At 38.1% G+C, this 72,089-nt stretch overlaps 1 protein-coding gene across 1 annotated transcript; it reads right to left on the bottom strand.

The window, feature by feature from the left end:
• Positions 1–19,167: 19,167 nt before the first annotated feature.
• Positions 19,168–21,378, bottom strand: LOC122024540 (ACT domain-containing protein ACR4-like). The gene is made up of 5 exons (XM_042583192.1): positions 20,982–21,378; positions 20,855–20,900; positions 20,650–20,764; positions 20,508–20,575; positions 19,168–20,420 (listed from the first exon to the last, which is right to left on the bottom strand). Exons 1-5 carry the CDS (start codon positions 21,056–21,058, stop codon positions 19,368–19,370), a joined length of 1,359 nt encoding a protein of 452 aa, XP_042439126.1. The 5' UTR covers positions 21,059–21,378; the 3' UTR covers positions 19,168–19,367.
• Between the last annotated feature and the right edge of the window lie 50,711 nt (positions 21,379–72,089).

A 72,089-nucleotide genomic window follows, 5' to 3' on the forward strand; every position in this document is an offset into this window, starting at 1 on the left:
CTCCAGACAACTCAAGGATTATGAGAGGAACTATCCTACTCACGACCTTGAGCTTGCAGCAGTGGTGTTCGCTCTCAAGATTTGGAGACATTATTTGTACGGAGCTCAGTGCAGAGTGTATACAGATCATCAAAGTCTGAAGTATTTCTTTACTCAGAAGGATCTGAATATGCGACAGCGCAGATGGTTAGAGCTGGTCAAGGATTATGACATAGATATCCTCTACCATCCAGGGAAAGCTAATAAGGTAGCAGACGCACTCAGCAGGAAGTCCAGTGCTACCTTATTATCTTTAGCAGCTATGTCACCACCCCTAAGGAAGGAGATTACAGCTTTTAGACTCGAGCTTATAGTCGGGCAGCTTTCCACTATGTCCTTAGCATCTACCTTGCTTGATGATATCCAGACAGCTCAGGAGCAGGATCCTGAAATCCAGAAAATCAAGCAAGGGTTAGCAGAATCAGAAAGTGGAGAGTTCAGAGTGTCCGCCAGTGGGGTAGTGTACTGTGGTGACAGACTTTGTGTTCCAAATCAGGAGGAACTACGAAAACAGATTCTAGACGAGGCTCACAGGACTCCCTATGCGATGCATCCTGGTTCCACCAAAATGTATCAGGATCTAAAGAAACGATTTTGGTGGCCTGGGATGAAGCGAGATATCGCCAGATACGTCAGCATCTGCCTAACCTGTCAGAGGGTTAAGGCAGAACATCAGCGACCAGGAGGGGTTCTGCAGCCGATTCAGATCCCAGAATGGAAGTGGGAGGATATCTCTATGGACTTCATAGTGGGATTACCCAGAACCACGAATGGTTTTGATGCCATCTGGGTAATAGTCGACAGGTTGACTAAATCAGCCCACTTCTTAGCTATCAGAATATCCTATTCCATGGAGCAGCTAGCTCAATTGTATCTCAAGGAGATTGTCAGGCTGCATGGAGTCCCACGAACCATTATATCAGACAGAGCAGATTTACATCACACTTCCGGAAGTGTGTACAGACACCGTTGGGCATTAAAAGACAACCTTCCATCCTCAGACGGATGGTCGACGGAGCGGGTAAATCGGTACTCGAAGATATGCTCCGGGCTTGTGCCCTAGATTTCAAGGAAGTTGGTGCAAATATCCGAGTCTAGCAGAATTTGCATACAACAGCTATCGTGCCACTATCGGCATGGCACCTTATGAGGCACTCTATGGGCGGAGGTGGATCACCAATCTGCTGGTATGAGAGTGGTGAGAAGAAGAAAGAGCTTCAGACGGATCTAGTAGTAGATACCACAACAGACAACAGATTCGCCAGAGGATAGAGACAGACCTGAGTCGGAAGAGCTATCGATACAGCCAGACCCTAGAGTTTTCGATTGGGATACAGTTTTCCTCGAGTAGCTCCCATGAAGGAGTCATGCGTTTTGGGAAGAAGGGCAAGCTAGCTCCCAGATATGTGGGACCATACCTTATCACGAAGAGAGTGGGCAAGGTAGCATATGAGCTAGAGCTACCTCAGGAGATGTCAGCTGTCCACAACGTATTTCATGTCTCCATGCTGAAGAAGCATATTCCAGACGTCACCCAGGTGATTGAGCCCCAGTTGGTACAGGTCCGTGATGATCTCAGCTATGACAGTCGGCCTATTCAGATAATAGACTGAGCAGTAAAGAAATTACGGAACAAGGAAGTACCATTAGTCAAAGTCAGCTGGCAAAATCACACAGCAGCAGAGGCGACTTGGGAGACAGAGGCCAGCATGAGACAGAAGTACCCAGAATTATTTTAAGGTCGGGGACGAACTTTTTATAAGGTATGGAGGATTGTAACGCCCGAAAATTCTCAAACTTGCATTAGAATTATTCTATGATTTTTCTGGGATTTTTAGATATTTTCCCGGAATTTTCCGAGTAGCGGAAGTAGCAAAAATAATTAGAACCGCAAAATAGCTTAGGCGGGAATCGAACCCGAGACCTATGACTTACGGGTAAGTCTAGTAACCGGTGAACCCAGCAGGGCCGTGCTGAAAGAAAGAGGAACAAATTATATTTATGTTAGAGATGAGTTTAATAATCCACTTAATATAAATTAATTACTTAAGTTGGGTTTGGTTTAATTTGGTTCGGCAGCCCTCTCCTCACAAAACCTCACGCCACCTTCTCCTCTCAAACCCTCACGCCGGCGCCCCTCTTCCTCCTCCTTCTCACGGCACACCAAGCCCCAAGGGCCAAGGGAACTTCTTCCGGCGAGATCTTCGATACGAGGACGTTCCCCTTCGCGAGAAGAACACGTAGACGCGAGCGGATCGTCGAGAAGATCATCTCCACCGGAGTTCTAGCGAATAGAATTGTAAGAAATTACGAATAGGAGGTAAGAAACCCCTCACCTGCAGTATAATTGCTCTCGCTTGTTAGTTTTGGCGTTAGTTCAGTAGTTCTACAGTTTTCAGTTTTAGGGTGTGCTTTTAGAGGCCACCAAGCATTCGGTAAAATGCCCAGTTCAGGAGGATGCACCAGTAGGTGTCCTAACAGCATGTAAAATGTATTAGGAACATTTTATTTAGCTTATTATCAGTTATTACAGCTATATGGATCAGATATCCATTGGGTGGGCTCCCACAGTAGCCTCTAGGTTCAGATAACCTAGCTCTAGGTTTAGATAACCTAGAACAGCAAAGTAAAATAAAACAGTATTCAGTATTTTACTTTTATTCAGTTGGCACTGTACTTGGATCAGATATCCATGGGCTGGACTCCCACAGTCGTCCCTAGGTTCAGATAACCTAGTAACCCTGCTGGATTCGGAACTTGCAATCCCGAGTCTCGTAGGGATGCGCGCACAGTAAGTACAGTTGCCAGGGCCCCAGCAGTATGTTTAGTATTTTCATCTATTATTATTATATATAGTTTTTTTTTCCAAATATGTAATCAGTGATGGAAACACTAACTTAGTTCAGTTCCAGTTAATTATCTCAGTTAAGTTTCACGATTTAAGTTCATGACCAGCTAGATGTATATGCATGATCAGTTCAGTATTCATGCTTAGTTTCAGATATAGTATGCTATGCTCAGCTTGTTTGTATGCCATGAACAGTTCAGTACATGTTTGTATGCCATGCCATGTTGCCATGCTCAGTTCAGTTTTCAAACAGCATGTTTTAAAAACATAATCGTATCGTTGCATGTTTTTGTGAGGTAGATGGTTTTTTACTAAGCTCTTTAGCTTACAGGTACTACTTTTCTTATACTGCAGATACAGGTAAAAGAAAAGTGGACTAGCGGAGGCTGGAGGACAATGCTATGGAGGTGTGTGTGTGCAAGGGGTTTGGAATAAAGATCCTAGGGGTCTAAACAGCTTAATTCCAGCATTTACGTTGTTAGTTTACTTATGGTTTAGTCCTTAACTTGTTAAATGTTTTAACCCAGTAAAACTATGCACTATTCAGTTTGTCCAGATTAGGACGCATGCAGGTTAATGTTAGAATGTTTTTTTTATGTATCTAGAACCTATGTCTGTGAGTTGTGGCACGTTCCAGTGCCTGAAAGTTCTGAAATCAGGAACTCTGATTTCATATCAGAGTTGGATCGGTCTACCGACCGATCCGTTGCAGTATCAGGGTCCTGGATCGGTCAGCCGACCGATCCAGAGGCATACAGTATGCTATCTGATCGGTTGTCCGACCGATCCAGCATCGAACAGAGGGCATCCCAGCGTCTCCAGGTGCCTGGATCGGTCTGCAGACCGATCCAGAAACACCTGGATCGGTCATGCCGACCGATCCAGCCTCTGCTGGATCGGTCCGCAGACCGATCCAGCAGGGCACAGAATCGTAGTAAGTTTGATCGATCCGTGGATCGATCAATAGCTAGCTGGGAAGTTAGATTGAGTTCCTAGCTCAGATGGGAGGTCAAGTATCCTCCTTAGCACATGTACACCAACCGGAAAGGACCTTGAATCCTTCCTTATAACAGCATGGGCGTACCAGTTGTCAGTTTAATAGAGTCAACTAGCGAAATTTTATTTTACCCAGTTTTCCGCACAGTACGACATAGTAGCTTCAGTAGTTAATGTAGCGATCCGGCTCACAGCCTAGAACCCAGGAGTTGGGTCGTTACAGGGCGCCCAGACCGTCCAGGCACCCGGACCTCTATTTTCCAGCAACCTGCAAGAAAATGTTAGTCCGAGGTAAAATACAAAACTACCCTGCAAAACAAAGTGTTAACACAGTTTCAAAAAGAATAGTAATTAGATTTCGTCTCGCCGAGACCAGAATCTATTCAAGATCTCAACTTAGAGTTCCAAAATGGTTCTAAGTTAGATCGATGCCTAAGTTACCTTTCCGGGAATGCGTCCTCATAGTCACTCCCCTCCAGTGACTTACGTTAACTTACTTGCCAGACGTCCGATCAATCCTTCGACCCGTCTGGACTTTGTGCTAAACATTCAGTCAGCCTATCGATCTGTCTGGACTTCATGTCAGCTATCCGATCGTCCCGTCGACCTAGCTGGGCTTCATGCCAGATATCCGATCAACCCGTCGACCTGTCTAGACTTCGTGTCAGTTATCTGGTTGGCCCGTCGACCTAGCTGGGCTTCTTCTGCACACTTGGTCAAAGTGTTAGATCACAATGAAACTAACTTAGCCTACTTTGTCATTCATCAAAACTTGAGTTAGACTGTTAGTGCTAACCATACCAACAATCTCCCCCTTTTTGATGGAATGCCAACCTGGATTAAGTTAGTGAAAAAATATGCAAGTAAAACAAGCAATTATAAGGTTTTTTAAGTTAGTCTTGTTTTATTTGTGGTATTTTGTTGTTTAACTAATTTAAACCATCTAACCCTTTCCCTTTGTCATTCATCAAAAACAACACAGAACATACAAAAATAAGCGATTAAGGAAGTAAAAGACAGTGCAATAGAAAAGTTGAATTAAGGTCAGATTGACTTGGGGGAGTCTAACATAGAAAAATTTTGCTTTAAAAATTCTTTTTCAAAATAGCTAAGTTTAGAAAGATAATTTAGAAAGATAACTTTGTAAACTTTAGAGTAATTTTTAAATATAAACTTTGTAAAATTAGCCTAATTTTCATGCTTATAAATTTAAACCACTTTTCGAATATAAAGGCTAACTTTCAAGTATACTGACTTTTCAAAAGTAAGATTGTCAAAGCCAAGTTTATAAAATCCAAATTTCAACACTAAGTGGATAAACTCAATTTTCAAACTTAAGTTTGTAAAATCCAATTTTCAAAACTAACTTTAGAAAATCCAATTTTTAAAAGTTTGTAAAATCCAATTTTCAAATCCTAATTTTCAAAACCAAGTTAAACTTCGATTTTCAAAGCTAATAAGATTCGATTTTAAAAAGAAACTTAGTTAGTTTTTTAAAAAAAAGATTTAAAATATTTTCAAGGAAATATTTTTCAAAAACTAATTTCAAAATAAGTATTAAAATAGTTAATCCTCCCCCTGAACCTGACATAACAAAAGTTGTCTAACCAATTTGTTACTTATTGTCTATCAAAGGATAACAACTTTCACTTGATTAGTCAGGTTAAGTCAACTGTAATCAGTTAGTATTTAACTAAACTGAATAACTTAACCTGATTAATATTTATTTTGTATTTAACGCCCAGACTTATATCGATGCACTGAAATAGCATCTTAAGTCCAGACAATCTGCCTATGCATCTCACCCCTTTCTATGTTCAACAATCACAAACAAGGTAGTCCTAGTGTGTTGGTGAGATGCTAAAGTACTAGTCCTATAGGAACATGTTTTCTAAGGAATTGATCTAGTTTAAGACTAAAATTGATTTTTTGAAAATCTAAAAATGAAAGTTTTATCCTAGAATTTAAAAACACTAGTTTTGAAAACAATTTTTGTAAATTAAGAATCCTAGTCTATTAATCAGAACAGGATAAGTCAATATTTAAGAAAATATAACTAAGTCAAAATACAATAGTCACGATAAAGTACATATAGTAACGATCTAGTCTATCGGGATGATGAGGAGGGTAGTACTAAATATGTTTATATCTGCATCAGCATGTCACTATTTGTTTCTGAGCATGTTTTGTTTGTTACTTGTTTAGTGTTCATGCCCTGTTTGTTATTTATGTTATGGAGGTAGTGATATGTCATGCTTTATTATATATATCAGACTGGTTAGATGTCATACCTGACCTATGTACCTAGATCATATTATTTGATCCACGTATTTGGTACATGTTTGTTTTTATGGAGGTAGCTATGATAAGGATATTTCTATGTTTAGTGTCATGCACCATCTCGCATGATTGCATGCTGTGTGATAGTCGGCTCCATTATTATTGAGTGCATTGCCAGTTACATGGGTCTGCACACACATCCACTCATAGGTTAGTGGTTTTTATTCAAGCAGGGTGTGTGCAGCAAGTTGCTCTGTTTGGCTCCGTTGGTTCGCTCATGAGTAGTGTGACGCGGACTCGTAGTCGGTAGGGATCCCTCCTCTGGACTGGCTCAGGGAAATGAGAGCATTGCACTCCCCCACTTATGATTTGGAGTAAGAGGATAGGTGTACTCCAACAGCATCCCGTCCACTTGGTCGCTCAGGAGCAGTGATGACAGAGTGCACGGTTGTCACATCCCTACCCACTCGGTCTCACCATCGTGTGTGAGATGGTTGACTGACGTCAGGGGTGACCAGGACATGTTATTGACATCATATGCATTATTTGCATTTATTGCTTGTGTTTATTGCACTTTATATGTTGCATATTGGATGGATGCATTGTTTGGCATGCATACAGGATTTACGATATTATAGGTCTGACAGCCTTGATATTCCTATACCCATGTCCTGGTTAGTACAGATACTCCTTTGTTTTATAGTTTTGCATTTTCTATATGATATCCAGGAGACTGTGCGCATATTTATTACTATCGGTTATTATTTACTATGCATGTCAACTAGGTATCCGCTGAGTGTTGGACTCACCCCCGTTATTATCATTCCAGGTTGAGGCTATTTGGAGGAGTTCCAGTCGCTAGTCCCCTCTCCAGGTTGCGAGGATTTCCACTTTGGATGCTTACTTTGGTTTTTCTTATTATGTTAGACTATGTTTCAGACTTGTGTCTTCTGGTATTTGGATTTTGTACAATCCTTTGTTATCGATGGGTTTTTGTTTGGATGTATGCCCGATTTGTGTTTTATGGGTGTAGTTGAGTAGGATATCGGATTTGTATTTTATGGGTGTAGTTGAGTAGGATATCGGATTTGAGCTTTATGAGTGTAGTTGAGTAGGATTTTAGAGATGGTTTTTATTATCGTTGCATTAGTTTAGTTTCACTATTAAACTGCGTGGGTGTTTGTTTATATTTGTACTGTTATATACTATTATTGTTACAGTTGTGTTGGCCGAGGTATATCTGGCCCTGAGGGCATTCTAGAAAGTTTTATATTATCACCCGTACAGGGGAGATGCTGCCGAAATTTCTTCTGGCAGGGATTACCTAGGGCGTGACAATATTTTTGGTATTAGAGCCACGTTACGATACCTGCTTTTCGTATTCTGGATTTTAGGGTTAGCCCAAGTTTGCTATTAAACTTGGGTATTTATTTTCTGATTTGTATAGATTTCCGTTATGATCATGTTTCGGAATTCCGTTTTGGATTTGTATGGATTTCCGTCGATTTTCTCGTTCGGAGTTCCGAGGTTATAAAGGGGGACTGGACAGCAACGGAACATTTCCAGACGACATATAGGTATGATGTTTAATTTTATAGTGTGATACTTGTATTCATATTTGCGTGTTATAATTCAACAGATATGAGGCGAGGTGCACGTGCTCCCGTGCCGAGACGTGGCGCAGGACGACCACGTAAGAGGACGTTGGAGTCCCTGGCGGCAGAGTCGCCAGAGACGCCTACTAGGGTTGAGCCCGTCGGTCAGGGACAGACTCAAGATATTGCGGGCACGTCGGGCTCCCAGACCCCGATGGCTCCTTTAGAGGTACTTACCTCGATTGCACCCGTTGTACCCAACCCTACCGTATTTACGGTACTACTAGGGGTACCACCGGCATATCCGGTACCACCACATGCCGTACCTCCAGTCATGGCCACTTATGCTGACCCTGCAGTGCCACCAGCGACACCTGCTCCAGCTTATGCAGTAGCACCGAGAGTACCTCCCCCGGTCTATCCAACGGTACTACCTGTAGCACCAGCTCCAATAGTTCCGTCAATTCCTACAACCGCCCCAACTCACTGTTGGTTGCTACTCGGAAAGCCTAGAGGTTCCACTGTACAAAATTTTATACAAAGGTCTGAACCTTTTCCTAGCTACCATGTGTTCTTTTAAATTAAATTTTGGATCGCCTGCGGAACTTAACACGTTTGATCCAAAACTTAATCTATTTGTTCTTTTAGGTTTTGACTTGGATCTCCTGCGGAACTTAACACGTTCGACCCAAATCACCTTAAGTTATTAATTCCATTAAATATTAATTTCCATAATTGGTTCCCAGTACTGACGTGGCGAGGCACATGGCCTTCTTGGATATGGGAGCAACCACCACCGACTAGACAAAACCTTTTATAGAAATCTAATATTTAATTTCCTAAAATAACTTTAGGTTAACCGAAAAGAACAATCAAATCACAAGGAAAAATAAAACAAAAGAACACAACTTCGAAAAACATATTCGAAATACTAGAATCGTAAGCCTCTTGTATTTGGTATTATTTCCAAAAATAACTAGTATGATGCGGAAAGAAAAAATACTAGTTATACCTTTTAGAAAGACCTCTTGATCTTCTACCGTATTCCTCTTCTAACCTCGGACGTTGTGTGGGCAACGATCTTCCGAGATGAGAATCCACCAAAGCACCTTCTTCTCCTTTCTTCAAGTTTCGGCCAAGCACAAAGCTTCCAAAAGATGAAGATCTTTTTCCGCCAACCAAGCTCCAAGGGATACAAGCTTTCTCTCCTTCTTCTTCTTCTTCTCCAAGTAGTATCCGGCCACCACAAGAGCTCCAAGAAAATAGAGAAGGTTCGGCCACCACCAAGAGGAAGAGAGGAAGAGAGGTTGGCCGGCCACAACACCAAGGAAAAGAGGGAGAGAAATAATAGAGGTTGTTCACCATGAAGCCTTCTCTACCCCCTTCTTTTATAATCCTTGGTCTTGGCAAATAAGGAAATTTAATTAAAAACTTCCTTAATTCTTTTGCCATGAAAAGGGAAAATTTATTTAATTAAAAACAATTTTCCTTTTCTCAATTTACATGGCCGGCCACACCAAAGCTACAAACAAGGAGAGTTTTAATTAATTAAAACTTCCTAATTTGTCTCCAGAAATTTATAAAATTTCTCCAATAATTTAATCCCTTCATGATTGGTTTATAAAAAGGAAATTTAATAAATTAAAATCTTTCTTTTAAACATGTGGATAAAAATAAAGTTATCTCTAAAAATTAAAATCTCTTTTAATCTACAAATAAGGAAAGATATCAAATCTTTTCTCAATCTTTTGTAGAAACTAATAAAAGAGAATTATTAATTTTTAAACTTTCTTTTAAATCATAAACATGGTTAAAAGGAAAGTTTTCTTAAAATTTAAAATCCTCCTTTAATCAACAAATAAGGAAAGATTTCAAATTTTAAACTCTCTTTTAAACATGTAGATGATTTACAAATAAGGAAAGTTTTACCAAAAATTAAAACAATCCTTTTAATCTACAAATAAGGAAAGAGATTAATCTCTTCTCTTAATCTTTTGTAGAAAGTTATAAAGGAAATTTTTAATTTTTAAACTCTCTTTTAAAATCATGATATCCACATAAGAAATAATTTTAATAAAATCCTTTTAATATTCTAGTGGCGGCCACCTAAGCTTGGGACCCAAGCTTTGGCCACCAACTATGACTCATCCACTTGATCTTGGCGGCCCTAGCTTGGGTTCCAAGCTAGCTTGGCCGGCCCCATTGGATGGGTAAGAAGGTGGGTATCCGGTGGGTATAAATTTCTATATACTAGAGGCTACGATAGGGACCGAGAGGAGGAATTGGTTTTGGTCTCCGATGAAATTAAGCATCCGTGTTCGCCCGAACACACATAATTTCATCAATAATAATTCATTCCACTAAAGAACTATTATTGAATTACCACCAATCCCAAATTACATTTTGGGCTCCTTCTTATTATGAGCGTGTTAGTCTCCTGTGTTTAAGATATCGAATGTCCACTAATTAAGTGAGTTATTGACAACTCATTTAATTAATATCTAAATCCAAGAGTAGTACCACTCAACCTTATTATCATGTCGGATCGAGTCCACTGGAGGGTTTAACATGACAATCCTTATGAGCTCCTCTTGAGGACATTATCAACCTAGTATCTCTAGGACACGTTTCCTTCTATAATCAACAACACACACTATAAGTGATACCATTTCCCAACTTATCGGGTTTATTGATTTATCGAACTAAATCTCACCCATTGATAAATTAAAGAAATAAATATCAAATATATGTGCTTGTTATTATATTAGGATTAAGAGCACACACTTCCATAATAACTGAGGTCTTTATTCTTTTATAAAGTCAGTATAAAAGGAACGACCTCAAATGGTCCTACTCAATACACTCTAAGTGTACTAGTGTAATTATATAGTTAAGATAAACTAATACCTAATTACACTACGACCTTCCAATGGTTTGTTCCTTTCCATCTTGGTCGTGAGCTACTGTTTATAATTTATAAGGAACCGATAACATGATCTTCTGTATGTGACACCACACACCATGTTATCTACAATATAAATTAATTGAGCAACTACATTTATCATAAATGTAGACATTTGACCAATGCGATTCTTATTTCTAGATTAATGTTTATACCAAAAGCTAGGCTTTTAGTATACACTCTAACACTCACCTCACTGATATTATCGCGGCACGAGCCCGGATCCCAGCATTGGCAGAGTTGATGAAGAGTCAATTCATACACTTTCGAGGAGAGACTGATCCGAGTGGACATCTACAAGTAAACTTGCTGGTTTCGGGAGTTCATCCTATTTAGAGACATTGGATAAAGCCCTCATGATTGAGTCAGCTCAGTAGAGAGTGTTTCCTGACAGGAAAAGGAAGCAAACGGGTCAGACATCAGGACAGACCCAGTCACCACAGGCGACTGGACAGCAGCAGTGTGGTCGCAGTCGGCCAGGACAGGGTACTTCTAGGGTTTCTGGTCAGCCTTAAAAGTCAGGACGATCTTCATCAGGACGCTCCCGGTTTTCTTAGCAGAACCGAAAACAGCCCGCCAGCGACACTCACTGCACCAGATGTGGGTCCAGAGACCACCTCACCATAGCTTGCTCCCTAGGACAGTCGGTTTGCTATTATTTCAAATTGCCCGGGCACCTGAGCCGAGATTGTTCGTTGAAAGCTCAGCATATGGCTTCCGGAGTGTCTGGTCATGGAGGACAGCCTAGTCAGACAGGGACTTATCGAGGAGGGCGGAGAGCCCACTCTTCACATAGCCAGTAGAGGACAGCTCCCCCGGCAGCAGCTACATATGACATGCATGGACAGGAGCACTCCGGTGCCCTCATAGTACCACAGAGCTTTGTTCCGAGACCACAGTATCTGACTCAGGGGCAGTACCAGTCACAGGCCCAGCCGCTGGTCCAGTATCAGTCGTACCCTACCTATCTGTCTCTGGCTTAGTACCCGGCACCGTCACAGTGGCAGGCTCAGACTTAGGTGCAGTAGCCTTTGGCAGCACTATCACCTCCACCACCGCCAGAGATTGGACATATTCATGCGGTTACTAGAGAGGATGCACAGCGGGCCGACAGATCCGTTTTCCGCGGTATGATTCTACTTTATACATTATTCGTTGATATGCTGATAGATACTGCTAGCTCGCATTCTTTTATTTCCCATGCCTTTATTGTTAGGATCCTTCGTACGGCTAGAGAGGGGGATGTGAATAGCCGACCCCAATCTTTCTCGTTTCTTCCTACGATTAGGTTAGTGCAGCGGAAATACAACGTAGAAAGAAAACAGGAGAAGAAAGACAAACCATATAACGAGGTTCGGAGATGAACTCCTACTCCTCGGCGTGTCCGTAAGGTGGACGAAGCCTACCAATCCGTCGGTGGATGAGTCCCCGGAAACCCGGCTAATAGATACTCCTTGTGGGTGGAGAAACCTCACCACAATCTTTGCAACAGCAATAGGAGTACAAATAGGAACAAGAAAACAAGAACAGAAATGTAAACAACACTTGCTTGCCTTCTTGAAGTCAGCAGGAACCCTGGTGAAGCAGCAGCTTCTCGGATCCAAGCCTAGCTAGAAAACCAGCAACAGGAAGCTCACGCGAAGCTTTAGCACCCAACAAGGAAGAAGAAGCAGAAGCTTCAGGCAGGAGAGAACTTCCGAAGGAAGAAGAAGTAGCTTCAGAGAGAGTCTCACCGAAGTCCTGTAGCCCTCTTTTATACCTGCGAAGAAGAAGAGCAGAGAACTAGCCGTTGCTACGCAATGGCCCTGATCGGTCCAGCAAGACCCCTGATCGGTCTTGGGGACCGATCGGGACCTTCTGATCGGTCCCGGACCGATCGGCACTCTTCTGCAGAACTCGCCCAAGTTCTCGATCGTCTCTGATCGATGCGTGGACCGATCTGGATCGGTCCGCACCGATCCCCTCCTTTCTCTTTGCCTTACGTTGCGCTTTCGATCGGTGCCGATCAAGAACCTCGATAAGCCAGCGATCGTTATCGATCGGTCACCGACCGATCGATACCAACAGATCTGGATCGATCCATCGATCCGAGCTTGGGTTTTGCCCAAACCAAGTTCCAAGTCTTCCAAACCAATATCCGGTCAACCTTGACCTATTGGTATCTCATGCTTAGCATCTGGTCACTCTCTTGACCTGCTAAGACTCCCTACCAAGTGTCCGGTCAATCCCTTTGACCCACTTGGACTTTTCTCTTCGTGTCAAGTATCCGGTCACTCCCTTGACCTACTTGACCTTCCCAACACCAGATGTCCGATCACCCTTGATCCATCTGGATTTTTCCTTGCCCGGCTTCACTCACCAGGACTTTCACCTAGCTTCACTCACTAGGGTTTTTACGTGGCTTCACTCACCAGGATTTCCAATCTGCCCGGCTTCACTCACCAGAACTTTCCAACTGCCTGGCTTCACTCATCAGGACTTTCCCACTGCCTGGCTTCACTCACCAGGACTTCCACTTTCACCTAGCTTCACTCACTAGGATTTTCACCTGGCTTCACTCACTAGGACTTTCCACACTGCCTAACATCCCAGTTAGGACTTTCCCACTGCCTGGCTTCACTCACCAGGACTTTCCACACTGCCTAACATCCCAGTTAGGACTTTCCCTGTGCCAAGTCTCCATACTTGGACTTTTCAGGTCAACCAGGTCAATCCTTGACCTAGGGTTGGACCAATAAACTCCCAACCATCTATTCTTGTCTCACATCAAGAATAGAACTCTCTCACGAGTGTCAAACATCAACATGCAACTCAACTATGTCAACCCTGACCTAAGGTTGCACCGACAATCTTCCCAAGTCAAACATCAAAATACAACTCGAGTCAAGTCACCTCGAGTCGGGTCAACCAGGTCAACCTTGACCTAAGGTTGCACCAACATTTATGAGGGACATAGGTAGACTACCTACTCTTAGACCGCAGCGACTAACCGTCTCCCTACCGTCCGGTGATACATTGGACGTCACTCAAGAGGTCAGAGGTTGTCCGTTAGATTTTGGCAACCTGATACTTATGGTTGATTTATTGGTGTTGGAAATGGTCGAGTTTGACATTATCCTTGGCATGGATTGGTTGTCTGCATATAATGCCACGGTTGATTGTCAGACGAGGGTGGTCACTTTCCGACCTTCGAACCAACCCTTGTGGGATTTCACTGGCATCAAGGACGATGGCATATCGATCATTTCGACGATTCAGGCTCAGAAGCTGCTGTCACATGACTGTCAGGGTTTTCTGTTATCTTTGATTCATATTGAAGACGGCAGTAGTTCTCAACTCTCCAACGTTCCAGTAGTCCGAGAGTATCCGGATATATTTCCAGATGAGCTACCAGGTTTGCCTCCTCGAAGGCAAGTGGAGTTTTCTATTGAGTTGATTCCGGGGACCGCACCAGCATCAAAAGCTCCATATCGTATGACATTGAAAGAGTTGGACGACCTAAAGGTCCAACTCCAGGAGTTATTGGATAGGGGATTCATTCACCCTAGTGTTTCTCCGTGGAGTTCTCCGGTATTATTTGTCAAGACAAAGTATAGTACTCTGAGTTGTGCATAGATTATAGACAGCTGAATGCAGTGATCTTCAGAAATAAGTACCCCCTACCGCAGATCGAGGATTTGTTTGATCAGCTCAGAGGTACCTCAGTGTATTCTAAGATTGATCTGCGATCTTAATATTATCAGCTGAGAGTCAAAGAATTTGATATTCAGAAGACAGCTTTCCGTACCAGATACGACCATTTTGAGTCTTTGGTAATGTCATTTGGGCTTACCAATGCTCCAGCGGTATTTATGGATTTGATGAACCGTATCTTTCTGGAGTATCTAGATGAGTTCGTTGTCGTTTTCATCGATGACATTTTGATCTACTCGAGTTCCGAGGAGGAGCATGCGCAACATCTTCACAAAGTCCTGGAGACTCTTCGACGACATCAGTTGTATGCGAAGTTCAGCAAGTGTGCCTTCTGACTATCTTCAGTCGCTTTTTTGGGTCATATGGTTTCTAGCCGAGGTATTTAAGTAGACCCTTAGAAGACCGAGGTTGTCACCAGTTGGGAGTAGCCGAAATCAGTATAGGAGATTCGCAATTTTCTGGGACTAGCTGGATATTACAGACGGTTTGTCGAGGGTTTTTCCAAGATTGCTATGCCGCTGACACGCCTGACCAGGAAAGACGTGAAGTTCACTTGGACAGAAGATTGCGAGACCAGCTTTCAGGAGCTGAAGCGGAGATTAGTGTCAACACCAGTTTTGATTTTTCCCACTGGAGAGGACAGATTCGTGCTCTACACCGATGCATCTCTACAGGGTATGGGCGCTGTTCTGATGCAGCACGATAGGGTAGTCTCCAATACTTCTCGACAGTTGAAGAAGCATGAGAAGAACTACCCGGTACATGATCTGGAGTTGACCTCCATTATATTTGCTCTGAAGATTTGGCGGCATTACTTGTACGGTATTACCTTTGAGATTCTCACTGACCATAAGAGTTTCAAATATCTGTTCACCCAGAAGGAGCTTAATCTCCGATAGAGGAGATGGATGGAGTTCTTGAAAGATTATGATTGTACCATTAACTACCACCAGGGGAAAGATAATGTGGTTGCCGATGCACTCAGCAGAAAGTCCAAAGGGACTTTGGTTTGCTTCCGAGCTTCAGTCACGAACTTGATTCAGCGATTCTCTGAGTTGGGCCTTTAGGAGCAGGGACGGACAGAGCAGGGTATGTTGGTTACCATGGTTGCTCAGTCGTCGATCAGGACGAGGATCCGAGAGGCCCATGCCGGTGATCAGCACTTATAGTTCATTGGCAGTCAGATAGCTTCCGAGCAGCAGATCGACTTCACACGAGATGAGGAGGGTATTATATACTTTCGAGGTAGATTATGCGTACCTTAGTCTCACCCGATCTTACAGGAGCGACTTCAGGAGGCTCATCGCTCTCGATTTGCGATCCACCCAGGAGGGACCCGCATGTATCGAGATTTGAGACGTTCCTACTGGTGAAACGGTATGAAGAAAAACATCGCGGAATTCGTAGTTAGATGTCTTGTCTGTCAGCAGGTGAAGGATGAGCACCAGAGACCTGCCGGATTACTTCAGCGGATTCCTATTCCTGAGTGGGAATGGTAACACATTACCATGGATTTTGTGGTGGGTTTGCCTAGGACACGACGAGACCATGATGTGATTTGGGTAATCATTGATCAAGTAACCAAATCCGTGCACTTCTTAGCGATCTAGAAGACTGATTTCCTGGATCGATTAGCAGATCTGTATTGTCGGGAGATCATCAGATTACATGGTGTTCCTTTGAGTATTATTTCGGATAGAGACCCACGGTTCACGTCCCGGTTCTAGCAGAGTCTGCAGTAGGCCTTGGACACTCAGCTCCGTTTTAGTACAAATTTCCATCCGCAGAAAGATGGACAGTCAGAGTGGACCATTAGACTCTAGAGAACTTGCTGAGGTCATGTGTATTGGATTTTGGGGGCAGTTGGGAGGACCATTTGCCATTGGTAGAGTTCGCCTACAACAACAGCTTTCATTCGGCTATCCAGATGGCGTCGTTTGAAGCGTTGTATGGTAGGCCTTGTCGAACACCCACCCTCTGGGATGAGGTTGGGGAGGCCCAGTTGCTAGCCTCATAGAGCTCAGCAGGAAGCAGAGTTAGTCCGTACTATCAGACGGAGGATGTCAGAGGTGCAGGACCGCCAGAAGAGTTATGCTGATCGGAGACGCAGATCCCTAGAGTTCTCTACTGGCGACCATGTTTTTCTGCGTGTTTCACCCACGAAAGGGGTGAAGAGATTTAACCTTAGAGGTAAGCTAGCTCCGCAATACATTGGACATTTCCAGATCTTGGCGAGGATTGGAGCAGTAGCTTATCACCTGACGCTATCACCGGCTCTGCCAAGCGTGTACGACGTATTTCATGTATCTATGCTGAGGAGATACATAGACGACCCAGCTCATGTGCTGTCTGATATACCAATTTCCCTTCAGCCTGATGCCACTTGCGAGAAGGTTCCGGTACGAATTCTGGACCAGAAGGAGCGTCAGCTGCGGAACAAGACTATCCGACTGGTTAAAGTCAGATGGCAGCATCATTCGGACGAGGAGGCTACCTGGGAGCTCGAGGATACGATCCGAGCTCGATAACCCCATCTTTTCACTTGAGGTATGTGAGTTATTTACTGTTCAGCATTTATACTATCTATCTGTTGCTAATACTTGCTGATATTAGATAACAAAAATTTGGGGATCAAATTTTTTATTAGTGGGGGAGAATGTAAAATACCGAAAAAGGGCGAATAACCATAAGAGAATTTTTAGAAATTTTCCGGAGCTCGTATGACTTAGGTTACGGGGACGAATATTGATCCTCGAGAAAACATGTTTAGGCTACCCCATTTAAATAAGGAAATGTTTGATTTTCTTTTTATTTCTTTTCTTTTTCTTTTATTCCTTTTCCTTCGTTTCTTTCCCCGCGTGCCCGAGCCCTAAGGTCGACGTCGTCCATTTCTTCTCTTCCCTAACGGACGCGCCGACGCCGCCGACGCTCGCGTTCGCTCCTCTTCCCCTCCGGTACTAAATCCCTTGACCAAGGGAAGCCCCAAAGCCTTACTGTTGTTTTCCTTCTCACCCGATCTCCTCCCTTGCCCGGTGCTCTAGGGTTTTTTCCCCTCTTCCTCTTCGTCGCTGGAGCAGTTCTTCTCGGTCGGTGATGCCCTCGTGAGCCTGAAGCCGCAGTGTCACATCATTTCACTATCCAATAGAGCGTCGGCGTGCCGACTGTCTTTAGAGAATATATTGCCGCCCAAGATTCGACAACCACTCGCAATCGTCCGTCGGTGCACTCCAAGACGAACAACGTCGCACTCAGGACCCAACCTCAGATCGCGGAACACCAAGCCTTAGGACAAGGAAAACTCTCAGAAAAGAAGGCAAACAAACTAGGCCGCCTGTGAGCGTGAGGTCCACGAGCTGGGGATTTGCACCCCCCTACGCGCGATGATCGCGTGAGTCGCGCCCGGTTTATGGATTTCTGGCTCGAACCCCCGAAACCACCTGATTTGGGCTCGGCCCGCGCATGCGTGTAGGTCCCCTTAACTTTGCTAAGCAAAGATGGAAGTGCTACATATATAAGGTCTTCTAACCTTCTTAGCCTAGCAATATGAGATTAAATGTATACACATATATATTACTAGAACAACAATAAAAATGAACAAAAATAATTTGAATTAAAACACAGAACTCAACCGTATATTTATCATCAAATAATTATTCACCCCAGTAATCATTCTTCAATCGAGTTTTTAATTTTTTTTTCAATCCATCCCTTCGAATAAATATAGCATAAGTCGTCTTACTTACATTTAAAATTTCCAGTAAGAAAATTAGCCTTCTGGTTTATATTTTTAATTGAGATCATGTCTAACTCAGATCGATTAATTCTAAAATAATCAATCGGGTCTCATAGAAAATTATAATACGAAATAAATCAAGAAAATATTCATAGCAAGTGACTTATCAATCTAATATTATTAGATAGCCGTTTATTAAAAAAAATTATCTATTAATTCAAGTTAAACACCTAAAAAATTTTAAAGAAATAATTATTTGTGTGTTTTTGTTTTTTTTTTTCTGCTTTGTTATTTTAACTCATTATTATGAAAAAGTGATACTACCATTCATCCTAGGTAAAATAACTATCCGTGGATGGAGTCACAAATGCATCCGCTGCTTATTTGATGATAAATAAACTGTAAAAAGGTGAGTAATCTTTCTTCAATCACGTTTTTAATTTCTTTTCAATCCATCCCTCCAAATAAACATAGCATAAGTCCTCTTATTTACATTCAAAATTTCCAATAAGAAAATTAACCTTTTGTTTTATATTTTTAATTGACATCGTGTCTAACTCAGATCGATCTAAAATAATCAATCGGATCTTATAAAATTTTTTAATACGAAATAAATTAAGAAATATTTATAACAAGTGACCTATCAGTCTAATATTTTTATTATTAGACCAACCATGTATTAAAAAAAATATCTATTAATTCGAGTTAAACACCTAAAAAAAATTTTAAAGTACTCGACCGCACCATTATCGCAGGAGCAAATTAGCCAGTATATAGAAAGCCGGTCTTCATATCAGATTACTTTTGTCGTAAGGATCTAATCAATGCGTGTGTTAGGCCAACCTCCTTTCTTGACCAGATGGTCAACCATCATGCCTACCTCTTCCTTTACAGAGTCGTGCTGCCGTCAACGAAGCTTTCCAATTGGTGCCGTACGAATATCGAACATGAGAATCTATTACTAGAAAGTTGCACAATCTAATTAGATCAACTCCCCAAAATTGAGGTGGTTGACTTGTAGTTGCGTTAAGAAAAGGGTTGCCTTAGCACTCCCCGTTCAACAAGGCATTGACGATTCTTCCACGACACTTTTGTTGCTTTCAGAGAAACAATGTCCTTCAATCCTTTAGTGTCTATCTACAGTCTTTCGTATTTACAGAAGTCATAGATTCACAATCGAAACTAAAGCTTGATCCATCGGTGAAGGAGAAGAGAGACTCGTCAAGAGTGTGATCTGACCAATCGAAAGCTCTGCAACGAAGCTTTGACGAGGTTACTGAACAGAAAGCCCGGGCCACCGGACACCTCCGGCGAAGCGAGAACACGACTCTGCTTCACCCTCACCACCATCGCCCCCAGCTCTCTGCGTATGGAGTCGATCGTCTTCGCTTCCACCGCGTCGCATGACGACGCGTCCGATAGATAAAACGTGTCGACTGCCTTCCCTCCCTCCGTCGAAATCTCGGCTCTTCGAATTGTCAGCCCGTTCTCTCGGAACACCCTCGTAATCTCCGAGAGCAGCCCGACTCTGTCTTGCGTCCTCAGCACCACCTCCAGCCCCTCGGTGAATCGTCTCTCGATGGCGGCCTCGAGGCACTTGATCAGTCGCTGCCGTTCGGCTTCTGAGCTTATGGGATGCCCGTCGACGTGTCTGATGTAGTATTCCTGATAAGCTTCTTCGTCTCCGGCGTCGACCGTGCCGTGAAACACCACGTATTGCATGTCCGTCAGTGTGCACACCGTGTCGAAGAGCAGCTTCGGCCGGTCCTTGGACCGCAGAATGATCACGGAGTAGTCCTTCTCCGAGCAGTCCATCACCGCGACTTGAGGCTTCCTCGACTCGTCGTCTCCGCTTCCTCCGCTGCTGGCGGCGCCGCAATCGTAGTCCCGGTCGCCGAACATCATCTGGTGCAGCCGCCGTTCGGTGTGGGTGTCGTGCCCTGCGGAGAGCGCCGTCGCCGCCCTCGAGCCGTCGTCGCCTTTGAGAACATTGCAGAGGAGGTCCTCGATGGCGGAGAGCCTCTCGGGGTCCTCCACCGCCCTCCCGGTGGCGTCGTCAGTGACGCACACCACCGCGGCGACCCTGGCGTTGTGGGTCCATAGCTCGGCCTTCACCACGTTGCAGTTTCTGTTGGCCAGCACGGCGCAGATCTCCGACAGCAAGCCCGGCCGGTCGGTGCCGGTCATCTCGATGAAGGTGTTCTCCTTCGAGGACGGCGTTATGCCGGCGGAGTTGCTCAGTTTGGAGAAGAAGCAAGCTTCTGCTCCAAGCGCCTGCAGGAATTCTTCCAACCAGTCTTAGACAACTGCATCATCAATTTGTAAGTCGAAGAAAAACAATCAACAGCAAAAATTGCTTACTTTCTGAATGTAAGAGATGAGCTCTCTGTCTCTCACTTTATTCCCATCCCTATCCGTCACATTGAACACTGAGATCAACCAAACTCATAAGGATTACAGCAAAATCCGTTTTTGCCAAAACAAAATCAAACTAAAAATTTACCATCCATGAACCAACTTCCATCCGAAGACATATACGCCTTTGTGATGATAAGGTCGAGATCAGTAAGGACTTGAATAACCTCCAGGAGAATCCCATGCTTGTTCATGCTGTCGACCTGAGAAACAGGGGACGCTGGAAACTGATCAGCAAAATGAAAATGCTCAAATCTTTTATAATAATAATAATAATAATAGTTTCGACTCACCCGAATGACAGTAGCAATTTCACTAGCTTCATTATCTATCACAACCCTACAGAAACAATTGGAGAAATTAGAAAAGATTTGAAGAAGAAGGAAAAAAAAACAAACATGAAACAGAGTCAGATGGTACCTTGGAGGGTTCATCCTCCTGATGAGCTTGGAATACTCGTCATCGTCCACCTCGGCAAGTTGATGACTCATCATCATCTTGCAATATCAAAGCAAGAGCAGTCTGCGCCGTTGCTGCTGCGGCGGAGGAAAGAGGAGAGGAGGAAATAGGGAAAGGAAGAGGAGGGAAAACAGAGGATCTAATAGATTAATAGTGAGTGGAGAGAAAGGGAAGACCGGCGTCGTGGCGGTCGGATCCGCCACTCTCCAACCAGGATGTCAGGGCTACGTGTACGTGTTCAATTGGATCCCATTTCTGCCGTGGAAAGATCTCGGCTTTCAACGCTTTGAATATCTCTCTCCCAATTCCACATTTTGATCTTCTTCTTCTTGCTCAAGAAAAACTCATTCCATTTCTTCCGTAGGTTTGAACACTAAAACACGTGCTTACACCAAGGGAAAAAACAAGGCGAAAAGTAAACGCATGACAGAATTATTAATTATTAACAGTGCCTTGCATGTTACTTCGTCTTCCAGCTAAATCTAAACAGGCGAGAGAGGGGATTCTGCGTCGGACGTTCGATGCGGCCCACCAGCGAACACGACGCTGACATTAAAGCAAATGGCTTCTGACGCGGGCTCCACTTGGATCTCGCAAGATCTAGGTATCAACCACGCCACCTAACCCTTCTCCGCCGGCTCCTGTTCTCTAACAAAGATTGGTTGGATATTTAAATGATTGAGCTGGCTCAGTAGGTGCCGCCGCATGTGCCAGCCCTGGTCGTGGGGCATGTGCTCGTTCGCGTGTATTTCGGGTTTAGAATTTAGGATATAAGATTTGGGATTTAGATCTATCCTGTGTGTTTAATTAGCAAATAGGGCTGGGATAATGAATGTTTTTTTATGATTATATTTATTTCAAATACCTATTACAGTTCATTCTAATAAATTACTGATTATGGATCAAATTTATGGGATGAATTTAGAGTTGAATGATCTTTTTCCTATGTGTATGTGTTGGTGCAGGCTGTGTGGTCCACCTATGCATGGCATGCTGGCTATATCTCCTTCCGCGAGTGAAGGACATGTCCCCACGTCACCACATCCGTCGCCACTCCCATCTCATCCCTTACTGTTATAGCTTAAACAAAACACAAATATCGAATAAATATCTCCAAAAATATCTAGGATATTAATCATATTTCTTTAGTAATTATTTTATATCGTTTTCTAATATTTAAGTTTCATACGATGATTTTGATTAAAATTGTAGTCTGAGTCTATTTAGGAGCACAGTCTAATTAGGTGGATAATAAAGGTGTAATAATTTGGGTAACAGATTAAATTTGATAGAGAAAATTAAATAAAATATATTTTTAATAAAAATTACATCTCTTAGATGATTAATTAAAAGAAAGATCGAAAGAATAAATAATTGATTAAAATTTGAATCTAATTAGTAGATATAAATATTTTGAAAGTCGACCCCTTCCCTAAGTTATGCTTCAGTAGATATAAATATTTTGGAGATGGAACCTCTAAGTGAACCTAAGTTATTTTTTCCAATTTATCAAATGTGATGTACTATCGTCAAGATATAAATGTGATGTACTATCGTCAAGATTCGTGAGGCGACAGATGGAAAGTTGGTTCCATCCATTTTTATGTGGATAAGAAAATAAATTAAATTTGATCGGTTGATGAATTTAAAATCCATTTGTCTATATTTTTTTTTGTTTACAAGTAAATAAGGAAAGTGTATAGATTCGTGCATAATCCATCTTTTATATCATCCCACGTTCCCAAGTAAACAGGGCATCAATTGCGCAGTGGACCAATTACTTCACGCGAGTTAATGCAGAACATACATACCTTTTAAACAAGGACCACAAGATGTGAGTTGAGTTGGGACCAACAACAATAAAATAAAAATGTGTAATTGGCCATTCAATTCAGTTGTTGGGTAGTAGCTAGCTCGCGTTTGGTAGACAACAGTAAGGCCTGAATTTTATTATTATTATTATTATTATTATTTACCAGTAATGATAGAGACCAAAATCATAGTATATCCGGGTGAAAAATAGCCTCCAAGAACTAAAGGCCTTATTTGTTTATCTAGAAATTCAAAATCAATACGGTGAACAATTAGGAATTAAAAAGAACCTAAATGAACTGACCTGAATCGAACATTAAGATATTTAATCTTATTTAATAAAGTAATCGAGTTAAATCAGACTAAATTTAAAATAAATCAAGTCTTTGAAATATTGTTCAAGGTTGGTTTATTTTTTATTTACGGGCTTGACTTTGTTTGAACATTGACTTGAGTTTGATTCGTTTAAATGTTATCGAGCTCTCAATTTACGTTTGAGTTGAGCTTGGTTCATTTAAATGTTATCAAACTCTTAATTCAAGCTCGTTTGATTATTTAAAATTTTTACCTGTTTAATTGAATATTGACTTATTTATTTATTCTATTTTTTATTTATCATATTAATAAGAATTTTATTAATGAACATAATTCGTGAACATTATTCACGAATGTTGTTCACGAATGTTATTCATGAACATTAACGAATTATACGCATATATTCAAACTTATTTATTTAGTTTAACGAGTTGTTCAAACTTGTTATTTAATTGATCTTGTGTATATTGAACGAATATAAATAAATTAGATATAATGATTTTCATATTATTTAACATAGGAAAAAGGAACTTGGATATAATGATTTTCATAATATTTAATATTAGGACATGATGAAAAAAATATACCTGGATCCATAATATATAAGGTTCTAGATATATCAAACTTGCTTCCTCTATCTCTTCTCTCTATCTTTCTTGTTCCAGAATTTGCTTCCTTTCTTTTCAAACAAGTCCAAGAAAGGTGTCAAAAATTGCAGAGCAACCAAGCAGGAAGTTAGGGTAGCTGTCAAAGCCATAGAGCAAAAATTTCAAACAAGTCCAAGAAAGGTGTCAAAAACTTGAAGAGGTGGTTTCTAAGCTTAATTCTGTCCTGCGAAATCTAACTATTATTTATACAGAAAATAAGCTTCTAACCAAGCAGGAAGTTAGGGAACTTGTTGCAAATTGCAGAGCAACCAAAGCTGGTGGAAAAGGAAGCCTTGAGGTTAATTGAAGACCTCAACAAAAAGATCGAGCGAGTGGAGAAACTCCTCCACAAGCTTGAATGGTGGACAACTTCATGAACAAAAGCTACACTATTACAAAAAGCACGCTCTCATGCAAGGAAATTGTCAAAGCCACAGAGCAGATTGAGTCTCCTGCTGTGGGATTCGCTAAGCCAAACGAATATCAAGGACCAACTTCAGGAAATTCTGCTATAGTTAAGCAAAATAATATCCAAATTCAATTACTTGTGCAGATCGCTGAAAGTCTCAAGGATATCCAAGTAGACCCACTACAAGAATATATGCTTTTAATGACATTTAAAAGTGTCATCATATACTACTTATACCGACACTTTTAATATAGTGACATTAAGTCAAAATGTCCTCCATAGTGATGTCGTCTAAAGTCTCATGACATTTCCTAATGTCACTATAGCATAAAAATAATCACACCATTAATGTCATAAATAACTATTATAGTGACAAAAAAAATGTCACTATAAAATTTGTAATGACATTTATGCATGCCTTGTTATTATAGTAATGATGACAAATTTATATGTCCTTTAAAATCATTTAACAGGAAAACTATAAGTGTTTTGTATTTTATTTATAGTGACAATAAAAAATGTCCTTAATGATAGTTTATAAGGTAAATTTAAAATGCTTCATTATGTAATTTGTAATGACACTTACAAATGTCCTCTATATTAGTCTATAAAGACATTAAAAATTATCATGAATAGTTATTTATGATGATTTTTTGAAAAGTCTCTAATGGATTTGATATTCTATTATGATATAAAAATGACATATATTATGAAATATGTCATCCATTTTCATGACATAATATTCACGCATATAACATATTAACATAAATACACATAAACGTTTTAAAATAGAAATTAAAGTGCTAATCAATAATTGTCATTAATTTTCCAATCCATAAGGCTAATAAATTTGTCACATCAAAAAATATTTATATATCAATTACAAGTGTACCCAATGTATTTAGTTTAAGAACTAGCAAAAAATCAAGTCTCGTAAAGCAAAACATAACCAAACTTGTGGTGCATCTTCATTCTTCAACCATCGCTTCTTAAACAAAATCCAATATTCTTGTCACCTACAATAAAAATTCATATATTTGTGTAAATAAAATAAAGTAAAAAAAACATAAACTAAAGAGATTAAAATTTAATTTGAACTATTGAATATTTATCAAATGATAAGCCGGGAAAGCTCCACAACATCAAATATAATTAGTTTTAAAAGACACTAACATTAACATTTACCTTACTATTGTGCCACAAAACTCCAAATGCACCTAGTAGAAGTCTTCTTCATTAACCGTCAACTACAAATATAATTAAAAAGTGTCATAACATGATGGACATATATAATAAATAGTAGTTCATTAAAAAGTTGCACATCATACCAAATGACAAGGTCAAGCTATCATTTCTCCAAGTGCATCCTCAAACCTTTGTAAAAGATCATATGACCTAATCAAACTCTCTTCCCGTTCTAGGACAACTAGAACTTGTATTTTACACCAATTTGGTCCCAGCACCTGTCTTCCTACTTCAGTATTTGGATCCATGCTACGAACAACTCCTTTTGCCACAATTTTCATTGAATCAAATAGACTTTTTATTGAGACAGAACATCCAATCTAACAATGAAAAAAGAGAAGGTTATGATGAAAACAAATATGATATACCATCAACAACAACAATTATGCTACATAAGATTATACATTATTACTCAATCTAACTGAATTCTCAACTTCTCACAATAAGCAACAATACACATACTAGAAATCAATAACTGACTAACTCAATATAATTATAATCTCACACAAAAACATATATAGCTTAGAAGAAAGCAGACTCTAACTTATTAATACAAGTGAATTGGCAGTAGAATGAAATTTTTGTAGAAAGTAAACAAGACTTGAAAAATCTCACACAAAAACATAGCTTACAAGAAATTAATAAATGGCTAACTCAAGATAATTATAATCTCACACAAAACATATATAGCTTACAAGAAAGCAAACTCTAACTTATTATGGCACGTCAAATAACACATAATATCAAAATAAACAACGAAAAAGTATTTATGCATCTAACTTATATTCTTAACCCCAAGACCATGTCGAATCAACAAAGTACTAACTCAATATAATAATAAAGTAATAAAACTAGATAAAGACTTTACCCTTAGAGATAAACTAACTGGATCAGGAAGTAATGGACTACTAGTTGATGTTGTGTGTTGTATACTGTTGTAATTTGAACCAAGGTTTTGGTTTGATTGATTGCCAATCTTTGATTCTAACATAGCAATGTGTTGGCCTTGCTTTCTAACTTGTTCATCCATTTTTTCTAACTTTGTCCTTTGCTCCATCACTATTCGGTTGCATGTACTACAGCTTGGAACTTCTCCCCATAAATCAGATGGGTTACACCATCACCAAACATACGTACTCGGCCTAGTCTATCTGGTCCAATGATTTGAGCAAATATGTCATTTTGACCAACTTGATCATCCTCGTCTTCAGGAAGTTGATTTTCTAGTTCTTTCATTGCAGCCTTTACCAAAAAATCAAAAGTCATAATTTATACATAGACATGATGAAAACCAATATCTTTGAAAGTAATATAATTGTAGTTTATAATGTAACTTACCAATTTTTCCGCCACAATGTTGCTTGAGGGGCTTCCATTAGCATGAGTAAAGCAATCATGGAATAATTCGACTCGTGATGGAGGGCGTCCCCTTTCTTTTCCCTAAAATTACAGTTGTTAAAAGTTTGTAGATTCTAATGCATGTCAATTATAAGATTAATATGATAAATTACCAATTTTTGTTACACTTGAGCAAAAGATCTTCTTCCAGTTGTCTGATTCATTATCTTTTGCTTCGGAGCAATCTTATTTTTTTCACTTCGTTCCTAATATATTAAATTCAAAAATTGATACACGATACAAAAGTAAAAATGAAAATTTTCTAAATAGATAAAATATTATATACCTTTGATTTTTCTGAATTCTACTGAATAACTAATTTCACATATTGCTCTACCAAAGCTCTGTTATCTCTTTCTTCCAGAAGAACTTGCATTGGCAACTTAGGATCATAATACTTCTTTTTAAGTTCTGACTTCCAATTTCTCCATTTTTTTGATATTGAACGTAGTGTCCAACTTTCTGTTCCAAGAGGAAGGTCATACTTTTCCTACACAGACATTTAGAAAATTTACCCAAATAATAAAAAATTATTTAACAATAAAATTATGCAATAACATTTCAATTACCTTTATAACATCTAACATTTTTTTCTTATTTTCCAGGGGCATTTTATGCCAATCTTCCGCATCAATTGGACAAAATTTACCATTTCTTGCCAAAGTACCTAAAAAATCAGCAAATTTATTTCTTCTTGATCCTATAGGGCGTCCCATACCATCACATTGGATCTTAATACGTGGCAGCGTACTAAGTCGACCCCAAATGTCTTTCATAAATGTATAGGGCCTTTGGTTTTCTTCTTAGCATTAGGAGATTCACTTTCACTATCTACATATAGAAAAAAAGGAGAAATAAATGATTGAATAAATACAGTGAAATAATTTATTACATTCTTTGCATAAGTTACCTTGATCAAATTCTTCATCCATAAAATCATTTTCAACAATCTTATTTGAAGCTTGTAACTCAATGTCTTTCTGATTTGAAGCTTCATCTATTTGGTTATTTGATGCACCTTGAATGTTTTGACAGTCTGCACAAGTATTGTTTGAACAAAATATAAACAGGAGCAGTTAGGTGTGATACGTTGAGAATAAATATGTAATCTAATACGACATAGATCATACAATTGCATAAATTGAATCAATTAGAGTTGCTATAAAGGTATTTGATTCTATTTGAAGCTATAAAAGACTATCTATTTGTTCAACTATTGTATCCAAATACAACTTTTCACTGAAAAACTGTTTGTTTTTATTGAGTAAAGAGGACTTATGTTCCCTATTGCATACAAAATGGATAAAGGATATATGATTTATGTATTTTCAAAGTTACTTATATGATTTGGGTAATACAAGTTAAAACCACGTGATTCATTAATTTGCCGTTGTTACAATGATAACAAACAATTAGTTAATTATTACAATACTGTGTTGATTATTATATTCTTATAGCAGTCATTATTATTCTCATTACTGTTTGTTTTTATTGAGTAATGAGGACTTATGTTCCCTATTGCATAGAAAATTCTACAATCTTCTTTTGCCTTCTTTTCTCCCTCTGCTAGGAGAAGTCAAAAGATTTGAAGCTGAGGAAAAATTGTTTTCTACTAGACAATTGATATTTTCACAGTAAGATGAGGAAAGCACATTGTTGGTAGCTCCTTTGTATTTTATACTGGCATAGACAATTGGCATAAAAACAGTTTTCTACCAGACAACAGTTTGTAGCATTAAAATTTATTTGAATTCATTTCAACATGAATTGAATAAAAAATGAGTAAAAGATATTTTTATTCAACATGTTGTATCATATGATGAAGCGCGATAAGTATCATATAATACAATAATATTGTAATTTAATTTACTAAGAGATTATACAAAAGAAAATAATAGATTGCTGATGTATAAAATAAGATGCTACCTCTTTTTTTTGAGTTTCAAGTTGTGTAATTGCCAATCAAAATCTGTGATTGAGTATTTGTCCCATCTTGAAGTTGAACATGAAATTTTCCAACATTTTTACTTTTAAGGGTCATTCATATCAAAGACAAGTTATATAAGATAAATAAAGCATGAAATAACCATTATACCAAACTATATTAAAACTTAATATTTTGAAATAAAAAATTCACAAGTTTCATATATTTTTATATCTAATACCTTGTACATCATTGTCTTTCTGATTTGAAGTTTCATCTATTTGGTTATTTGATGCACCTTGAATGTTTTGACAATCTGCACAATTATTGTTTGAACAAAATATAAACAACTTGAGTTTTAAATCATAAACAAGAGCGTTCTGACCTTTTCTGCTAATTACCACATTCTCAATTTCCCTTGCATTATAGACTTGAATAATGTATATAACATATAAAAGAAAAAGTCAAATAAGAGTTATTCAAAAGAAAACAATAGATGGCTGATGTATAAAATAATATACTACCTTTTTTTTTTGAGTTTCGATTTGTGTAATTGCCAATCAAAATCTGTGGTTGAGTATTTGTCCCATCTTGAAGTTGAACATGAGATTTTCCAACATTTTTACTTTTAAGGGGCATTCCTATCAAAGACAAGTTATATAAGATAAATAAAGCATGAAATAACCATTATACCAAACTATATTAAAACTTAATATTTTGAAATAAAAAATTCACAAGTTTCATATATTTTTATATCTAATACCTTGTACATCATTGTCTTTCTGATTTGAAGTTTCATCTATTTGGTTATTTGATGCACCTTGAATGTTTTGACAATCTGTACAAATATTGTTTGAACAAAATATAAACAACTTGAGTTTTAAATCATAAACAAGAGCGTTCTGACCTTTTCTACTAGTTACCACATTCTCAATTTCCCTTGCATGATAGACTTGAATAATGTATATAACATATAAAAGAAAAAGTCAAATAAGAGTTATACAAAAGAAAACAATACATGGCTGATGTATAAAATAATATGCTACCTCTTTTTTTTGAGTTTCGAGTTGTGTAATTGCCAATCAAAATCTGTGGTTGAGTATTTGTCCCATCTTGAAGTTGAACATGAGATTTTCCAACATTTTTACTTTTAAGGGGCATTCCTATCAAAGACAAGTTATATAAGATAAATAAAGCATGAAATAACCATTATACCAAACTATATTAAAACTTAATATTTTGAAATAAAAAATTCACAAGTTTCATATATTTTTATATCTAATACCTTGTACATCATTGTCTTTCTGATTTGAAATTTCATCTATTTGGTTATTTGATGCACCTTGAATGTTTTGACAATCTGCACAAATATTGTTTGAACAAAATATAAATAACTTGAGTCTGCACAAGTTAATACCTTAATATTTTAAAGTTTGCACAAGTATAGCAATACAACTACTATCGACAAGCAGACTTTACTGCTCCATGCTGATGGCAAGCAACACATTACGTAGCAAGCAAATTTACCAACAAGCAACTTATAGAAGTCTTTCTAGTAACCCAATGTTGATGGCAAGCAGCACATTTCCCAGCAAGAAAATTTACCAGCAAGCAACTTATAGAAGTCCTGCTAGTAACCCAATGTTGATGGCAAGTAGCACATTTCCCAGCAAGCAAATTTACCAATAAGAAAAAGATTACCATGCTTCTCATAATCAATCATTTACCAGCAAACAAATTATAGAAGTCCTACTAGATTTTTATCAAGTCTAACCACATTTCCCGGTAACGCAATGTTGGTATTACAAACTCCATCCATTTGTTGGTTGGTATATTACTTACACTAGCAGATTTGAAAACATGAACAATCTGCATAAAAATGACATATTGTCCAATCTGCAGAAAGAGATAGGCTGATAGAGTAAAAAATGGATTCCATGCTACCTCTTTCTTTTGATTTTTGAATCAATAGAAAGAGATGGCATCAAATCCAATCATATAAAAGAAAACAATAGATTGTTGATGTATAAAATAAGATGCTACCTCTTTCTTTTGTGTTTCGAGTTGCGTGATTGTCAATCAAAACCTGTGCTTGAGTATTTTCCCCATCTTGAAGTTTAAAATGAGGTTTTCCAACATTTTTACTTTTAAGAGTCAATCCTATCAAAGGCAAGTTATGTAGGATACATAGCATGAAATAACCATAATCATAAGGAAGAAAGTCCTAACCCTTTTTGAATTTCGAGCTGCGTGATTGGCAATCATAATTCGAGATTGTGTATTTACCTTATCTTGATGTTGAAAATAAGGTTTTCCAACAGTTTTACCATCACAAGCCATTCCTATCAAGAGCAAAAGTTACAATTTATAGATAAAAAGAAAGTTAGTTATATATCCATTGATATGATAAATAAAAGGTCCATAGTCAACAGTGAAAATAACATATATATATGGCAAATCTACTCTCCTACTATCACTTTATATCATATTAATTAAACATAAAAATTATATATGCTAGACAAAATCTCATCATAAACAGAATCTCATCATGTATCAACATCAATTTCAACTCCTATAGCATCATCCCGAACCCAAATGATTTCTTCATGATCATGGTCGTCTTCAGGATTACAAATACAACTTTGAAGGTATGTATCAACATCTGCCACAGGTTGCATTTTATATTGTCCTCGTGCATTGGTGATGATAATTACATGCCAATTACAATCAACTGGATCTTCCACATAAAAAACTTGCATGGCTTGGGATGCTAAAATATAAGGCTCGTTATGGCGCTTCACATTTGTAAAATTGGCCAACATAAAACCATCCTCGTCTAGTTTTAGTCGTTTGCCTTTGGAGACCCAATCACATTCAAATAAAACAACTCTTCAACCTCCCTCGTAATCTAACTCAATCACATTTTACAAAATTCCATAATAATCAAGTTCACTTGATATTGGATTCTGTTCTCTAATACTTGAATAACTTGAAGTAGTAGCCCGAACAATAACACCATAATTCTAAGTTTTTCTCTTGTGTTCCACTTCTTTTGTATGAAACCTAAATCCGTTGGAAAGGAATTTTTCATATCGTATCCCTATGAAATTCGGACCTCTGGCAAGTGATTTCAGATCATTTGATATTGGATCATCCTGGGAAGGATTTGTATTTTCGATCTATCACACAAAAAAAAAATGATAAAATATGTTTTAAAATCATAATATATAACTTTAATGACAATTACACCACAAACTTACATGTTTTGCAAACCAAGATGCAAAAGACTCACTATGCATACGTTCAATCTGGTGAGGTGGAAGACCAGAATGACTAAGATTCAAAATTCGACGGTGTTCACTGAAATTAAGAATAACGATTTGATAAACATTGATGATTATATATTTAAACTCGATGAAATATATATTAACATACTCTATATAAGATTGTACGTGATGACAGTTGAATAACACATATTGATGTGCCTTCTTTAATGTCTCATCATCAAACTTAGTTGCAATGGCCTTTCCAAGTGCATAACTAGAGGCTGTAAACACGTCCAATGCAAATGTTGAACCGATAGTTGTATCATCATTTCTCGTTGATTGATTGAATCTTGTCTCTACATAATCAACTAAATATAAAGAACAGAATGTCAAACATTCCTTAGCCAAATACCCCTCAGCAATGGATCCTTCTAGTCGACTTCTATTTCAAACATATGACTTCAATGTCCCTAAGTACCTTATATCAAAAATATAAATTTTATATTATTGAGTGAAAATAATAATTTAAATAAAACAATATCATTAAGAGAATTGTTTATTACCTTTCAATTGGATACATCCAACGATAATAAACTGGTCCAGCAAGTTGTACTTCAATAGCTATGTACAGTCAAATGAATCATTATGTCAAAAAATGACGGAGGAAAAATTTTCTCGAGTTGACAAAGAATCACCACAATGTCTTTCCTCAGACGAACCACATCAGTAGGAGAAATTACTTTACAACATAGCTCTCTGAAATACCTACACAATCTGATCAAAGGATTCCGAACTGATTTAGACAAAGTTTTACGTAGTGCTACCGGCAACAACTGTTGCATCAAAATATGGTTGTCATGACTTTTTAGACCAATTAATTTTGCTGGTTTCAATTGAACGCATCGTGAAATGTTAGATGCATAACCATCTGGAACTTTAACTTTTTTCAAAACCTTGCAAAATGTACCCTTCTCTTTTTTCCCCATTGAATAACAAGCTGGAGGTAGGTAAACTCTACTCGGTCCCTTCTCAATAGGATGAAGTTCTGATCTTATCCCAATTTCTTGCAAATCAAGACGTGATTTAATATTATCTTTTGTTTTCCCTTCCATATCTAGCAATGCCCCACAAATTGATTCGCACACATTCTTTTCAATATGCATAAGATCAAGATTGTGACGTATCACATTATCTTTCCAATATGGTAAATCGAAGAAAATACTCAGCTTTTTCCAATTGAATGGTAGTTCTGGATTATCATCAACTATTTTTCCAAATTTCAATTTAAAATTTTATAACTCATTGATCACTGTGTCTCCTGAAAGTATTGGTGGTGGTCTTCCATACTCTTTTGTGCCATCGAAATGTTGAGAATCTTTGCGAAACTCATGATCACTGTTTAAAAATTTACGGTGACCCATATAGCAATTTTTTTACCATTTTTTAACCACCGTGAATGTGTAAATTTGTGGCACACCGGACATGCAAATTTACCCTTGGTGCTCCATCCAGATAGGGTTGCATATCCAAGAAAATCACTTATCGTCCATAGTAATGCAACATGCAATTTAAAATTCTGCTTTGTTGATGCATCATATGTTTGCACTCCTACTTCCCACAAATCCTTCAAATATGCAATAAGGGGCTGCAAGTAGATGTCGATGTTATTTCCAGGAGAAGATGGACCAGGTATTAGCAATGATAACATAAAGTATGGTTGTTTCATACACATCCATGGTGGAAGATTATAAGGCACTAAAATGACTGGCCACGTACTATGCACCGCACTCATATTTTTAAATGGATTAAATCCATCTGAAGCTAATCCTAGCCTTATGTTTCTAGGATCCTTCGCAAATTCTGGGTGGTTATGGTCAAACGTTTTCCAAGCTGGGGAATCAGCTGGGTGTCGCATGTAACTGTCTTTTGTGGGAGATTCAGAATGCCATCTCATATGGACGGCCGTTTTGTAGGACATGAACAAACGTTGTAACCTAGGCTTTATTGGAAAATACCATAAAACCTTACATGCAACTTTCCGCTTGTCACCAGTAGGGTCATCTTCATATGTTTCCCATCTGGGCTCATTGCATGTTTTATAGAGAACTCTTTCCTTGTCCAACCCCCAGTACAAAGTACAATCATTAGGGCAAGCATCGATTTTTTCATAACCAAGTCCTAATTGCTTCATCAATTTCTCTGCTTCATAGTATGACTTTGGTAAATCTTTCATGACATTTGGAAATACTTCTCTCAACAAATCCAAAAGCATATTAAAGACTTTATTGGTCATTTTTCCAAGACATTTTAAGTGAAGCAAGCGAATGATGAATGCAAGTTTTGAGAATTTCTTACATCCGGGATATAACTCCTTTTGTGAATCATCAATTAATTTATAGAATTTCTTGGCCTCCCCAAACGGAATATCTTTATCCTTTTCAAATCCTGCTATATTGATTGTACTACCATCGTGTTGTTGGACCCCAAAAGCATCATGAACTAGTCCCTCCATGTTATCTACATCATCACGAGACAGAACCGAACTAGATATTGAAGGTGCACTACATGCTATCTCTCCATGAGCAACCCAGTGAGTATAACCTTTAATAAATCCATCAACCGTCAAATGATCATAAGCCTCCTCTCTTGAAACACATATGCCAATCTTACATCTTGCACAAGGACATGCAATTGTTCCATTTATGTTTGCATTAGAAAATGCAAAATCTAGAAAATTCTCAAGTCCTTTTCTGTATTCCTCAGTTTGTCTTGGTAAAAACATCCAACCTTTATCCATCACAATTCCAGTAAAAATATGTACTAAAACTGGTTCAACAAAAAAATAGATTCAGTCAAAAAATCAAAAAACTCAACAACCAATATAGTAACTAAAAAAATCTATCTGTAAACAACTCAAAAACACTAAATATTTTATATATAAACTGCAAACATGTTATTAAATAGATTCAGTCATTGTGATAAACATGATAAGTCAATAAGATAACATGATTTCAATATCTCAATAGATGTATGTTTATTTTTAATTCTAGAAACATAGAAAAAAATATATTCATGATTCAGGAAGTATGCATGCACTAAATAAGCGAAGGAAAAAAATATATGCTTTATTTTCTTCTTTTTCATTTTCTTTTTAGTTGGGAAGTCCCTTTTTGGATGAGCCACAAGACCATGTGCTTCCATCTCCATCAGTAGCGGTGGTGGATCATTTCACATGAAAGACAAAAAAAAATGAGACAAAAAGAGAGAGGAGGAGCGGAAGTAGGCAGAGGAAATAAGAGTGGAATCATGTCACAGTACTGAAATCTATATAGATTTAGATTTGAACATGGAAAAGATAGAGAGAGAAGAGTATTCTCATAATCTCATTACAACGCAAAAGTGATGTCTAAGGGGAAAAGGAGGATCAGATGGAAAGAAGGCTTTAATTTGTGGTACATGGGTTTAAATTGTTTTAAATGACAAGGAAGATTCCTTTTCAGCAAAGCAAAGCTTGACACAAATGATTCAATGGGGTGCACTAGTGGGAAGGATGCTTCCATATCCGACAACTACAAAAGAAGTAGCCTTATGCATTTTATAGTAGGTTATGGAGCAGAGCAAGAGCCTTGAAACCTTAATGCATCTATCTCTATGCAAGATCGCTCTTGAATAGCTTAAATATCAAGGGTTTCTCATTTACATTTTTTCTTGGAAATTTAAATTAAATTTGGCTAATGGTATAAAAGCAGCCCCTCATCTTAGTGATATGATTGGAGAGGGATATTGAACAGGGCAAACAAACTCTGAAACTTATCCTTACATCTCATCCACATATTTTTACATTTTTGGATTGGATTGAGCTGTATCTTGAGATTTGACATGTACATAGGATCACAAAGAGAGACTTCACGAAACACAACTTTGTGCTTGTGCTAAACTTTAGTTGTTCCTTTTGATCAAGACCACAGCCAGAAGGACTTGGGAGGTAGACAAATAAATGGCTTCAGGGGACCAACTAGTTGCTTGGGTTGGATGTGGGCAATTACTTTTCAGCTGGAGGCAGCAACAATGGCATAAAGACGCAATGATTAAAGGTGGGAGGAAAGGTTTGTATGTTCATGTGGGTGTCACTGTGAGCAAGACATCTCTTTTAAGTAATTAAGCACGTCAGGATAGATATATATGTTTGAATTAGGCTATTACTGCAACTACGACTAAGTTTACTTTTAAATGAAGTGCAGAGGAAGCTACAACCAACTTTCTATGCTTCTTTTCTTGTGGTACCAAAATTTATCCACTATTCTCTCAGGATAGAAACTTCATTCATTAATAGGATGGTGATTTTAGAAACGAGGACCTCACTATAACTGTCAAAGTTTTTCATAACTTAATGGCTGACAATGTTATCTAATGAAGAATCATGAATGGTGTGTCAATCAACAAAACAAACAGATTGCAAAAGAATAAATGTTTTACTAACTAATGTCTTCTTATAAGTATCACTAGTCCTTCTCAGCTCAATAATACAACAAAAAATAACACAGAAATCAAGTCAACGAAAGTAGAGAAGAGAGGTAGATACTGAAATCAACCTTAATTAAAACTTCCTTCAAACTAAACATGTTGAAGCAAGATGTGGTTTCACAGAAATCACCAAAAATCAACAAGAAATCAACCTCTTTACCACCAAAATTCACAGCAAGAAACAAGAAAACCTTCAAAAGAAACAGAGCACATAAATACTTAGCTTGCAACCTAGGGCTTCAGATCATGAAAAGAGGAAAGAATAGGACCTTGGCGTCACAAGCAAGAGGGCAGACGACGCACAGACACTTGCAACCTAGGGCTTCTGATCACAAGACGCTAGAAGAGGAAAGAATAAGGGCTCGGTGTTGCAGATGACGGGGTGGATGACAACGGGGCAAGCGGACGACGAGGCAGGCGACGCAAAGGATGTCAAGGCAGGCGGCAGAATACGGGGCAGGCGGCGCAAAGGATGTCGAGGGTTGGGTGAGGATCGGGCAGGGACGATCGTCGATGGAAATATTGAAAGAGGGAAGAAAAATTAGGGATCAGGATATAGGAAAATCGGGCGGGTGAGTGCTTTGTTGGAGGGAGTGAGGAAAAAAATTGGCACGCAGGTAAAACATTACATGACATTTATTAAGTGTCATAATAATATACCTAATTAGATTTTAATTTTATTAATTTTTTATTTGTAATCAATTTCATTATATATATAAAACAACTACACTTTTAAATAAATGTCATGAAGAAAGTGTCAGGAAAGCCATTTTTTCTTGTAGTGACCTCAAGACTATCTTAAAGCAAACTAGACGCGAAGTTCAAACTTCATCCATCCCTGAAGAACTGATTAACAAGCTGAAGAACCTATCTTTAGGAACATCTGAAAACCCCAAAGAAGGAAGGGGCAGCTACGTATTTTTCATGACCCCTACAAAATCCTCCAAGAAGAGCAAGCCAAAATCAAAAACTAAATGGCAAGCACAGTCACTGAGCAACCCTCAACAACAACTATAACGCCCATGTTTGATAATCAAATCAGGGAGTACAGACGGAACCGAAGAAGAATTCACAATACCCAACAAGTTGCAAGAAGGATTAGAAGGAGATTAACTGGAAGAACCGCACCAGTATACAACCTAGAACAGTAAATAGACCAGTTGAGATTGTATATGCAAGAAAGGGCGGGCATAGTGCCAGCCGAAGTATTATACCATTCACGAAGAGATGATGCTCATCATCGGGTGTATGTCCATAGATCAGAAGAACCACTTCTGGTTACAGATGGCAACCAACAGGATCATATATTTATTCATGAAGATAGTTTTAATCAACTGCAAAGGAGCCGAATGCAATATATACACCTTGGTGTTCTGCAGGTACGTATACAAATTCTACATAGACAAGAGGAAAGGACCGTGGCTCTAATTGTATTCAGGGATAATCGCTGGATAGGAGATCAAGCTATTCTTGCCATAATGGAAGTAGATCTCACCCAAGGAAGCCAACTAGTTTATGTAATTCCAAATATTATGCTTACAATTAGGGATTTCTACAGAAACATCCATGCATCTATTCTCACAAGAGGATATGACCAATGACAAGGCGGTGAGGCTAATCTCCTAATCATACGAGGTATGGTAGGAATATTATCTAATACTCCTAATGTTGGCTTTGCTTATGAGGTATAGAGAATCGTAGAATACCTCAGAAGCCATGGAGTAAGGGCTCTCCTGGGACGACGATATCCTACGTCTCACTTACAAGGATTAAACTAGACCCTCATGTTGGATCGAGATCGCGCTAGAGGGGATGGTGAATAGCGCTCGTGGCTTTCATGTGTTTCGAATTCGTAAAGCGATAGAGAATTAAGAAGCGAAAATAATGAAAACAAATGCGAACACAAGTTATTTACTTGGTTTGGAGCCTGAGGCGACTCTACTCCAAGGCCCGCGATCGTTGATCGCTTTGGGTGGGTAACAACTATAATATCGTTAAAAGAGTTACAATTTAAAGTACAATGATCAACAATTAAATATACTGACGACAAGAAAATTGATGAAATCAGAGTGTCGAGTCGTCAGGGACTTGTTGTAGCTTTATCGAACTTCTCGTTAGCAGCTGGATGCAGAAAGATTGCTTGTTGATCGATGTACCTACTGCTTCCTCGAGACTGCCTTTTATTGGGTGTTGAGGGCGCCTCCAATGCCCCATGGAGGTGCCTCGGACCCAAAAATATATCCCGAGTTGATCGCTGTGATAAGCCTTAGCCGCTGCCTCTTATCCGCCCGAGGGCGCCTCCAATGCCCCATGGAGGCGCCTCCAAGAAGCAGTTCAAGGCGCCTCCAAGCTCCATGGAGGCGCCTCCAGCTCCTCTGCACAGACAACTCATCTTTGCACCCGAGGCACCTCCAAGCTCCATGGAAGCGCCTCGAACACTGTTCATTCGAGGCTTAAGGTTGCTCCTTTATACCTGCAAGATACGTTAGTCCAAAAGATACCCTGCAACACAAAGTTAGCACATAATATCATAAATATAAAGTCTGACAGTCATCGGACTGTCCAGTTCTGACTTCGGATTTCCGACCGGAAAACCTAGGTCGAACCGACGCCTACTGTTCCCTCTTCCGGGGAACACGCCCTCACCTACTCCACTCAGGAGAGTTTTACCTTTTGCCAGTTTAGTCCTCCAGATCAACTGGACTTTTGCTCGGCGCTTGATGCTTCCGGTTTTCATGCTGGACGTCCAATCCACGACCCGTCCAGACTTCTACCCGGTTCGCGACACCAGGATTTTAACCTAGGGTTACCACCCCCTAGGATTTTTGCCCGAAGCTCCTGTTGGACCCTGTGGTAGTTTTGATGTGATCAACCAAGTTGGTTAGGTCCTGCTCTGTGTTTGATCCCTGTGTCTGAGTGTGCAGGAGCTTAGGAGCACAGGAAGTCGAGCGGAAGACGCAGCTAGCGAGAAGGACGGCACGGGAAGAGAGCCGATGGGCTCGGTGCGTCGGAAGGACGAGAGAGCTGCGGAAGAGTACACCGGTGGGCGAGAAGAACATGCGCGGCGTTCGAGGGACGTTAAGTCGGGGAGGAAGGCTGGTCGAGGAAGGTCGGAAATTGGGTTCGGGTGAGCTCTATTTCGGTTAGCCGCAATCACCCAAGTTATCAGAGCTTCGGAAGTCAAAGCGAAGGAAAAAAGATAAGCTGGAAGCTATTTAAACCATGCAGAAATTGGGCTTTTATACCATGCAAAAATTGGGCTTTTATACCATGCAGAAATTGGGCCATCCAGGCTTGGAGGCACCTCAGACCCATTGGAGGCGCCTCAGACAGTCTGAGGCGCCTCAGACCCATTGGAGGCGCCTTAAACAGTCTGAGGCGCCTCCAAGGTTGTTTGAGGCGCCTCAGACCTGGCCAACAGAGCTGTTTGTGATCAGATAGATGTTTATCCGGTCAAACCCCTTTGAGGCGTCTTGAACCTTGTTGGAGGCGCCTTGGACCCTCGGGATAGACTTTCCAAGAGCTATATAAAGGCCCCTGGAGCTAGGAAATATTCAATAAATATTCATTCAACTCTGTACAACTTCCTAGCAATAGTTCTGAGTCGTTAGTGTGTAAAAGGTTTCTCCGCCTTCAGCAAAGGAGATTTTTCTACTGTGCTTTTCTTACTGCCCTGGATTAACAACCCTCTTGGTTGTAACCAGGTTAAATTCCTGTCTTCTTATTTCTTTATTGCTTTATTATTTTATTTACTATTGCACTATTTGAGTTGAAAGTACGAGGAGGGTATAGTTTTAATTTTTCAGAAGCAATTCACCCCCCCTCTTACCGGCCTCTGCTGCACCTACAATTGGTATCAGAGCTAGACCGCCTCAGAAGGACTAACCGCCGACTGAAGCACAACGATCAAGACGATGGCCGGAGCGAACATTCATCCCCCAAAATTCGACGGAGACTTCGCGACATGGAAACAACAAATGGAGGTATATCTTTACTCAGATTTTAATATTTTATCAATAATGAAATTTGGATATGAAGCACCAAAGACAACGAATGGAGAAGAACTCGAGATACACCTCTGGAACAATAAGCAACGTGACGAGTCTATGGCAAACGCTCGAGCTGAATTTCACCTTCTAAGCGTACTACCAAACGAAGATCTCGACAGAATTGGTGACTACCGAAGTGCAAAAGAACTTTGGGAAAAGTTCTTAAAACTCCATGAAAAACCAATTGAAGTTGAATCTGACTCCTCGATGGACACTGATCCGACGTCAGAAGAGTCCGAAACCGAGGTAAGTGCCAAGATAGAACAAGCAACCGAACTCAAACTTGAAGACCTAAAGTGCTCATCACAAATGAGCATCGATGAAGGGGGAGAATCTGCGGAAGAAAACAACTCAACAGGGGGAGAATCAACCGCCGACAAGGTAAGTCAGGTATGGTCTCTACCTCTTAGCAAATTAATTGATTCAATTGAAATATTGTCGAAATATTCTTGTGAATTACTAATTATTTTGCCGAAAGAATATTTTGAATTAAAAACTAAAAAACTATTAAAGAATATTGAGTTAAATAACACAATTTGTCAATTAAGAGATTTCAACAAATTAACAATAGAAAATATACAATTTTTTGCATGATCAATATTTTTTGCTACAATTATAAAAAACTGTGATTTGAGAAATTATGAGAAACTAAAATGGAAATTTAAGAATCATAGAGAATTTTTAAATTTAAATGATTAGACTTAGCACCTTCAGAAAAAAAAATTAAACAGAAAATTTCCTTATGCGGCTTTGACTAGAAAGTGGTTGTTGCTCCAATAACCAAGAAGGCCTAGTGCCTCGCCACTGCCTGGAAGCCAAATATAGAAATGAAATGTTTAATTAACTTTTTGATAAAAACATTAAAAGTTAAAAGTTAAATAATACTTTGAATTTTTTTTTATGGAAAATTAAAACAAAAAAAAATTAAGTTTACTCAGAAATTTTTCTGAAAAATACTAAAAAGACATTTTCACAATATCATATTATTATTACCCCGTTTTTGCTGTGATCAAAGGGGGAGAGAAAAAGGTACAAGTTTAGGGGGAGTTAGGAAAATTAAAATTTTTAAATATTTTTCTAAACTATGTTGTAATTTTATTTATTGCAAATTTATGCTTAACATGTTAGTTTAGTAATTTTCTTTAAAATTACTTTTTGTGTCTATTTTTACCCTAACTTGAACTTGGGTTGATGCACATCAAAAAGGGAGAGATTGTTGGACCCCGTGATAGTTTTGATGTGATCAACCAAGTTGGTTAGGTCCTGCTCTGTGTTTGATCCCTGTGTCTGAGTGTGCAGGAGCTTAGGAGTGCAGGAAGTCGAGCGGAAGACGCAGCTAGCGAGAAGGACGGTACGGGAAGAGAGCCGATGGGCTCGGTGCGTCCGAAGGACGAGAGAGCTGCGGAAGAGTACACCGATGGGCGAGAAGAAAGTGTGCGGCGTTCGAGGGATGTTAAGCCGGGGAGGAAGGCTGCTCGAGGAAGGTCGGTGTCACGCCCCAGAGGAGTCCCTGTCCGAGAAAATTTCGGCAGCATCTTCCATGTACGGTGGACAATCTGAAACTTTTCTACATCCTCACATACCTCAGCCACAGGCGGCTGGAATAATAAAAACAGTAAAAATACAACCACACATTCCACGCAGTTTATATAACAAGTAAACAGAAAGATAATACCCTGACTCGAAATCAACCCTACTCCACTACACTCGTAAAGCTCAAATCCGATGAATTCACCTCTTCTGCCGTCCAGGCAGGTATGTAGTAGAATAAATCCAAATCCAAATCCATCGACATAATAAAATCCATACAATGTCCATAAGTAAAATAATCCAAAACATAACAAGTTCAAAACAGTCTAGAACAGAAAAGAAACCAAAAGAAAACCAATCATATCCTCGAGGTCTGCAGGGACCAGCAACTGGAACTCTCTCCTGACAGCATCAACCTGAAAATATCAACAATGGAGGCGGGGTGAGTCCAACACTCAGCAGGTACAATTGATATGCAAAGTAAAGAAATAACACCTAGCACTAATCATGCGTACAGTCTCCTGATAAAAATAAAGATAAATGCAAACCGAAGTAGACAGGAGAGAATCTGTACTAACCAGGACCCGGTATAAGGACAAACAGTCCGAAAGGTATAGAAGACCTGTATGCATGTCAAACATAGGTATCCAAACAATATGCAGCATATAAATGCAGCAAACACAATCACAAACAATAAATGCATCATGCATATGATGCCAATGTCATGGTCACCCCTAACGCCAGTCAGCCAACTCATAACAAAAGTGGGACCGAGTGGGTAGGGTTGTGACAACCGTGCACTCTACATCACTACCCCTGATGAGTGACCGAGTGGACGGGATGCTGTCAGAGTACACACGTACTCCTACCCCAAATCATAAATGGGGGAGTGCAATGCTCTCATCTCCCGGTACGCTATGACGGGGAGGGATCTCTAACGTGCTACACGCTACGTCACACTACCCATGAGCAAACCAACGGAGCACCGGAAGAGCCAAACTGACGTGCTACCACGCTGTGACACGCTACCCATGAGCGTCACAACGGAGCACCGAACAGTGATGAAACTGGCAATGTGCTCAACAATAATGGAGCAATCTATCGCACAGCATGCGATCATGCAAATGGTGCATGTCACTAAGCATGGTAATATACTAACCCAACCTCTGGACATATAACAATGGGCACCATAGTGAATAAATCATATCAAGATATACTGATCAATAAGGTATCAAACCTAGGTCCTGAACATGTGAAACATGGTTATATCACTACCCATGAGCATGAAAAATCAGGTACGAGATCAATACGAGATGCAAACAAACAACCAATCAAATAGGTAACATGTATTGGGCAGTGATTAACCGAAACAAATAAGAAACACAATTAATGCAACATGTTAATTTCATTACTAAGCATATCAAAGACAAATAAGTCAAAAGTACCCGCCTCCGAAAATAGAAAGGTCCAATCTGACTCCGAGATACTCGTCTCGCGTCAAAGTCCTGTGTTAAATCGCACAGTTTAGCTAATTTAATTATAAACAAATAGTTAAACTAATTTCTAATCCACTGACCAGTTAGGGTTAGTTTCATTAACCCCAACTATACCGTTATACAACTTCTAAACCTAAATCAATAATTATTGCTAACACAACTTGCAATAATCTAACACAAAGATCAAAACCATAAACCTTACCTAAATTCACAGCCTGTGGTTTCTTGATTCCCGGTCGCAAAGTGTGTTGCTGTTGACAATTAAGTAGGCTGCTAAATGGGATAGCTGCAGAACCCAAAATCATCCACAAACCCAAACTCCTTGCTGGTTACTTCAATGACCACAAATCAAGAACAATAAAAATCCAAAATCAACCAAAAACAACCCAATTCCAATCAAAGCTAGGGTACAGAGCCTACAATCTGTGATGGATCGAACCTGTGGCCGGCGACAATGCTAGGGCACAGCGTCGGCGAAGCAAACTCGGCGGCGGCACAATCCAAATCTAGGGCACACAAGATGGAGGTCGGCGGCACTGCTGTGAGGAGAGCTCGACTGACTGTGAACCCAAAATAGGGCACGGAAGGTGAGACTAGGGCTCGACGGCGGCCGACGCTAGGGCAGAGAGGGCTCGGATCGGCTGTGCTCGCGCGTCGCCGGCGCTTGGACAGGGAGGAAGAAAAGATCAGCGGCTGGCGGCTAGGGCACAGGGGAAGGGGGTCGGCGTCGGCAGAGGAGAAGAAGATGTAGCGGCGGAGGAAACTGCCGTGGCCGGCGGTTAGGGCAAAGAGAAGAAGGAAGGTGTCGGGCGTGAGAGGAGAAGGGAAGAGAGGCACGCGGGGGGTCTCGGCGAGGATGAGAGGGAATTCGGCGAGGTAATAAAGAAAATAAAAAGAAATAAAAGAAAAGGAAATGTAAATATAAACATTTCCTCGCTTAAATGGGGTAGCCTAAACAGGCTTTTCCGGGTCCCGTTTTTATCCCCGTTAACTCGTCCGTACGAGCTCCGAAAAATTCCCGAAAAATATCCAAAAATTTCGAAAAATTCCCTTATTCATATTCACCTATTTCTGATATTTTACAGTCGGAAATTGGGTTCGGGTGAGCTCTATTTCGGTTAGCCGCAATCACCCAAGTTATCGGAGCTTCGGAAGTCAAAGTGAAGGAAAAAGATAAGCTGGAAGCTATTTAAACCATGCAGAAATTGGGCTTTTATACCATGCAAAAATTGTGCTTTTATACCATGCAGAAATTGGGCCATCCAAGCTTGGATGCGCCTCAGACAGTCCGAGGTGCCTCAGACCCATTGGAGGCGCCTTAAACAGTCCGAGGCACCTCCAAGGTTGTTTGAGGCGCCTCAGACCTAGCCAACAGAGCCATTTGTGATCAGATAGATGTTTATCCGGTCAAACCCCTTTGAGGCGCCTTGAACCTTGTTGGAGGCGCCTTGGACCCTCAGGATAGACTTTCCAGGAGCTATATAAAGGCCCATGGAGCTAGGAAATATTCAATAATTATTCATTCAACTCTGTAACAACTTCCTAGCAATAGTTCTGAGCCGTTAGTGTGTAAAAGGCTTCTCCGCCTTCAGCAAAGGAGATTTTTCTACTACGCTTTTCTTACTACCCTGGATTAACAACCCTCTTGGTTATAACCAGGTTAAATTCCTGTCTTCTTATTTCTTTATTGCTTTATTATTTTATTTACTATTGCACTATTTGAGTTGAAAGTACGAGGAGGGTATAGTTTTAATTTTTCAGAAGCAGTTCACCCCCCCTCTTGCCGGCCTCCGCTGCACCTACAGCTCAGACCCGCCAAGGCTTTCCGCATAGGGTTACCACCCCCTATGACCTTGGGTTACCGCCCCCTAGGGTTTTCCACTTGCCTAATCGCAGCTAGGACTTTTGCTTAAGTATACTTAGGACTTTTCCTGCAAAGCTCATTCAACACATCAGAAAACAAAACACCTTAACTAAACACCTCATGCCAACGTAAGTTGTAATGCCAGTGCAACCATCAGAACTAAACACATGAAACCTGATGGATGGACGCATATCCTTGAGTTTCAATAATTATCAAATGTCAACAACTCCTGGAGCAATATGCTATAATGAAGAGGATGAGGAAATCTAAAGCCATGAGGAATTTTTCCATACTCTTGAAGTTCTCATAAAAAAAGCACCAGGGGTATTTGTGTATAAGGACTATCCTGAAGAAGAAGATTATCTACCTTGGCTTGCAAATTTAGGAAAAGACTCATACTACACCTTCCTAATAATTTTCAGCAGGTATTCTCTGAAATTATTACCAAAAGACAGACTACATGGAAGAAGCTAAAGGAAAAAGTACAACTAGAAACAAATTTGGATAATGGATCCCTCTCAGGATCACTTGGGGGCGCACCACCAACTATTATGGTAACACGACTCTCTCCGAATATCATTTTACCTAAACAAAAATAATTTGGAGTTACAGGATTTGACTTAGCAGCCAATGAGGGCGTCATATTCCCACCTCAAGATAGGAAATTAATTCCAACAGGGCTTTGAATGAAAATTCCTTTCAGATCATACAGTCGAATTGCAACTAGATCCGGAATTGCCTGGAACCACGATCTTGACGTAGGAGCTGTTAGAGTGTATACTAAAAGTCTAGCTTTTTGTAAATATTTATTTTGAAATAAAGAATCACATTGGTCAAATGTCTACATTTATATGCTAAGTGTAGTTGTTCAATTAATTTATATTGTAGATAACATGGTGTGTGGTGTCACACACAGAAGATCATGTTATCAGTTCCTTATAAGTTATAAATAGTAGCTCACGACTAAAATGGATAGGAACAAACCATTGGAATAGTCGTAGTGTAATTTGGTATTAGTTTATCTTGACTATAAAATTACACTAGTACACTCTCAGTGTATTGAGCAGGACCATTTGAGGTAGTTTCTTTTTATACTGACTGAATAAAAGAACAAGACCTCTGTTATTATGGAAGTGTGTGTTCTTAATCCCAATATAATAACAAGCACATATATTTAGTATTTATTTCTTTAATTTATCAGTGGGTGAGATTTAGTTCGATAAATCAATAGGCCCGATAAGTTAGGAAATAATATTATTTATAATGTGTATTGTTTATTATAGAAGGAAACTGTGTCCTAGCAATCTAGGTTGATGATGTCCCCAAGAGGAGCTCATAAGGACTGTCATGTAAACCCTGCAGGTGGACTTAGTCCGACATGACAATAAGGTTGAGTGGTACTACTCTTGGAGTTAGATACTAATTAAGTGAGTTGTCAGTAACTCATTTAATTAGTGGCCATTCGATATCTTAAACACAGGGAGATTAACACACTCATGATAAGAAGGAACTCATATAGTAATATGAGATTGGTGCGGTAATTCAATAATAACTCTTTAGTGGTATGAGTTATTATTGATGAACTCGAGTTCGGTGTTCGGGGCGAACACGAGAAGCTCAAGTTCATCGGGAGACCAAAACCAATTCCTCCTATCGGTCCCTGTCGTAGCCTCTTATTTATAAAGTCTTATACCCACCTAAACCCAACTTCTTACCAACCTTAAGGTGGTCGGCCAAGCCTAGCTTAGAGCCCAAGCTAGGGCCGACGACACCAAGGATAGATGGGTTCAAGTGGTGGTTGGCCCTAGCTTGGAGCCCAAGTAGGTGGCTGGCCACAATAAAAATAAAAGGGAGTTTATTTTAAAATCTTTTCTAATGTGGAAGACATGATTTTAAAAGAGAGTTTTAAAATTAAATCTTTCCTTTTATAGTTTCTACAAAGGATTAAAAGAAAGGTTTGATATCTTTCCTTATTTGTAGTTAAAAGGAAGGTTTTAATTTAGGAGAAAATTTTTCGTTTTTGTAATCATCCACATGTTTTATAAGAGAGATTTTAATTTATAAAAGTTTCCTTTTATAACCAACCATGAAGGGAATTTAAAGAGAGAAATTTTTATTTTAAAAATTTCCGAAAATAAATAAGGAAGTTTTAATTTTGTGTTTAAAACTTTCTTTCTTTGGAGGACTTGTAGGGGCCGGCCATAAAATGGATTAAGAGGAAATTTTAATTAAATTTTCCTTATTAGTCATAGGCAAGGAAAATAAAGAAGTTTTAATTATGTTTAAAACTTTCCTTATTTGCCAAGATAAAGGAATATAAAAGAGAGGGTAAAGGTGCCTCACCTTACAACAGATCTATTATTCCTCTCTTCTCTTCCTTGGTGGTGGCCGACCCTCATCCTTCCTATTCTCCTTTTCTTCTTCTTTGGTGGCCGGTGGCATCAACTCTTGGGGAGATTTGAGTGGTCGGATTTAGCTTGGAGAAGAAGTAGTAAAGGAGGTTTTGTTTCTTAGCATCCCTTAGAGCTTGGTTGGTGGCCGAAGTTCTTCATCTCTAGGAGATTGTTGGTGACTGAAACTTGCAAGGAGAAGAAGGAGGCTTGGGTGGATTCTCATCTTGGTAAATCGTCACCCACACGACGTCCGAGATAAGAAGAGGAATACGACAGAAGTGTTGGAGTGTATACTAAAAGCCTAGCTTTTGGTATAAACATTTATCTAGAAATAAGAATCACATTGGTCAAATGTCTACATTTATGATAAATGTAGTTGTTCAATTAATTTATATTGTAGATGACATGGTATGTGGTGTCACACACAGAAGATCATGTTATCAGTACCTTATAAATTATAAACAGTAGCTCACGACCAGAATGGAAAGGAACAAACCATTAGAAGGTCGTAGTGTAATTAGGTATTAGTTTATCTTGACTATATAATTACACTAGTACACTCAGAGTGTATTGAGTAGGACCATTTGAGGTCGTTTCTTTTATACTGACTTTATAAAGGAACAAAGACCTCGGTTATTATGGAAGTGTGTGCTCTTAATCCTAATATAATAACAAGCACATATATTTGATATTTATTTCTTTAATTTATCAATGGGTGAGATTTAGTTCGATGAATCAATAAGCCCGATAAGTTGGGAAATGATATCACTTATAGTGTGTGTTGTTGATTATAGAAGGAAACTGTGTCCTAGAGATACTAGGTTGATAATGTCTCCAAGAGGAGCTCATAAGGATTGTCATGTTAAACCCTGCAGGTGGACTTAGTCCGACATGACGATAAGGTTGAGTGGTACTACTCTTGGACTTAGATATTAATTAAATGAGTTGTCAGTAACTCACTTAATTAGTGGACATTCGATATCTTAAACACAGGGAGACTAACACACTCATAATAAGAAGGAGCCCAAAAATGTAATTTGGGATTGGTGCGGTAGTTCAATAATAGTTCTCTAGTGGAATGAATTATTATTGATAAAATTAAGTTGTGTGTTCGGGGCGAACACGGGATGCTTAATTTTATCGGGAGACCAAAATCAATTCCTCCTCTCGGTCCCTATCGTAGTCTCTTATTTATAGAGTACTATACCCACCTATACCCACCTTCTATACCCACCCAAAGGGGGCCGGCCAAGCTAGCTTGGGAACCAAGCTAGGGCCGGCCTAGGTATACAATTTGGGTGGCCGGCCCTAGCTTGAACCCAAGCTAGTGGGGGCCAGCCAAATTAAATTAAAAAGGAATTTTAATTTTAATTTTTATTATGTGGAAGAAATAATTTATTAAAGAGAATTTAAATTAAAATATCTCTCTTATAAAAGATCTACAAAAGATTAAAGAAAGAGATTAGATCTCTTTCCTTATTTGTAGATTGGTGAGATATTTTATTTTCTCTCTAAAAATTATTCACATGTTGTAAAATTAAAATTATAGAAATTTCTTTTTATCAACCATGAAGAGATTTTTGAAGAGAAATTTTAATTTTAAAATTTTCGGAGATAAATTAGGAAGTTTTAATTTGTTGATTGAAATTCTCCTAATTTTTCTCTATTGATTGTGGCCGGCCAATACATGGATAAAAAGGAAGTTTTATTTAATACTTCAAATTAATTCATGTCAAGGAAAATTAAGGAAATTTTATTGTAATTAAATTTCCTAATTTGCCTAGGACAAGGAATATAAAAGAAAGGGTGAGGGTGCCTTCATGGGTAACAACTTCTATTATTTTTCTCCATCTTTTTCCTTGGTATGGTGGCCGGCCCTTCCCTTTCTCTCCTCTCCTCTTGATGGCCGAAACCTATCTTCTTGGTGGAGCTTTTGTTGGTGGCCGGATCAAGGAAGGAGAAGAAGGAGAGAAAGCAAGTCTCGTCTCTAGCATCCCTTGGAGCATTGGTGGTGGCCGAAATTCTTCATGCTTGAAGAAAGTTATTTTGGCCGGCCATCTTCTTCTTTTCTTCCTCTTTGTGGTGTCCGAAACTTATCTCTTGCTTGCAGCTCTTGTGGTGGCCGGATACTACTTGGAGAAGAAGAAGAAGAAGGAGAGGAAGCTAGCATCTCTTGGAGCTTGGTTGGTGTTTTGATTTTCTTCCTTGGTGAAGCTTCCTTGTTGTGGCCGAACCTAGCTAGGAGGAGAAGAAGGTGGTTGGTGGTTTCTCATCTTGGTAGATCGTTGCCCACACAACGTCCGAGGTTAGAAGAGGAATACGGTAGAAGATCAAGAGGTCTTTCTAGAAGGTATAACTAGTAGTTTTTCCTTTTCCGCATCATACTAGTTATTTATGGAAATAATACCAAATACAAGAGGCTTACGATTCTAGTATTTCGAATATGTTTTTCGATGTTGTGTTCTTTTGTTTTTTCTTTTCCTTATGATTTGATTGTTCTTTTCGGTTAACCTAAAGTTATTTTAGGAAATTAAATATTAGCTTTCTATAAAAGGTTTTGTCTAGTCGGTGGTGGTTGCTCCCATATCCAAGAAGGCCATGTGCCTCGCCACGTCAGTACTGGGAACCAATTATGGAAATTAATATTTAATGGAATTAATAACTTAAGGTGATTTGGGTCGAACGTGTTAAGTTCCGCAGGAGATCCAAGTCAAAACCTAAAAGAACAAATAGATTAAGTTTTGGATCAAACGTGTTAAGTTCCGCAGGCGATCCAAAATTTAATTTAAAAGAACACATGGTAGCTAGGAAAAGGTTCAGACCTTTGTACAAAATTTTTGTATGGAACCTCTAGGCTTTCCGAGTAGCAACCAACAATTGGTATCAGAGCTAGGGTTTTGCCTCTGTGTATTTGGTATTAGTTTAATTATGCACATGTCATACATAATTTAGGCAGGTTAATAGTAGGATGTGCTAACTTTGTGGATGCAGGATCCAACTATTATGGCTTTTAGTTATTATGTGTGTGATTGGACCCTTGGACATGTCAAGGGCATTTATATGTGTGTGCATGATTGTATTATAAAATACAGCAGGAGCTGTATTTAGTTTTATTAGGATTTTATTTTTGATCTAGATACATGTACATTCCTTTTATGGAATATAGGATCAAAAATGTAAAATTTTATTTATGTTGCGGATCGAATCTTGGAAAGCGTGGAACCTTCTAAGGACCAGAGGCGCAGCGGAACTAGGAGCTAGATGGATGCGACAGCTAGTCCCGGTGGCGGTGGCCAAATATGGCAGCAGCTTGGGATGACAACACACGGAGGACAACTAGAGATAAAAGCCATAATAGTTGAAAATTAGATTTTCTATTTATTGCTTTTATATTGTGCTGTGTGTGCATGTTAGTATACATGACTAGTATACTAGTATAGTTAAAATTCCTCGTTTATAAATAACTAAGTGGGAGAGGGATTTTTAAATAAATCCCATGGTCTCCATTACTGGTTTGTAAGTGATGCAAACAAGCTTGCGCGTTGGCTCTGAGTGCCTTCCTCCATAACGGATGAGCTTGTTTGCAGATCACTAGAACAGACTTCCATTTTTGGATGACTATAGGAAGTTAATTAAGAGCGTGTGATCTTCCCCAACGGAAGGAGCATAATCTTATTAATGGACTTAGTGTCAAGTAATGGTATACACTTAGACACATTTAATAGTATCCTCCCCAACGGAGTCACTACTATCACTTGTGTGACCAAAGGGAAACCAACTATTGATTTGTCATAAAACTAGATTGACAACATAATAAAATTAATAAACCCCTCTTACAAATGTTAGAATTTGTATACGTCCACACTAACGTGGCATACAAGATTCATGGTGTTTCAGGTAATTTTATTTGTCAAAAAGTTATATTGACAAGATAGTCAATGGGTAAAACCCTCCTCTTACAAATGATGAATTTGTATACGTCCACACTAACGTGGCATGCAAAATTCACGGTGTTTAAGGTGTTGGTAAATTTAAATAATATTGTTTGAGGAATCAATGTTATTTTAAATTCAAAGAGTTTTGACCAAATATTTGATCAAAAACAGATCAACTATTAATTTTATTCGTCATAAAGTAAAGTCGACGAGATAATAAAATTAATGAATAAAATCTCCTCTTCGATTTTGTATACACAAAATTCATGAAGATTTTAAGGAGTTGATCTTGAACAAATATTTTTGTGATTCTTAGGATGTTTGTCAATCCCTAGTAGTCATACTATAGGAAAAGACTTAGTAGTCCCAATTGTAATGATTAGAAATAGGACTTGGACACTAAGGTAGACTGTCTTCTTAGAACTAAGAACAATTTAGGTGTATTTAATTCATTAGTTGAAACATGTCTAGTGGTGTTATCTACCAGAACCTGGAGTGTAGATACAAGATGTCATTAATCATGTCTGCAATTCATTGCAGGGTTCCAGGAAACCCGATAACTAAATGAAAGGTAAATCACCGTCCACATGGGCACTACTGTAAAAGTGGTAGCTGTTGCAGTGGGAGATGTTTATCCTTTGATAAGAATATAATATGGATTTTAAGTAATTATCTTTACGTACCAAGTTTAGAAAGAACCTGATTTCAATTTCTAAACTATTATAGATATTGTGTCTATTTTGATAACAAAGTTGTTATCAAGAAAAATAGGAAAGTTATCTATTCTGGTATGATGGTTGACAATTTATAATCCAATAACTCCCATGATGCAACAAATGGAAATTAGTAACACATCTTCTAAATTTAAGAGAAAGCAACCTTCGGAAATGAACCAATTATATCTTTGGCATCTAAAGCTAGGTTATACTTGAGTAGGATTCATTGGTAGCTGATGAACTTTTGGGTTCATTGGTAGTGGAAATCTTTCCAACCTGCGAGTCTTACTTGGAAGAAAAATAACCAAGAAGCTTTTAAGTCCAAGGGGTATGAAGTCAAAGATATGTTGAAATCGGTTCATTTTGATTTGTGTGATCCTATGACTATCCAGACAAGAGGTAGTATTGAATATTTTGTCTAATTTATAGACAACTATTCAAGATACAAATAAATTTACTTAATGTACCGCAAGACTAAGTACTTTGATTAGTTCAAAGAGTACAAGGTTGATGCGGAGGAATAAAGTAAAAAGTCACTATGGAAGATCGTAGTGGCAAGTACCTCTTGAGAGATTTTAGGAGTCACTTATCAGAAGTTGGATTTCAATCCCAACTAACTGCATCTGGTACACCCCAACAGAATGGTGTAGTAGAAAGAAGGTAAAGAACTCTTATGGAATAATTAGATAGATGATGAGTTATTCAGAAAATTACCAAATTTGTTTTAAGGATAAACTCTGAAAATGAAAGTGAACATAGTGCCTTCCAAGTCATAACTCTCTACTCATATAGAATTGCTGAATAGGCGTAAGACTATTTTGAAGCATATTCGGATTCGGGTAATCCAGCACATATGTTAAAGAGAGATAATGATAAGTTGAATAGGAATTCACTTGTTTGTAAGTTATCCTAGATAAACAAAAGTAGGTTTATAGTCTTAAAAATCAGAAGGTCATTGATAGCATCAATGACTGATTTTTAGAAAAGGACTATATAATGAACCACGTGCTCATAAGTAAATTTGTTCTTAAGGAAATAATAAAAGACATGTCTAATCTAGTACCAACTGTACAAGATGAGATACCACAAGAAAACTGCAACACGTATCACAAATGATACACAATTGCAGAAAATGCCTTGTCGTAGTGGGAGGGTTGTTAAGCAACCTTAAAAGATTCATGTTTTGGGAGAGTTTTTGAACTCGATCCCTGAAGGACATGAACCTGATCTCCGGACATATGACGAAGCACTCCAAGATAAATATGAAGCATCTTGGCAAAGAGTAATGAATAATAGAATTAGAATATATGTATTCTAATAAAATCTGGAAGCTTGTAGAACCACCAAGTGGTGTAAAAGCCTTTGGGTGTAAAAGGTCTATAATAGAAAAAGAGGGATAGACAGGAAGGTAGAAACTTCAAAGCAAGGCTTGATGAAAAAGGAAATCTTTTTCACTGGTAGCCATGCTTAAGTCTATCCGGATTCTTTTATCTAGTGGATGTCAAGACAGCAATCCTTAATGGAAGTCTTGAAGAAAGCATCCATATAAAGCAACCAGAAGGGTTCATTGCAAAGTGCTAAGAGCATCTTGTGTGCAAGCTCAATCAGTCTATGGACTGATACAAAGCTTCAAGGTCTTGGAACATCCAGTTTATCAAAGTAATCCAGACCTATGGATTTATTGAGTAAACGGATAAAGTCTTGTGTATACAAAAGATGTGATGGAAACGTGGTGATATTTCTTGTACTATACGTAGATAACATTTTTGGTAGTTGGAAACAATATCAAAATGTTGTCAGAAGTAAGGGTATGGTTGTCCAAATAATTCGATATAAAGGACTTGGGAGAATGTATATATTTTTGAGATCAAAGTAATAAGGGATCGTAAGAAAAAATATATTTATCCCAAGCTTGATACATCGGAAAAATCCTTGCTCGTTTTAAGCATGCAAAATTCCTAGAAAGGTTTCTTACCTTTTAAGCATGAAGTGTCTTTATCTAAAGAGATTTGTCCGATGACATCAAAGGAGATTGAGGACATGTAGGCAGTTATTTATGCTTCGGCAGTTAGACAACCTAATGTATGCTATGCACGAGATCAGAAATCTGTTTTGCCAAGGGCATAGTTAGCAGATATCAAAGTAACCCTAGACAAGGACATTGGACTGCAGTAAAGCATATATTAAAGTACCTTAGAGGCACTAAAGATTATATGCTAGCTTACATGGCAGTTAATTTGGTTCCTATGGGTTGTATGGATTTTGACCTCCAATCGGATAGGGACAATAATAAGTCAACCTCGGGGTTTTGTGTTTATTTTAGGAGGTAAAGTGATAACTATGGAAGAGTGATAAGCATAGGTGTTTTTTTGGACTCCACCATAGAAGCTTAGTATATGGCAAGCCTCTGAGGTAGCCATTAAAAGATGTATGACTCAATAACCTCAAGATAAACTTAGATATGATTTCTGGTTTGTCCAAAGATTATTACAATTTATTGTAATAATGTTGGTGCAGAAGCAAACACGAAGAAACCATAAGTCTATAAGGCAAGTAAACACAATAGAGCGCAAGTACCACCCAATACGAGAAATCGTATAAACGAGGAGAAGTTGTTGCCGCCTAGATTGCATCAGGTAATGACCTAAAGATCCTTCCACTGAGGTCCTTAAGGCAAGAGCTTTTTGATGGGCATGTTGAAGGGTTAGGAATCAGATGTATGGCAGCAGATATAGCAGCTTAGTCTTTTAGTATAAGTGGGAGATTGTTGGAGTGTATACTAAAAGCCTAGCTTTTGGTATAAACATTTATCTAGAAATAAGAATCACATTGGTCAAATGTCTACATTTATGATAAATGTAGTTGTTCAATTAATTTATATTGTAGATGACATGGTATGTGGTGTCACACACAGAAGATCATGTTATCAGTACCTTATAAATTATAAACAGTAGCTCACGACTAGAATGGAAAGGAACAAACCATTAGAATGTCATAGTGTAATTAGGTATTAGTTTATCTTGACTATATAATTATACTAGTACACTCAGAGTGTATTGAGTAGGACCATTTGAGGTCGTTTCTTTTATACTGACTTTATAAAGGAACAAAGACCTCGGTTATTATGGAAGTGTGTGCTCTTAATCCTAATATAATAACAAGCACATATATTTGATATTTATTTCTTTAATTTATCAATGGGTGAGATTTAGTTCGATGAATCAATAAGCCCGATAAGTTGGGAAATAATATCACTTATAGTGTGTGTTGTTGATTATAGAAGGAAACTGTGTCCTAGAGATACTAGGTTGATAATGTCCCCAAGAGGAGCTCATAAGGATTGTCATGTTAAACCCTACAGGTGGACTTAGTCCGACATGATGATAAGGTTGAGTGGTACTACTCTTGGACTTAGATATTAATTAAATGAGTTGTCAGTAACTCACTTAATTAGTGGACATTCGATATCTTAAACACAGGGAGACTAACACACTCATAATAAGAAGGAGCCCAAAAATGTAATTTGGGATTGGTGCGGTAGTTCAATAATAGTTCTCTAGTGGAATGAATTATTATTGATAAAATTAAGTTGTGTGTTCGGGGCGAACACGGGATGCTTAATTTTATCGGGAGACCAAAACTAATTCCTCCTCTCGGTCCCTATCGTAGCCTCTTATTTATAGAGTACTATACCCACCTATACCCACCTTCTATACCCACCCAAAGGGGGCCGGCCAAGCTAGCTTGGGAACCAAGCTAGGGCCGGCCTAGGTATAAAATTGGGTGGCCGGCCCTAGCTTGAACCCAAGCTAGTGGGGGCCAGCCAAATTAAATTAAAAAGGAATTTTAATTTTAATTTTTATTATGTGGAAGAAATAATTTATTAAAGAGAATTTAAATTAAAATATCTCTCTTATAAAAGATCTACAAAAGATTAAAGAAAGAGATTAGATCTCTTTCCTTATTTGTAGATTGGTGAGATATTTTATTTTCTCTCTAAAAATTATTCACATGTTGTAAAATTAAAATTATAGAAATTTCTTTTTATCAACCATGAAGAGATTTTTGAAGAGAAATTTTAATTTTAAAATTTTCGGAGATAAATTAGGAAGTTTTAATTTGTTGATTGAAATTCTCCTAATTTTTCTCTATTGATTGTGGCCGGCCAATACATGGATAAAAAGGAAGTTTTATTTAATACTTCAAATTAATTCATGTCAAGGAAAATTAAGGAAATTTTATTGTAATTAAATTTCCTAATTTGCCTAGGACAAGGAATATAAAAGAAAGGGTGAGGGTGCCTTTATGGGTAACAACCTCTATTATTTTTCTCCATCTTTTTCCTTGGTATGGTGGCCGGCCCTTCCCTTTCTCTCCTCTCCTCTTGATGGCCGAAACCTATCTTCTTGGTGGAGCTTTTGTTGGTGGCCGGATCAAGGAAGGAGAAGAAGGAGAGAAAGCAAGTCTCGTCTCTAGCATCCCTTGGAGCATTGGTGGTGGCCGAAATTCTTCATGCTTGAAGAAAGTTATTTTGGCCGGCCATCTTCTTCTTTTCTTCCTCTTTGTGGTGGCCGAAACTTATCTCTTGCTTGGAGCTCTTGTGGTGGCCGGATACTACTTGGAGAAGAAGAAGAAGAAGGAGAGGAAGCTAGCATCTCTTGGAGCTTGGTTGGTGTTTTGATTTTCTTCCTTGGTGAAGCTTCCTTGTTGTGGCCGAACCTAGCTAGGAGGAGAAGAAGGTGGTTGGTGGTTTCTCATCTTGGTAGATCGTTGCCCACACAACGTCCGAGGTTAGAAGAGGAATACGGTAGAAGATCAAGAGGTCTTTCTAGAAGGTATAACTAGTAGTTTTTCCTTTTCCGCATCATACTAGTTATTTATGGAAATAATACCAAATACAAGAGGCTTACGATTCTAGTATTTCGAATATGTTTTTCGATGTTGTGTTCTTTTGTTTTTTCTTTTCCTTATGATTTGATTGTTCTTTTCGGTTAACCTAAAGTTATTTTAGGAAATTAAATATTAGCTTTCTATAAAAGGTTTTGTCTAGTCGGTGGTGGTTGCTCCCATATCCAAGAAGGTCATGTGCCTCGCCATGTCAGTACTGGGAACCAATTATGGAAATTAATATTTAATGGAATTAATAACTTAAGGTGATTTGGGTCGAACGTGTTAAGTTCCGCAGGAGATCCAAGTCAAAACCTAAAAGAACAAATAGATTAAGTTTTGGATCAAACGTGTAAAGTTCCGCAGGCGATCCAAAATTTAATTTAAAAGAACACATGGTAGCTAGGAAAAGGTTCAGACCTTTGTACAAAATTTTTGTACAGTGGAACCTCTAGGCTTTCCGAGTAGTAACCAACAAGAAGATCGTAAGGTCTATAAGCTACAAAAGGTATAACTAGTTATTAGTTTCCGCATCATAACTAGTTTATTCTTTTGTTTAGATCTTGAAATACCAAACACAAGAGGCTAATGATTCTTGGTTTCGGATTTATGATTCGATTTTGTGTTTCTTTTGTTTTTCGATCTTGTGATTCGATTGCTCTTAATGGTTAATCCTAGGGTTACTATAAGGGGATTAAATATTGAATTTCGTTGAAAGGCTTTGTCTAGGAAGTAGTGGATGATCCCATACCCAAGAAGACCTAGTGCCTCGCCATGTTTAACTTGGAAGTCGATCTCTGAAATAAATATTTAATCAAATTTATAACATAGGTGGATTTGGATTAATAATGTTAAGTATCATTTGCGATCCAAGTTTAAACCTCTAAGAACAGATAAGTTGAATTTGGAATCAATAATGTTAAGTTCTGTTTGCGATTCCAAATTTAATTTCTAAAGAACACAATAGGTTGTTAGGAAAGGTTCAGGACTTGTACAAAATTTTTGTACAGGGGATCCGGTACTATATTTCGAGTAGCAACCAACAGGAGCAGGCATAATTGACTTTGATTTATCGAGGTGAAATTGTTATTCTATTATTCAATCAGTCTAATTTTGAATATCAAGTCCGACAAGGGGACTATATTGCTCAAATTATCTTTGAAAAAATCATTCTGCCTAAAATACTTGAAGTTAAGAGCTTATCAGAAACACCTCACAGAGGCAGTGGTTTTGGTTCAACTTCAAAAGAAAGTATATCTCCTTCAGTAATAGCTAATCTACTTCCACAAGAACGACATATAATATCAGCACTCATTTCGAAAGGCACCCGCTTTCAGGAACATTTGTATGAGGACCATGCAGGGACTACAAGCCCATGTGCCTCTGTACCCCCATTCCATGGAACCCTCTATAAATGGAACTGAAAATGAGAACTTCCTTGACTACATACAATACTTGGCAGACCACACCCTTCAAGGATGTGCCTATTCTGACAACCAACCACTGTGGCACGACTATAATGATAATGAATGGCTCAATCCGTTCACTCCGGAAGGTGGTGGGGATGAACTTCTTGCCGTAGGCCTTGATACAGAAATGGACTATTCAAGCCTTAGAAGACTAATGGGAGATAGTCAACAAGTTTATTCCACAACAAGCGTGGCAGTAACCTCTCCATATAATCCACCGCAAGAAACAATGATGGGGACACCTGGATACCTACCAGCAGCTCGAACTGAACAAGGCCCATCTAGACCTATCACGGAGCAAAGGCCAGCTAACAACATAAGGTTTAAGCGAGAACCCAATGATAAAATGTGGACTCTTCCTTCAGCACAACAGCAGGGAGGAGCTATTTTTGTTATCCCAAAAAATTTGGGACTATTCCATGATGTATTCTCTAGATGGGAATCTATCACCAAGAACCATGTTGCAAGTTAAGGTTTTACCGACCCAAAGGACAAAGCAGAGTATATGGAAAATTTACTTGGTCAAATAGAAAAGCTGGCATGGATCCAATAGAGTATGACATACCCAAATAAGTATGATGCCTTGATTAATATTGCAAATGGACGAGAAGGAACACAGAACATTCTCTCACAAATGAGGCGGGTATTTTCCTCTGAAGACCCTACCCAGGGATCAATTGCTATTCAGGATCCTACATACAGAGACTTAGAAAAACTCTCCTGCGACAATGTTAAAAACATTGTCAAATATATGAACAATTACATGAGGTTAGCATCAAAAACTGGAAGGCTATATACCGGGGCTGAACTCTCAGAAAAATTTTGGTTCAAAATGCCAAGTCGCTTAGGCAGCAGAACTAAAGCATTTTTTGACGAAAAATAACCAGGTCTAACCATTGGAGTATTTCCAAGAATATTATTTGCTTACAAATTTCTTGAACAAGAATGCAAAGAAGCAGCCTTTAAAAGATCTTTGAAGAATCTATCATTCTGTAGTCAGTACCTATTCTAGGGTACTATCGAGGATAAGATCAGTGAAAATACGGGGTTCGAAGAAGCCGAACATACAAAGGTAAACCCCACGATTCACATGCTAGAATAGAAAAGAGAAAACATTTACTCAGAGACAAGAAATGCAAATGTTACCTCCGCAGGCAAGAAGGTCATTTTGCCAGGGAATGCCCTAATGACAAAAGAAACATAAAAAGGGTAGTTGTATTTGAGCAACTAAACATTCTGGATGACTGTGACATTATGTCTGTCCAAGAAGGAGAAGCTCAAAGTGATGCAATATTCAACATCTCCGAAGGAGAAGATGACCTCGAAGAATTACACAGGTCAATCCAAACCTTAAATTTAACTAAATCTATGTTCATGTTAGGGCAGGTGGATGGAGGGTACAGACCACAGGTAAAGATAACAGAAGAACAACTAAATTGCTTGCATAACTAGCACTCAAATGAGCCAATCTACCCCCCCCCCCCCCCCTCAGTTGACTAATTGCACCTGCTGCAAGAGAGCCACGGTAAAAAGGGCAAGGCTTCACTGCCCTGAATGCCTAATCACGGTATGTAACCTATGTGGCACTTATTATTTCAACAAAGAAGTTCCAGTAGCACCGGCTGTGCCAGCACCTTTCTTCCCTCAAAACCTCATACAAGAGCAGCAATATTATATTACATGGTGACAGGGAGAAATAAAACGACTACAAAAGGAAACAAAATATTACAAAACACTGTATGAGGAGCTCCTGCTAGAGAAGCACTTAGCGGAAGACTTAATATCTATGGAAAAGGGAAAAATAAGTCATTAGAAACTGAAGATGACACTAGTGACGAAGTTGTAAGTATGTTATATGAAGAAACCACCAGCAGAATAACTACCGCTCAAGAAGTTAAGGGACCAAGGTTAGTAAAGAACATGATTTACAACCTAACTATTGAAATAGAAATTTCTGGTATTCCCAGGTTCTCACTCAAAGCTATTCTTGACACGGGAGCAACCACGTGTTGTGTTGACCAAAATTCGGTCCCTAAAGAAGCATTGGAAGAAAACACATTCATTGTATAATTCAGTGGTATAAATTCCCAATAAACTACTCGACAAAAGCCGAAACAAGGGAGAATGTGTTGGTGCGGTTAGCACTAACGGTCTAACTCAAGTTTTGATGAATGACAAAGTAGGTTAAGTTAGTTTCATTTGTGTTCTAAACACTTTGATCAAGTGTGCAGAAGTTCAGACAGGTCGACGGGCTGACTGAATGTCTGGCACAAAGCCCAGCTAGGTCGATGGGCTGACCGAATAGCTGGCACGAAGCCCAGCTAGGTCGACGGGCCGACCAGATAGCTTGCACGAAGTCCAGACGGGTCGAAGGGCTGACCAGACGTTTGACACGAAATCCAGCTAGGTTGACGAGCTGACCGGATACCTGACACAAAGTCTAGACGGGTCGACGGGCTGACCGGACGTCTGGCAGGTAAGTGAAGGTAAGTCACTGGAGGAGAGTAACTGTGAGGACGCGTTCCCGGGAAGAGAACTTAGGCGTCAATCCAACTTAGAACCATTTCGGAATTCTAAGTTGAGATCTTGACTAGATTCCGGTCTTGATGAGACAGAGTCTAATTAATATTTTATTTTGATCATAAACTGTGCTAACACTCTGTTTTACAGGATATATAATTAATATTTGCCTCGGACTAACGTTTTCTTGCAGGAAGGAAACTACTGAAAAACAAGGGTCCGAGTGCCCGGAAGGGATCTAGACGCCCGGAATGCAAAAATTATCCCCGACTAGCTTCACCATGTGGAGCATCCTAGTTGGCTAGGCTATGTTATGTTCAGGGCGTCCCGAAGGGATTCAGGCGCCCTGAACCTCCTATATAAGGAGGGTGAAGGCTGGAGCAAAAGAATAACAACAAGATCTTCTATCACATGCTCTGCTGTGCTCCTGCGATGTTGCGAGGCTACTCCGACAAAGTGCCTTCCTTCTTTCTTCTTTTCCTTATTATTATTGTCAGAATTTCTTTTAGCATTTCCTGTAATTCAATTGTGTAATACCTTTTCGAATTGCTAGTGGATTGCCCAACGAAAGCACTCGACGAGTGCGGGCCTTGGAGTAGGAGTCGACAAAGGCTCCGAACTAAGTAAAATGAATCTTGTTAACATTGTTGTCTTTTGATTTTTCCGCTGCGTACTCTCGCTAAATTTTTAATCGCTATTCACCCCCCTCTAGCGAATTCACGATCCAACAAGTGGTATCAGAGCAGGTACCGCTCTGATTTGGTGCGACAACCAATCAGACAAGGGGTGAAACCTTTTTCATTTTTTTCGGTTTTCAGTTTTTCGTTATATTCCAAAATGATATTATTATCTTTTTGAAAATCTTTTCGACATAATTAATCTAAATTGGTGCAACACCAATTCAGTTTTAGATAATTTTTTCTTAAATACCGCACTACTAATCCAAGACCAAGTCTTGGGACTTCTTGTCTATTTGTTTATTTGTGTGCAGGATAATTATGTCTCAAATTCAAGGCTTCAGCACAGTACGTCCTCCCCTATTCAACAGGGATGATTTCCTGTACTGGAAGAAGCAGATGGCGGTTTACCTAAAGATAGACTTCAACCAATGGTTCAGCGTCACTAGAGGCTATAAGGCGCCAGTCGACAACTCCGGAAATCCACTGGACCTGGAACAGTGGACTTCGGACATGAAAAAAAAAGTCCTCTACAGACTTCAAGGCCCTCAATATACTACAATGCAGGTTTATGAAGGAAGAACTGAACCGGGTAGGACCGCACCAAAACGCAAAAGAATTGTGGGACAAACTGATTGAACTACACGAAGGAACAAGCGACGGCAAGGTAACGAAGCGTGATCTATTTTTAAACAAATTATTTAATATTAAAATGTAGGAAGGAGAAATGGTGAGTCAACTGCATGCGAGGATCAAAGACATCCTCAATGGACTCCATGCGATAGGCCACCAAATGGAGAATCGCGATCTAATCAGGTACGCGTTAAATGCTTTTTCGCGTAATACTTTGTGGGCATCTATATTAAATACCTACAAAATTTCAAAAAATTTATCCAAATTAAAACTCGGATGAATTATTTTGTGAATTAGAATTACACGAGCAAACTAACGCCAGAACCGAGAAAGGTGTTGCCTTGTTTACAGATTCCTCCAAGGAAAGGACGAAAAACAAGCCTTAGTTTGAAGATGAGTTTGACCAGGATTCTGAAGACGAAGAGTACCTGGTGAACCTGGTAAGGAAAATGTTCACCAGGAGAAAGAAGAGCTTCAGCAAAAAGGACCTGTAGAAGATCAACTCCCCAACCGAACCAAGGAACGTAACGTGCTTCGGGTGCAACAAGAAGGACCACTACAAGAATGAGTGCCCAAGAGTGAAGAGCGACAAGATAAAGACAACCAAGAAGAAGGCTCTCAAAGCGACGTGGGACTACTCGTCCTCAGAAGAATCAGAAGCTGAAGATCAGAAGCACCAGAGTCACCTCGCGCTGATGGCCCGCGAAGCAGAATCGGAGGACGAATCAGAAGACGAGTCCAAACCCGAATCAAGTCACGAGTCTGCACTCGTTTCCGAAGGTCCTGAAGAGGTATATTCTAATTTTGAATAAAAAAATTCTTTAAAATTATTGCTTGTTTAAATAGGAAATTAGTTACAATAGAAAATGAAAATGAATTGCTCCTTGAGGAAAATCAAAACCTTAAGGAACAAATCACAAATTCTAATCCAACTCAAGACTTAACACTTGAGGAGGAAAATTCAACATTAAAAATAGAGATTAATAAATTAAAAGATCTTCTAGAAAATTTACGACAAGATCAAAAAATTTAGATCTTATTTTAAACAATCAAAAAGTAATTTACAACAAAATCGGACTTGGCTACAAGTCAAGTTCAAATAAAACATTTAAATCATTAATAATTTAATATAAACAACAAAATAAAACATGAGTTCCGAAAGCGTGCTTAACCACGCAAGTAGGAATTAACCAATATTACATACCTAAAGATAAAATATACTATATAAAATCCAATAAACCAAAACACAAACCTAGATCAATAAAATCAAAATCAAAAAAATTTAAGAACCCATCAAAAATTAGATTATCATCAAGTTAAATATAATTATAAAAGTAACAGACACAAACCTAGAATTTAAAAATAATAGACCAATAATTCAGGGGGAGGCTCCGGAATAGCTGCACCTCCAAAAATTAATCTACCCGACAGGGTAACCACAACCAATCTGCCCGACAAGGTAATTAGGACTAGTTCAAAGGAAAAATAGTTTAACTTGACTAACGGTACTGGTGAAGTTTTGGATGATAGTGCATTGGGGAAGCTTAGTCTATGCATGTCTAGGAAGATATGGCTTTGACCTGGTGCATTTGGCTAAGTGGAACTAACCGAAGCTATCCTTTACGGTCCTAACTAGTTAGACCAAGGTTTTGTACTAAGTTAAGTGAATAAGACTATTTAGAAAACGTCGAAGGCATGATTACTCTAATGATATTCAAGTGGCTCACCATAGCCCAGAAGTTTATCCAAAGAATGTCTGGTGAAGTTTTGGATGATACTCAACTTGACTAACGGTACTGGTGAAGTTTTGGATGATAGTGCATTGGGGAAGCTTAGTCTATGCATGTCTAGGAAGATATGGCTTTGACCTGGTGCATTTGGCTAAGTGGAACTAACCGAAGCTATCATTTACGGTCCTAACTAGTTAGACCAAGGTTTTGTACTAAGTTCAGTGAATAAGACTATTTAGAAAACCTCGAAGGCATGATTACTCTAATGATATTCAAGTGGCTCACCATAGCCCAGAAGTTTATCCAAAGAATGTCTGTTTGTTGAACTCAAAGCTAAATCTGAATCTAACACAAAGTTAAACTAAATCCTAAAAAAAAATTGAACCTAATTCATCTCACAAAATTATAGGATTCCCTTATTGAAAATTTAGATCAGGTGAGATGACAAAGGACTAAAAATTAATTTAAATTAAATTAATTTAATTTAAATTAAATTAAATTAAATTAAATTAAAGTAAATTAAAATAAAATAAAAATTCTTTAAAAAACTCTTTAAATTTTCATTTTAAAAACTCTTTAAAAATTTTCATTTTAAAAACTCTTTAAAAATTTTCATTTTAAAAACTCTTTAAAAATTTTCATTTTAAAAACTCTTTAAAAATTCATTTTAAAAAACTCTTTAAAAAATTTTCATTTTAAAAACTCTTTAAAATTTTTCATTTTAAAAACTCTTTAAATTTTCATTTTAAAAACTCTTTAAAAATTCATTTTAAAAACTCTTTAAAAATTTTCATTTTGAAAACTCTTTAAAAATTTCATTTAAAAAATTCTTTAAAAATTCATTTTAAAACTCTTTAAAAATAATTTTAAAAAATAAATAATAATAATAATAATAATAATAAATAAATGATGATTATTTTACTATTATTCTTACCTAAGTAAGGTTGAACTTAAGACATAGACTAACCCTCAACCCTACTATTTATAGGAAACCAAGTGGATCTTGGACAGTGGTTGCTCCAAACATATGACTGGAGATTACACCAAATTCACTCAACTTATCTACAAAAGTTTAGGAACAGTTATCTTTGTTAACAATGACAAACTCAAGGTAATTGGTATAGACAACATTGAGCTTAAAATTGACTTCATTATTACAAATATTTTACTTGTTGAAAATTTCAAGTATAATCTCCTTAGTATCAGTCAATTGTGTGACACTAGATATAAGGTTAGGTTTTTGTCTTCAGAATGTCTAATCAAGCACCTAGATAACCCTATGATAAGTCTAAAAGGGTTTAGAAAAGATAACATCTATGCAATTAACTTAACCACTTCGTCAATTAAGTGTTATTTAACACAAAAAGAAGAAACTTAGTTATGACATAGAAGAATGTCACACACTAATTTCAGAAATATAAGTAAATTAAATGGATTAGTTAGAAGATTACCAAAATTACCTAACTTAAACTCAACAATATGTAATGTCTGTCAACAAGGTAAACAAACAAAATCTACTCACAAACTAACTAATCAAACTCAAACCAATTCAATACTAGAACTTCTACATTTAGACTTATTTGACTCACATGGGGTCAAATCAATAAATGGAAGTTTATATTGTCTAGTAATAATAGACGATTATTCTAGATTCACTTGAGTAAAATTTTTAAAAAATAAAGATGAAACGTTTGAAATCTTTACAAACTTTTGCAAACAAGTTGAAAATGAAAAGAACTAAAAATTAAAAGAATTAGAAGTGACAATGGGGGAGAATTTAAAAATCATAACTTTAATAAATTTTATCTTGAAAATGGATATCATCAGGAATTTTCGTGTCCTAAAACTCCCCAACAGAATGGAATTGTAGAAAGGAAAAATAGAACTCTACTTGAAGTCTTTCGAACTATGCAAAATGAATATAATCTACCTAAGCACTTTTGGGCAGAAGCTATTAGCACAGTCTGCGATGTACAAAATAGAACAACACTAAATAAAACACATAACAAAATCTTTTTCGAAATATATTATAATAAACATCCCAATATAAAATAGTTTAAAGTATTTGGGTGTCCAACCTTCATACTAAACACAAGAGAACACTTAGAAAAATTCATTTCTAAAATAGAAAGTGAAATCTTTGTAGGATATTCACTAAATAGTAAGGGATACAAAATCTATAATAAGGTTACATTAAGAATTGAAGAAACCACCAATGTAAAATTTGAGGAATCCAAACAAAACCCAGAACAAACCCAACTTCAACCAATTGAGTTTACTCAAGGCAATAGTAATCAAGAAGGAACCAATCATGAAGAGGAAGAAGAATCTCAAGAGAATCAACAGCTTAGAATCATAAGAGTCAAACCAAATCATCTAATTGACCAAATAATTGGTGATCCAGACCTAAGGGTTCAGACTAGGTCATCCTTTTAGAAACCTGAGCCAAATTTCTTTGATTTCACAAATTGAACCTAAAACCGTAGTTGAATCTTTACTTGATCTAGACTGGGTCATTGCTATACAAGAGGAACTAGCTCAATTTGAAAGAAATGAAGTTTGGGACTTAGTGCCATCACCCAAAAATAAAAAGATAATAGAAACAAAATGAGTATTTAGAAATAAATTAAGTAAAACTGGAGAAATTACTAGAAATAAAGATAGGCTAGTTGCTAAAGGGTTTAGTCAAGTAGAAGGACTTGACTATGATGAAACTTATGCCCCAGTAGCTAGATTAGAGTCTATTAGAATGTTACTCAGTTATGCATCCCATAAAGGGTTCAGACTGTATCAAATGGATGTTAAATCAGCCTTTCTAAATGGACTGATAAAAAAAAAGTCTATGTAGGAGACAACCACCTGAGTTTGAAAGTCTAGAACACCCTGACTATGTCTTTAAATTAAAGAAAGTCTTATACGGACTTAAGTAAGTACCCAGGGCATGGTATGAAAGACTAACCTCTTACCTAATATCCAAAGGGTTCAACCAAGGTCAAATTGACCCAATCTTATTTGTTAAATTAATAAAAGAGGATATTTTTATAGTCCAAATATATGTAGATGATATAATTTTTTTTTCAACTAGCTCAGAATTTTTAGAAGAATTTACAAATCTAATGAAACAAGAATTTGAAATGAGTTTAGTAGGAAAATTAACTTACTTTTTAGGATTATAAATCAAACAAACAAATGAGGGAAATTATATTTATCAACAAAAATATACTAAAGAATTACTTAAAAAATTCAGGATGGAAAATACTAAAGAAATAAAAACACATATGGCAGTTAACACAATCCTAGATGAAGATCCTAATGGAAAGCCAATTGGCTTAAAATACTATAGGAGTGTCATAGGTAGCCTACTATACTTAACTACAAGTCGACCCGATATTTTATTTGCAGTTAGTATGTGTGCTAGATACCAAACATGTGCTAAAGAATCTCATTTGACTCAAGTTAAAATAATCTTTAGATACCTTAAAGGAACATCAAATGTAGGAATTTGGTATCCTAGAACTAATAATTTTGAATTAATAGGGTATTCTGACTCAGATTACGCTGGGTGTAAATTAGACCGCAAGAGCACAAGTGGTGGATGTCAACTATTAGGTCCATCACTTGTCAGCTAGTTTAGTAGAAAGAAACACTATGTTGCTCTATTTACAACTGAGTCAGAGTATATAGCTATAGGAGAATGCGTTGCATAACTATTATGGATGATGCATAGCTTAAAAGATTTTAACTTAAACATTACAAATGTAAAAGTGTTAATTGATAATATTAGCTCAATTAATTTAACAAAAAATCTTGTGCATCATTCAAGAACCAAACATATTGAAATTAGGCACCACTTTATCAGGGATCATGTCACTAAAGGAGATATTGAACTCAAGTACATTGAGTCCAAATCTAATTTAGCTGACATATTTACCAAACCTCTCCCTAAAGTGAATTTAGCAATCTACGTAGAAAATTAGAAATGTGTTTAATAGACTAGGACTCTTAAATTATAAAAACTATTTTAAAAAATAGTGCTTTCAAATTCTAGGATAAAATCTTTATTTTTTTTGTAAAAACTTCCCATTTTTAGAATTTTAAATCAGTTTTAACCTTAGACTAGAACAATTCCTTAGAAAGCATGTTTCCTTAGGGCTAGTACTTGAACATCTCACCAGCACCCTAGGATTCCCTTGTTTGTGATTGCCAAACATAGAAAGGGGTGAGATGCATAGGCAAATTGCCTGGACTTAATATGCTTGTTTCAATGCATCGATATAAGTCTGGGCGTTAAATACAAAACAGAATTAATCAGGTTAAGTTATTCAGTTTAGTCAAACACTAACTGATTACAGTTAGACTTAACCTGACTAACCAAGTGAAGTTGTTATCCTCTAATAGTCAGTAAGTAGCTAATTGGTTAAACAGTTTTTGTAATGTCAGGTTCAGGGGGAGGATTAATTATTTTTATACTTATTTTTAAATTAATTTTTGAAAAGTATTTCTTTTAAAATCTTTTTAACACTAACTTTTATAAAACTAAATTTTTTTAAAAACAAAAATTTTGTTTGGATTTTTCAAACTTAGTTTTGAAAATTAGATTTCCTTAATTGGATTGTTTTAAACTTAGGTTTGAAAATTAGTTTTATTTAGTTTCGAACTTTAAACTTTTCAAACTTAATTTTGAAAATCATATTTATCTGCTTAGTTTTGAAATTTAGAACTTACAAACTTAGGTTTGAAAAGTTGATTTTGAAAAATAAACTTTACTCAGTTTTGTAACTTAGATTTTTCATACTTTGTTTTGAAAATTAAATTCTACTTAGCTTTAAAAAATTGGATTTTGAAAACATATTTTTGAAAATTTATTTTGAAAATTGGAGGTTACAAACTTAGATTTGAAAACAGATTTCACTTAGTTTCAAAAGTTAGTTTTGAAAGTTGGATTTTCCAAACGTAGTTTTGAAATTTGATTCAAAATGTTGGATTTTACAAACTGAGTCTTGAAAAATAAAATCTTATTTAGTTTTGAAATCTTGATTTGAAAATTGGACTTAGCCTTAATAATCTTCCTTTTGTAAAAATGCTATATTTGAAAATTATGTTTGCAAAGCTTATTTCGAAAATTAGGTTAAATTTACAAATTTTATTTTTAAAAATTTTTACAAGTTCAAAAAGTTATCTTTCTAAAGCTTTAAAACTTAGCTATTTTTAGAAAACTAAAAACTAAGGTTTCAAATAAAATATCCTATGTTTTCAACTCCCCCAAGTCAATCTGACTTACATTTGTAGACTTTCTTGCATTTTAAAAATTATCATTTGTTCTATATTTATTTTTGATGAATGCCAAAGGGGGAGGGTTAGGTGGTTAAGTTAGTTAAACAACAAACTACCAAATTTAAAATAAAGGCTAACTTAAAAAACCAAATTGATTGTTTTAATTGCATATTTTTCACTAACTTAACTAGGTTGTCATTACATCAAAAAGGGGGAGATTGTTGGTGCGGTTAACACTAATGGTCTAACTCAAGTTTTGAAGAATGACAAAGTAGGTTAAGTTAGTTCTATTTGTGTTCTAAACACTTTGATCAAGTGTGCAGAAGTCCAGACAGGTCGATGGGCTGACCGGATGTCTGGCACGAAGTCCAGCTAGGTCGACGGACCGATCGGATAGCTGGCACAAAGCCCAACTAGGTCGACGGGTCGACTAGATAGCTGGCACGATGTCCAGACGGGTTGAAGGGCTAACCGAACGTTTAGCACGAAGTCTAGCTAGGTCGATGAGCTGACCGGATAACTAGCATAAAGTCCAGACAGGTCGACGGGCTGACCGGATGTCTGGCAGGTAAGTCACTGGAGGAGAGTAACTGTGAGATCTCGAAAAATTTAAATAATAGGGTTATTTGATAAATAGCCTTATAGAATTTTTTCGAAATTTTTAGAAATTTTCTGGGGATTTTTCGGAGCTCGTACGAAGGGTTTTGAGGGGATCGATCGGCGGGTTCGGATAAAGCCTGTTTAGGATACCCGTTTAAGTGAGGAGAAGTTTTAATTATATATTCCTTTTTCTTTTATTCCCTTCCCAGAATCGCCGATCCCTAACTTGCTTCTTCCCCTCTGCCCTGACGCGAACCTCTCTTCTTCCCGATTCTCTCTGGCCAGCGACCAATCCTCTGTGCTCTCTCTCGCGGACGAGTGATGCCACGGGATTAGGGTTTCCAGCTCCGGCGATCTCTCCGCGCCGGCATCGACATCTATTGAGCTTCTATTCAGCCGCTGACCTTCTCTCTCGCGGACGGTCCGACGACCTCTCGGTGGCTAGGGCACGGCGAGGAGCCGGATCTTGCATCCTCTTCAACCGCTCTGTTCCAGTGTCATTGTCGGCTTTGAAGGAGTGCTTGGACGTCTCCTTCTTGCTGTGATTGAGGTATCAGCTGAAGTGGGGAAGAATTCCAGTAGGGCTAGCTGTGATTCCTCTGATCCAGCAAGGAAAATTCCTCTCACTGTGCTCTGTGGTGTTCTTGATCAAGCAACTCACCTTTGTTTCGGCAGACACCTCATCCAGCAGCTGTGCTGGTTCTAGCATCAACAACATTTGAGATCAAGGTAAGTTGTGAGGTAATTGATCTTGGTTGTAGATTCATGTTTTGGATTAGGAATACATTGGATTAATCCATGATTAGTTGATACATGATGTGTAGATTTGAATTAGGGTTATGTTGATTGTGATTAGATTTAATTGCTTAGATTGATCTAATGGAATAATTAGGGTTAAGACACTTAACCCTAGTCAACTATTAGATTTAATCTAAGTTTAGATTTCTAATCTATTGGTGATTAGGGATTAGATAACTAACTCTAATTGACCGTTAGATTTAGTTAGGTAAGTTGTGGTTATGATGATTAGGGTTTTGCCCTAATTTGATTTTAGGGATTTTATTTGGCTATTCTTGGGATTTAGCTAAATAAAATATATATATGGTTTGTTGACACAGGATTCTGATTCGAGACGGGCGTCTCGACCTTGGATTGTTTGACTTGTACCTTCTATTTGAGGCGGGTACCCTTTGACTTATCTTTTGATACTGTCTTATGATATGTATAGTTTATATATAATTACTAGTGGTAGATGGTAGATTTATTTCTTCCCTGGTCTTAGCTTAGTTGAGACCTATCACATGCTTCTTCTGTTAATTGCTGTACTTTAGAATTAGATGATTTTTACCTGTTGCTATGTTCATGTATGTTATGGAGATGGATAGATACATTTAGTGTTATTTTCCACTGGATCAGTTGTTGTAGATACTTGTTATATGTAGTTGGATCTATGCTGCTTATATCATGGTTATAGTTATATGTGTTTATCTTTTTGACACGCACATATATGGAGGAGGCTTTGTTCAGGTATGTCATATTGTAGCCGCATGCACCATATCGCATGATTGCATGCTGGGCGATTGACGACTCCATTATTGTTGAGCTCGTCGATCGGCTACATAGGCCTGCACACAACGTGTTTCACTGCATGGGTAGTGGCACAGCACAGTAGGGTGTGTATGGCAGTAGCTCTGTAGTGCTCCGCTGGTCTGCTCATGGGTAGTGTGACTGCAACGTGGTAGCAGACAGGGATCCC

This window comes from Zingiber officinale, chromosome 9B (assembly GCF_018446385.1).
Source record: "Zingiber officinale cultivar Zhangliang chromosome 9B, Zo_v1.1, whole genome shotgun sequence".
NCBI classification, from domain to species: domain Eukaryota; kingdom Viridiplantae; phylum Streptophyta; class Magnoliopsida; order Zingiberales; family Zingiberaceae; genus Zingiber; species Zingiber officinale.

Excerpts from the sequence above, each read along its gene's own strand:
- LOC122024540 (XM_042583192.1), bottom strand. The coding sequence starts at position 21,058 with ATGATGATGAGTCATCAACTTGCCGAGGTGGACGATGACGAGTATTCC. Across the intron at positions 20,765-20,854 it reads AAATTGCTACTGTCATTCGG|GTCGACAGCATGAACAAGCA; the intron begins GTGAGTCGAAAC and ends CCTGTTTCTCAG. Across the intron at positions 20,576-20,649 it reads TGGAAGTTGGTTCATGGATG|TGTTCAATGTGACGGATAGG; the intron begins GTAAATTTTTAG and ends GGTTGATCTCAG.